Here is a 72,089-nt window from a genome sequence, read left to right as displayed (position 1 = left end):
AAAAAAAACAATCTCCACAACGTTTTGGGTGAAATTTCCCCCCCAGTTCTAAGTTGTTCATGAAGGAACAGAGATCAGGACCTTCAGTGCTCAGGACTTCCTCAATCTCAGGCTGCACTTGTGGAGATAAGCCATTTTAATGCTGAAAGTGATAAATCAATGGAACAAGCAGGAGAACTTACAGACAAATCAGTTAGTGGGAGGAGGTACGCATTTCTTAGAAGACACTACAAACTTGCATAGGGGAATTCTGATTTTGAAAATGAGACACCCATGTTGAAGATAGCACCTAGCAACTACATTTGCCCTTCAAGAAGACAGCCCAGGAGTTGGGCCTTGTTGCAGAGAGTGGGTGAAGAGGGTGGGGCCAGGAGGGGCCAGGAGTTGTGTGGAAAAGCAAATAATGGTTTCTATGGAAGAATTGTATGGGAAAGAAGGGCCACGGGATCTACTGGCAAGCTTAGAAAGTTTCAAAGCATTACAGCATCCAAACTTTTGTCTGAACTGAACCCAAGCTCTGAACCTTCTGAGGTAGGCTCATTGATATCACACACAAAACAGTGCTTTAAACCAAGGCTACAATAAATTAGAACTCTCTTAGACAAAAATACTGATCTGTATGGTTTGATTGTTAAAGCTACATTGAATTACTTTATCTTATGCTCTTCTCAAATTGGTAGGCATTGGATGACATCTTTACATTTAAATTGTGCTGATTAGCCAGTTTTACCTTAATAACACTATGATAGTGACCGCCTTATCTTGCCCTTTAATTTTAAAATTAATGAAGTAATCATTTATCCTGGTCTCTTTCTGTGTTCTGCCCAATTACTTTAGTGCTGAATGGTACTTTGCATTTTTGCTGGTCCATTAGTCCCATATCGTGCTCTTTCTGGACTTCTCTGCTCAACTAAGGGATAATTAAATAGTGTCTTTTAGCATCTTTATAACCTTGGCACATAAATTTTCTTTTCCAAATAGTTTAGCCAGATAGATAAATGTCACTTGGCCAGATGGATTGCTCTTCCCTTTGTTATTGTTTTGGACATCTGAAACACAGCCATATATGCCAGATAAGAATCCAGTCTTTATTATCATTAATTCATATCTTCACATGGGTCCAATTCTGGACTCCTTTTTCTGGAAAAAAATTCTCATTGAAGTAATATGGAGAGGAGCTATCACTTCTGTCTCTGTGATGTGATTGCCTCTGCACAGACAGCCCAAAGTTAAGCATTGGGCTGAAAATGAATAAGAAAAAAAATTGACAGCCTATTTCACCATTAGAGATGTGACAAGCTGAACAGTTCTATATGGACTTAGAGCTGTTTTCAAGATACTCTCATTATTAGGAGACAGCCTCTTTCTGCTTTTTTGGGTAATTTCACAAGCTCACTGTTATTTGCCCTTTATGATCTGAAGGAAAGGCAAATTTTCAAGCTTGATGGCAGAGTATTCTTTACATTGGGAATTTTGGTTTTATCTTAAGAATGGTGAGGGCAGTGAAAAAGAAAGCTTTGGTGAACAAAGAAGAAACTATTTACTTTTATAATGCTTTCTTTTTCCTTGAAGAATTTTTTCCTTCCAATGTAATTGACTTCTTCTTAGTTCATAAGAAGGAGAGCCATTAGAAACAGAGAAAATCTGTTTGTAAGGGAGGTGATTCTGACACACAACAGAGACAGAGTTTAGGAATTTTAAAGACAAAGAATAACCAATTCATTCAGCCCCAATGTGAATCGTATGTCATTTTTTATTATTATTAGATATGCTGCTAAATTTATTCCTTAATACGTACAAGCAATGTGACTGAGATATAGTTGCCTTATGTTTCCTGATTTTTCCAGGCCAGAACTTCAGGCTGGTATAAATGCCTATAGCTCCATTAGCTTCATTGCTGATCTACTCCAGCTGAGGATCTGGCCCTCTATTTAATTCTCCATCCTAACTTGGTTAAACATGGGTTTTTGCAATGAGTATCTTTGTTTCTGTTTGTAATGGAAATATAGTAGGGTAGTGCTCAGACACTTAAATAAATACACATGGAGTGTTTAAGAAAGCATCTGATACAAGGTAGTTTGAAAAAAGTCTGAACAAAAAATAGTGCTAATGCTTGTGTGCAAAATACAGCTAAATAGACACATTTTATCTGAAGTCAAATAACTTATTTATTTCGTAGAGTGATAGGAAGAAATCCTGATCTCATTGAAGTTAATGGCAAAACTCTTACTGACTTCAATGGGAAAAGAATTTCACCTATGTATTTCAATGCCAGCAAATAGTCAGGAGCATTAGAATTATCTAGTTTGACTTCCTGCATAGCATAGGCCACAGAATTTCATTAAGTGCTTCCTGCATTAAGCCCAGAACTTCTGACAGAGCTACAGTATATCTTTAGAAAGATACATAGCCAATCTTGATTTAAAGACCTTATGTGATGGAGGATCCATCAATGCACGATATGAGTATTGTTAGATTGAACACTTCAGTGAGCAGTGTGCATCATATAAGGGACAGCATGTAATCCACAAAACATGTTGGGCCTGTTTTAATACCATCGTAGAAGAAGAAAACCACCACCACCAACTTTAATATTGCTGCACAAGGGGACCAGCAAATCTGACCATCACCCTATTAGCCTACTGTCTAAACATTCCAGATTTTTCACATTCTGTACGATGCATTGCAGACTAGGACCTGTACAGATTTCAAGAGGAAGGTTTGACACAGTCCCATTGGTCTTCCTTAAAGTACACTTGTCTTTAAAAGGCGACTGTGGAAAAATGTAAGCTTTATAGGATTTTATGTTTATTGCACCTCAATAATTCAGGATCCAATTTATTAAATTACAACTGCTATACATGCAATTCAACCTAGGAGCTGGGAATCAATCTGGGTTCTTTTTCTCTCATCTATCATCACATGCATCAGTAAAAAAAAAAAACCACAGTTCTATGGGCCAAATTAGGCTTTTGGTGACATCTGTGCAACCCCTTTGCCTCAATGGATTTGTGCAAGTATAAAAGATTAGAACTTAAGAAGCTAATTTGTTGATGAAGCACAAAGAGGAGAAGAAACCTGCTAGATTTCCCTCAGCTGTGCTAGATCAGAAAAGCTAACAGGTGCGAGAAGCAGCTAAAAACTGATTTTTATTTCTAAAGCCAACAGGTATTACTCTGAACACAAACAAAGGGAATGCATCTGATATGTAAGCATATACTATTTCACAGAGTAGAAACAGAGTTCAGGAACCAGATTCAAAGCCTGTTGAAGTCACTGGGAAAACTTCCATTGACTTCAGAAGGATTTAGTTCACAACATAGGTGGGAGTAAGGCATATTTTCATTGTCATTCATCCCTAGTGATATATCTACTCTCTTGTGCTGCAGACATAAAGATGGCAGGTTCCTGCTGCTAATAATAATGTTAGGGACATGGAACTGTCATACAGATTCAGAACAGTATCTTATCAGCCAATTCTTAACTAATGCTCTGAAGCATGAGTGTTTATGTCCTGTCTACTTTTTTACTCTAATTGTAGCTGTTCTCATCATTCATATAAATGTGTAATCCTTTCTTGAATCCTATATAGCTTGTGGCAATGAGTCCCAGAGGTTATTAATGTAGTATGTAAACAAGTTGCTCCTTTTATTAAGTTTTAAATTTATTGCCATTCAGGCTCCTAGAATGTCTCCACATTCTTGTATAATGAAGGAAGGTGAATCAGAGCTCCTAAATTACCTCCTCTATCATTTTTAAATTTACATTTCTCTATCACGTTTCCATTGGTGCTTCGGTAGTACAATTCTTGCATCTCATATAAAAGACATAGGTATGATTCCTGGTTTATAGGAGGTTAGACTAGGTAATCACAATGGTTCCTTCTGACCTTATAACCCATGAATTTCATTCCCCTTCTTTCTAAACTAAGCAGTCCTAATCTTTTCATTCTTACTTCTTCTAAAAGTCTCTCCATGGCGTTAATTACATTCCAGAGTTAAGGAGTCTGGTTGGAGAACACGCTGCCAGCAACTCCTTCACATTTATAACGAGCACTTTGCAGCTCAAGCACCTCCATTGTGGAAATATCTTCTGGAGAGAGAGAGAGAGAGAGAGTCACTCAGGTAGCAAGGTTACAAACCACCAAATGCTTCTTAGGTTAGAACCAAGATATTGCTCTCCACTTGGACGCTGACGGGCAAGCAGTGCAGGTCTCAGAGTACTGGTACTGCATGCTTTTATCATGAAACTTTGCTCAACAAATAGGCAGCCACTTTTTGAACAAGCCTTGGTTTCCAGGTGCTCTCAAGATGTAGCCTGTCATGGTATAATTCCCCACTCTGAACCTTAGCGTCCAAAAGATGGGGTACCAGCATGAATTCCTCTAAGCTCAATTACCAGCTTAGTACTTGTAGCGCTGCCACTAACCAGGAATTCCAGTGCCTGGTACACTCTGGTCCCCCCAAAACCTTGCCCGGGGTCCCCCAAGACCCAGACCCTCTGGATCTTAACACCAGGAAAGTAAACCCTTTCCCTCACCGTTGCCTCTCCCAGGCTTCCTCTCCCTGGGTTACCCTGGAAGATCACTGTGATTCAAACTCCTTGAATCTTAAAACAGAGAGGAAAATTCACCTTCCCCCCTCCTTCTTTCTCCCCCTGAGAGAGAAAGTAATCCTAACACAGAGAGAAAATTAACCTTTCTCCCTTCCCTGGTGGCTCCAGACCCAGTCCCCTGGGGTCTCACCAGAATAAAAAGCAATCAGGTTCTTAAACAAGAAAAGCTTTTAATTAAAGAAAGAAAAAACAATAATAATTATCTTTGTAAATTTAAGATGGAATATGTTACAGGGTCTTTCAGCTATTGACACTGGGAATACCCTCCCAGCCTAAGTATACAAGTACAAATTAAAATCCTTTCAGCAAAATACAAATTTGAACTCCTTCCAGCCAAATACACATTTGAACTCTTCCCAGCCAAATACACATTTGCAAATAAAGAAAACTAACATAAGCCTAACTCACCTAATCACCTAGTATTTACTATTTTGAATCTATAAGAACCTGCATCAGGGAGATTGGAGAGAAACCTGGTTGCACGTCTGGTCGCTCTCAGAACCCAGAGAGAACAACCACCAAATTCTAACAGCACACACACAAACTTCCCTCCCTCAAGATTTGAAAGTATCCTGTCCCTTGATTGGTCCTCTGGTCAGGTGACAGCCAGGCTCACTGATCTTGTTAACCTTTTACAGGCAAAAGAGATATGGAGTACTTCTGTTCTATTAACACCTACTATCTGTTTATGACATAGCCCCATGTAAAACACATTAAAATAATCTATTTCCACCTCTATATATTTCTCTCTTATTCTCTAGATATAGTTTTATCCTTCCAGATCTTAAGAAATGGCTGCTGACATCTGTACCTTGCAGTCTGGCCACTGACTGTATTGGGCTTCATGACCTGAGTTTAAAAAGAGCCCTTTTTTCATTTTATTTAATTTAAATACAATATGCCAAACCTCCTTTCATGGTGGAAATTCAAATTTAAGGCGGAGCAAAATAGGCTTGAAAATAGAACCATGCTTTAATCAATGAGAGACAGAAATAGCTGCAAGGGGGTAAATTAGGCACGTGGTAACTGGGTTAGGCCAGTAATTAGGATAGAGTGGGGTGCTGTCATTATGAAACCAAAACCAAACCTTGTTATTGCTCTGTTCTCCAGCAGGGACCGAAAGATAAAATGAAGCCTTTAAAATGATCTGTCATCCTGCTCATGGCCACTTTCCTTTCTAAATTGATTTTTGCTTTCTCAAACCAAGAGGTTGATAGTTTATGCCTGCTGCCAGCAAGAATAAACTACCACCCACTTTGTGCATGACAGCAGAAATCAACATTAAGTGGAAAGAGGCTGTGTTGGATAACTGATCCTTTTCAAGGCTTTTTTACTTTTTTTCCAGGCTGCTGCTGATGGACAACAAATTGCCTCTTTGAACAACTGGCACTAATTGACATCCTTGTTGGCAGTTTAGAGGCCAAGTACAGAAGCAAAGGATTGAATGGGCACAAAATCTGAACTAACCTGCCATTAGAAGTAGTTTCTCCAACCAGAACTAAAGAATGTTGATGAGGAAAGGTGAGGAAGTTTATATAACTACTACTTCTGCCATATTTGCTCTGTAAATAAAGAGAAGGTTTTAGTTCTGTTGCTGCCAATCCTACATCTTTCACAAGCACTGTAACTCCTGCTCAAACCTTGTACAATCTTATACAATACCTCATGGTAATGGTTTATTAGCCTTGTCCCCCATGTCCTCTCCTTGCTCAAAGCCTCATCCTTGGTCTGAGGTTAGTGTTATTCTGACACAGGAAGCCATGGTTTCCTCATCGAGATTGCTGTATGTCTGTCTGTCTGTACATCCATTATCCCCAAGGAACTGAAGTTTGTTTCTTCTGAATAAAAGGAACCAGATGTCTGTTTTAAAGAGGATTCCCTCATGTCTTGGCCTATTAAATTGAAACCATTTATTTCATCTGGTTTCAACATGATCAGCTAATCTATCAGATATCTCCTTATCCAGACCTAATCACTCTGCAGTGGTCTCTACCTGAATGCTTACCTTGAGCTCAGCTGTCTCTGAGCTAGGCTCTGCCACTCTTCATAGTATTATTTATATTACAGTAGTATCTAGAGGTTCCACTCATGATTGAGGCCTCATTGTGGTAGGCACTGTATGGGCACATAGAGATGGTCCCTGCCCCAGAGAGCTTACAAATTAAACAAAGAATAGCAGGAATAAGAAAAGTGAGGGTCTTGGTCCGAATCACACAACAGGTCAACCAAATAATAGAAGTGAAGGCTCCTGAATCCCAGCCAACTGCCCTATCCACTGGACCACACAGCTTCTCTGTGTTATAACTGAATTCTATACAATGGAAGAGGAGACATCTCACATCACAGAGGAGTCCAGAAGTGCAACTGGGGAAAGCAGACAGTGAATAAGGCCAATCACAAATCTGTGTGTACCCAACAGTCTCTGATTGTACAATGCACATAATGATCCCCACTTCTTTGAAGTGTTTTGAGTGAATGAGAAAGCACCACATAACTCTTTATCATTATTATTGCTTGTTCTCAAATTTGTCATTGGGTTGCCGACTAAGTGATTTGTTTGTTTGTTTTAAATAAACTCCTTCATGATGAGATGAAACAAACCATAATTCTCTAGCTTTACCAGGCATCACTAGCTTCAATACTGATGTCTAATTGGCTAGCAGATCACATGTGTTCTAATGAAACAATCCCCTTCCCCCCCAGATAGAATGAAAACACTTTCTGAATACATTTTAAATCTAATTGTTTTGCAGTAATGATCTTGGTGTCAGCTTCTTAGATTAATGAAGCCTTTCAGATGACATTAAAGAAGAACAATTAAACTGCTAATTTCTTATTCACTCTGCAAAACCATTTCAGTGTAACACCAAATCTTTTAAAAGTGGCTATTCCATGCTTTCTAAGCTGTTCAAGTAAAGAAGGGCCCTACAATACTACACCGAAGATCCTGAAATGAATTTTATAATAAAATGAATGATCTTGGAAAGCAGTTGTGTTTTAGGCGAGGAGTGATTATATATTGCTCATTTATTGGTAGCAATGTGTTTCTTAATTGGAATTTAGGGCTCGGGCCTGCAAACATAAATCACACATGTAGTCCCATCAGCTTCAATGGGATGATTTATATGAGTAAGAGTTGCAAGACTGAACTAACATGATCCAAAATCCATTGAGGTCAATGGAAAGATTCTCATTAACTTCCACAGGCTCTGGTTGAGGCCTACCATCATTCGGTAAAAGAGGTGTTTTCCTGACTTCTCTTATGTGCGTTATTACAGAAGCAATCCAGACACAAAATTCAGGGGCCACATCCAGGTGTTATGATTATTTATATTGTCTGAAGATCTGGTCCTTGATATCATTTCAGACATCCCAAGTTTGGAGGTGTTTGTAACTGTGTTTTTTCATTTGGCCCATTATACAGAGAGGTGGCAGTTTGGAAAATCTGAACCAGATCTAGGTTCAGCCTTCAGTCACCTTCAAAGTTGAGAGTGGTTTGGATTCAGATCTATTATTTCTATGTGATGTGCATCAATAGGCAAGCTATATTTGAGTGGGTAATCACACTATTTACTTCTTATAATGCACTTAAGGATTTAGAATGATAGTACTGCAGTGTATACCTGGTTGCTGATCTCTGCACGGTGATAATTCATGCTGCGGTCTTGTTAACATCATTCAGCAATGACAGATGCTAGAAACACAGGCTAGTGTGATCACAATTGTTTCCATTGCTGCCATCTGCCTTCTCTGTTTATAATATAACACAGGCTGCCCCAAAGCCTAACGGCGACCCTTTTCTTGTTGAACTGCTGTTTTTATCGTTCTGCTAGGAAAGGCTTTATATAAAGCCACACATTTCAGTTCTTAATGCCATACAGATGTGGGAATTCAGCATTATTATTATAATCAATTCTTAATGGGGAAAATCGTTAATGTGCTGGTATTTGAACTGTTATCTTTTAGTTAGTGGTTTAATGTCTAACTTGTACATGTAACAGTAACGGTTTGTAATAAGGCAGCATAATCATAGAAACCTACAGGAAAGTTAATCCACATTAACTAAGGATATGAATTAAAAGTGAATTAGTTAAATTGCATTAAAACACTGTGTGGACACTCTCAGTCAGAATTAAAGCAGCTTTAATTTGATTTAACTTAATTCATGAAAGCCAGACTGAATTAAATATCAGAGGGGTAGCTGTGTTAGTCTGGATCTGTAAAAGCACCAAAGAATCCTGTGGCACCTTATAGACTAACAGACGTTTTGGAGCATGAGCTTTCGTGGGTGAATACCCACTTCGTCAGATGCATGTCATGCATCAGACTGAATTGAGGTCACTTTAATTCTGAATGAGAGTGTCCATATAGGAGTTTCATGCAGTTTAACTAATTCCTTTAAATTCATAGATTTAGTTAATTTGAATTAATTTTCCTGATTGCCCCTGTATAGACAAGTTCATAGTATCCAGTAGATCTTATCTTCAAGATACAGGTGTGTGATTAGAAGTCAGTAACAAACCTGTTAATTTGCCCCATCTTGTTCCTAATTCTTTATGATCTGTGTACGATCTACTTGCCATTTTTGCTTACTGCTACCTGTGGCCTATAGATAGGGTGACCAGACAGCAAACGTGAAAAATCAGGATGGGGGTGGAAGGTAATAAAAGCCTATATAAGAAAAAGACCCCAAAATCGGGACTGTCCCTATGAAATCGGGACATCTGGTCACCCTTCCTATAGACATGAACATAGAGTCAAGTTAGAGGAGCTAGGTTATGTGGGTGCAGGTCACTAGCCAGAATTATCTGGGTATTTCTCACTTAAACATTTCCCTGACATTGTTAGAAACTAACAAATTTATTTGCTCATAAGCTTTCATAAGCTTTTCACAGTACATGAAAAGATGGGAGTTGTCTTACCAACTGGGGGGTCAGTTCTAATGAGACAATTCAGTTAAAATGGAAGTGAGCTATTCTCAACAGTAGAATACCAAGTGAGGAAAAATCACTTTTGCAGTGGTAATGAAGCTAATGTAATCAGGGTGGCACATTTCAAACAGTTGACAAGAAGGTGTGAGTAACAGTAGGGGGGAATTAGTATGGGGAAATTAGTTTTTGTAGTGACTCATCCACTCCCAGTCTTTATTCAGGCCTAATTTGATGGTGTCCAGTTTGCAAATTAATTCTAGATCTGCAGTTGCTCATTAGAGTCTGTTTTTGAAGGTTTTTTGTTGAAGAATTGCTACTTTTGAGTCTGTTATTGAGTGTCCAGAGAGATTGAAGTGATTGGTTTTTGAATGTTATAATTCTTGATGTCTGATTTGTGTCCATTTATTCTTTTGCGTAGAGACTGTCCGGTTTGGCCAATGTACATGGCAGAGGGGCATTGCTGGCACATGATGGCATATATCACATTGGTAGATGTGCAGGTGATGAGCCCCTGATGGTGTGGCTGATGTGATTAGGTCCTACAATGGTGTCCCTTGAATAGATATGCAGACAGAGTTGGCACTGAGGTTTGTTGCAGGGTTTGTTTCCTGGGTTAGTGTCTTTGTTGTGTGGTGTGTGGTTGCTGGTGAGTATTTGCTTCAGGTTTGGGGGCTGTCTGTAAGCGAGGACTGGCCTGTCTCCCAAGGTCTGTGAGAGTGAGGGATCATCCTTCAGGATAGGTTCTAGATCCTTGATAATGTGCTGAGGAGGTTTTAGTTCTAGATCAGTAGCCAACCAACAAAGCCATTTAGGAAAGAATAAAATCAGAATGCAAATGCACTGAATGCATGATGAATTTATGTTGTTTAAAGAGCCAAAAACAATTTCTGAGAACAGATAATAGCCAATAATGGGGGAAGAAAAAGGAACTTATTTTGGCAGAATGTGCACATCCAAATAAATGAGTTCCTGTTGCTGAAGCAAATCCTGTTGCTACCTAGGTCTCAAGCCTCTCACCTTCTTGACTGAACAAGAAAACTCCTATGTAGATCAGAGGAGACTGATTACAGATTGATTGATCTTATGTTGAATTATTTTGGCAATCGGCTCTGCAAATATAATTCAGTCATACCAAGTGTGCCATCCATTGCTGGACTATAATAATTAGGGGGGAAAGTGATCCTCAGTCTTACTTCTAATGAATTGCAGTAGAAACTTTCCTTTATGGTGACCTGCTATTAATTCCTTTCTATCTTTATTTTCTTTTCCCTTATCTCATCCTGACTTTTCTAGCCACCATCAATACAGCTCCATCATTATAATTAAAGTGGGGAAAATTTACCTTAGGAGTATTAATTGTTTGGCATTTTGTGCCAGTATTGTTGTTATTGTGTCTGTAAAAGTGCTGCTGCCTGAAGTTCTAGCACACTAAGCTTGTAGAAAACATGCTAGTTGGAGGATATATGTGCTAAATTCTGTTTACATTTGTTGGCCACAGAATTACCTTCTGCTGTCAGTGTTAGATGGGTTCTCTATAGAACAGACTGGTATTTTTAGTTTTGATAAGTCACAATATCATCCTCTAGGAATTGTATCATCTTCTTCAGTCAGGATAGCTTCCATTGAAATCAACTGAGCTACTTATAAATCGGATCTGATTCCATCTCCTCTCCATGCACATACTCCCTAGTAGCTTATCTTATCTTTTCTTTTCTTTTTACTTTCCTACTTCCTTACTCTGGGCAGAGGGAGGATCCGTATTAATAAAGGTCCCCCCTGCCCAGTTTTTAAAAGAACAGTCACACATTCTTGTTAATTTATTGAATAAAACACATAGTGAATGAATACTGGAGCCCTAAAGAAGCATTAAGAATGCTCAAAACATTTATTTGCATGGCAGTGTGTGTTTGTAATGCCCCCTGCTTTGGTGTTAGCTGCAACATTCTTCCACTTCATTAAGGGTCTCTGTAACTTTAGCAGATGAACTTAACTATTTCCAGACTTTCTGATGTACTGAATATATGATTTATTGTTACCAGCAAAAAAAAATACAAAAATTATGGCATTTTCAAGCACTTAAGTCTTGAAGTTAGAAATAAAGTGAAAACCACAAGGATAAAGCTATGAAATGTCTTTAAATGGCTAATAATGAGAAACAATTTGAGGTTGGTTTAATTTAAAATCATTTAAAATGTTGGCTGGGAAACTGGACACGAAATTCTTCTTTTCTTAAGCCAATCCTGATTCCTTTCCCTCTCCATTTTCTTTCTTCTTCACCCATTCCTTCCCCTACCAACCTCCTCTTGTAAAAGTGACATAGTTGCTGTGGGTTTGACACTGCAGGTACTGCTCATAAAACTCTTCTCTCTAAATTTTGGAAGCAATGTGTTGCACTTTAGCAGAGATTCCCATAACCGTCCCTAGTAGTAGTCTAAGACTGTTATATTACTTTACATTTTAAAGCTATCCATTGCAGTCGGTATCAGTCATTTTTCACTGACTGTGCATTATTTCAGTTCAAAGAATGGTGCTGCTGACCAACAATTGCCCTCTCCTGATCTTACTCTCAGTGACTGTGTCTCTTTTTTTCTCAAGCCTATGGAAAATAAATGGTTTTGTCATAATGTCCCTTTGTTGTGGTCCACTCAGAGAGCAATTGAGCAGCTTAACACTTGCTATCATTAATAACAAAGAGAAGTAACTTCTTTCCTGCTTGCTAATAAACCTCACTCCTATTCCACCTCTTGCAGTTAATCAAACTCTGGAATGGATCATACAGTTAGCTGGATTGGAGTTACCTGAATTCTGTTGTAAATTCACTACAACTGAGTCCTCCTGTCTTTTAAAATGCTTACTCCATGACATAGATACTTTTTAATTTATGCTTAGGAAACTATACTAACTCATTGTTTTCACTTGCCTTTACATGTAATTTGCAATTAAGTTAAAATAAGGAACAATGTGGGATCAAAATAATCTCTGCTGTAATCTACTGAAATCAATTCACTTACATCAAAGATTATTTCAGTCCCAAGTCTATAGATTTTCCAACCCATTCTACATTGTCCAGTGCAAACACTAAAGTGACTGTGAATTTATTCTGAGGGATGATTAGGTGGTCTGTGACTCTCTCATTTGACATAACTTTGAGGTTGTCTCCTTAGCTTTATAAGTCGTTATTTTCATATGCAGCAGGAAGAAAATAGTGTCCCTCTCACGCAAACTTGCATAGGCTTTAACAATGCAACTCCATTAATTTAAGTGGAATTATTACTCATTTGCACTCATAGTAAGATTGGGATCAGGCCTAATGTACTTAGTTTGCATGTTTGGACACAGCAGGACATTAAGATAAAAAATTTCAAGTGTCTGCTAATTTACCGTGCCCCAATGTTTGCATGCTCAATTTGATACACTTGGAATATGATTTTCAGAGGTGCTGAGCACCAGCAATTGCAGTTATAGTTAATGGGCGATACCAGTGCTTAGTACCTCTGAATATCAGACCTTAGGGATCTCAAATTGGGGATAAAAAAGTGTATACACATAAAATTGATAGACAATATTAACAATGCGTATGTTTAATTTCATGAGGAAATATCTTATTGTTATTTGATCTATATAATAATTCTGTTTATGTGAATGGAGCAATGTTCGGTTTACACCAGTGCAAGCGAGAGCAGAATCAGGCCCTACATAACAATCTTCTCCAAACCTTATTTTTTTTCTGTTGAACAAAGCCTGATTCCCTTCTTACTTCTGTTATAATCTTAGGTTACAACTCTACTAATGTCAGGGCAGTTCACTGCTCTAACGTGGTTTCAGAAAAAAATCAAGATATACAAATGCTAAAAATCTCTTTCCAGTCATGATTGAGGCAAGTCTTATGCTCCCCTGTTTCAAGTGAAACAAACTAGTAATCAACAGCTTTAACTTGAGTAAGCAGTAAGTTGTACAGAAAACATTTAAATATACTATTAACCTGAGCTATTAAATTAATCTCTCAGCTTCGGAAGACTGCTAAGCATTTCATATCCACTACTGGATCCATTCTATTTATTGATTATAAATATGAAAGATGTTATGTTCTTCAGGCATGACAATATTTGGAATGATAGTGCTTAATTTCTCACATAATGTAAGTAACCTGTGCCTACTGCACAACATTGATCCTTATACTGACATTTGCCCATTTGGAAATTGTACATTATGGTACATTCTCGATCCCTTATGTTTCCAGTTGTTGCCTCCTGTATGTTAAGTAAATTTCAGTAAAGGTTCTGGAACAATAAAATAACTGAATATGCTTGGCTAAGTGATGGGACATAATAGTCTTAAATATCTGGAGGGTATAACCATAAAGACGGGAGAGGGATTATGTAAATTACTATAATTAAAAAGGGGTATCATTAGGAGTAATGGACTGAAATTAAGAAAAAGAAAATTTAAGCTGAAGCTGGAAAAGCTTCCTGACAGTGATAAATGCTAGTTTATGAAATAGTTTCCTAAGGTAAGTGGTACAAGCCTCATTGCTTGTAACATTTAATATTAGGCTTGAGAAAAACATGCTCAAGTGTACAATAAGGAAAATTCACTTTTTGGTGGGGCGTTGGACCAGACAACCCCATTGGTCTTTTTCATCCCTATTTTCTGAGAGTCTCATTCCTCTTTTCCTTCAGTTGATAAAACAGTATAGGAAGGGACATCCTTGAGAAAGGAGATGTTCTGCGTGACTCAACAGGATGCAATAATTACAAAACCCTGTGCTGCAACTGTCATAAGGATTTTGGTATGAAAATCAGGAACATGTTTACCTTTGTGCCAGTTATGAGGAATAACATGCTTGCCCAGATTGATAGGAGAAGATCAAGCCCAGGAAGTAGCCTCACCATGTTTGCCTATTAAGTGGTGTATCTTGGTGCAACCACATGACATCTGTGCTTCAGGATGGATACTAACTACCTGTTGGTTTCTGGTGAAACTGAAGATATTAGTTATGACCTGTAAAGGCCTATATTATTTGTGACCTCATTCCCAGAGAGATCATCAGTAGTGTCCCCCTCATCAGACAAGAAGCATCTAGGAAGGAGAAGGAATCTACTCCCTATGCTGGGCTGAAATAGCCCAAATTTGGTGAACTTTCAGGGCAGTTTGGAGGGTTTTGGAACTGGGGGGCATGATGGTGGTTATTACTTGGGTGTTGGGGGAAATATTATTCAGCTTGATTTTTTATTTTAATTTTTTTTTGGTTGGGGTTATGGAGCATCTCCTCACTTTGCTGTTTTGATTGCATTTTTAAATGCTGGCAAAGGTGCATAAGCTATGCTAGGCACTGCTATGTTTATACTTGCATATCTGGAGGTTGTCAATGCCACTGATGCAGAAGAATAAATAATTGAATGAATAACTTTCATCAGATATTTTGTGCTGGTATCAGTTTGCAACTCGCTGAGTCTAGTTTGGCTGAAAATCAGATAAGTTAAGTACCAGTTAGGGAAGACTTGCCAAAACAGAGGGTCAGTAGAGGTCTTGCTGGAAGTCATATGAGGGTTGCATGTAAATTTTGTATAGTACAAATCTCTGTTTAATGGGTTTTGTGATGACGAAAAGTGATATTATTTAGAGATGACATAAAATGTTCAATCTTCACTTTGGACTGAAGCCAATATGTTTCGATTCTGTAGTTTACAAAATTCTGAACATTTTGGCTTTGAAATGGAGGGTCAGAAGTGGAGAAAAGTGTTTTCAAATGGTGAACAAAAATACCTGCCTTGATGGAGCTGACTAGCTCCAGAATGGATTAGTTAACATAGTTATCTACAACCAGAAAATGATGCTCTACAGAAAGGTACAGCCCACAGAAATCTACTGCTAATTGAAGCCAGGGTCACAGAGATAATATAGGAACCACTAAGAAGGAGCATGTCAGATAGTGAGATAGCCAAACCTCAGAACCCATCACTATAGCTGAAAAGATATGCAGAATAGTAAGATTTATTACTTATTTTGTCAATCTGCATGGGTAAATACACAGAAAAATGCAAACTGGCAGAAATCGGCTAAGAACAGATCCAGGGCTTGATCCTCCTCTCACTCACTCAGGTTTCACAAATGTTTCTTTACTGACTTTCATGGAGTTACTCCTGATTTACACTGGTGTGAGTGAAGGGAAAATCTTGCCCTGTTTTTTTGCTGATTTTTTTTCCATCTGATAGCAGGCATGCTCTTGACATATTTTTAAGAAGGGGGAAAACCAAGTAATCATTCAGTTCAAACAGCCTTTATATAATGTCTTTCTCATGTGCAGGTTCCAGCAGTGTTGGAGTAGAGACTGCTTTTTATCATGCCCTGTAAAAAGCCTATAAGTAGACCTAGTAGGAAACTTTTTGACTGAACCTTTGTTGACAAGTACCATTTTGCTGAAGCTGAAACATTTCATGAAAATATATAGATTTTGTTGAAGATTAGATGGGAAAGTTACTTAGGTCCATGGTAATCTTGAGAGAGAAAGAGATTGAAAACCTGACCTTTTTGATTTGAAGATAGATGTTTTGACACAATTCCATTTTGTGACAACTTTCAAAAGCTTTTGTTTTCATGGAAACAGCTTTGAATTTTGTTGCAAAATTGTTTTTCCATTGTTTACCACCATTTTCAACCAGACTCTCCCCCCCCATCTGATTACAGGTATGAAAGAGGAAGAGTGACATATCTTAGGGCTGTTTGAGAGATTAGCTGAGACTCTACTATGCTAATAGACCAGGAAATCTTGCAGTATTCTGTGGCTTTAAGTTTAATAGCAGTCTTGCACAGTCTCCTATATAGTTCATCTAGGCATATATTTTAACTGTCTTATCTGCATTAGGGGCAGGATAACTATGTATTAAGACGTATGTAGTTACGTAACTGTTATGACTGGACTTTGTCCATGCTGCCCTTTTATATTCCTAAAGCATCTGCAGGGGCAACTGCACTTTGTGAGGCAATGCTGAGATGATGTATTACAAAGAGGACATGCATCATGCACTGTCATGGAACTTTGTGTTTGTTCTTCTTGGTTTGTGATTGCCCTTAATGCTTACATTAAATGTCATTTGTGTTCAAAGTATATGTTTGCTCTTTGTTTATAGAAAATACATTTGTGTACATCAGTGGGACGGAGCACAGAGAAGGGTGGTCCAGTGAGCAGGCAGCTGGTCTGGGACTTGGGAAATCAAATTCCAGCTCTGCCAGAGACTTCCTTTGTGACTTTGGATAAATCATTTAACCTCTCTATTTTTCAATTCCCTATCTATTAAATACTATTTCCCTACCTCAATGGGCTGTGATGAGGATAAATACATTGACAATGAGGTGTTTCAGTACTACAGTAATGGAGGAATAAGTGCCACAGGTAATAAGTGAGTAGACTGAGAAGGGTGTAGTCTTCAACTAAAATAGTTGAAGGCTAGGGAGGGCATAAATAGCCCGGGATATGAATACACTATGACAGTCCCTTTGCAGTGACCTACAGAAAACAACACGACAGCAGTTCAGTTGTATTATGCTTGCTTTTATTAGGAACTTGCAGGAACACCTTCTTAACTGCTTCCCAAAATAAGTTCACTGTTCTTTGCACCCTCCTCACAGCACTTCACAGTTGCAAGTCCAGCTCTGGCATTTAGCATTGCCTCCACTGGACTTACCTGAACTTTGGAGTGGAGTGAGAACATTGCTCATAGGGGGCATTTAGATGCCATGTCCTGGTGGATTATTTTTATGCTTGAATGGTTTTCTCACTGGTAACGTACCTGCCTCCTTTTCAAACATAAACAAAGGAATGATTATGGCCAGTCTCTGCTGAGGTCTCTCTCACTGTCTGTGTCTCTTTCCCTCCTTTAAATATTCACATACAAAGAAAGAATGGCTCTTTTGGCCAGTAATTTGCTCCCTTCTGGGACTCCCTAAATGGCTAATGTGTCTCTTTTTCTTTTAAACACAAACAAAGAATAAATGACCATGTTTCCTCACCATTACCCTCTCCTGGGGTGTCTTTCAATAGCTAATGAGTTATTCTTTATAAAACACACAGAAAAAATAAATTGCCCTGTTGGCCAGTCTTTGCCCTCTCCTGTGGTTCAGATCAGTGACTAATGCTTTCTCTCTTCATACTGTATGGCACTCAGCAGCTACTGCTCTTGGACCTGAGAAGTAGGTTATTTCTTTTATTAGAGAAAATGAGTGGACAGCAGACACCAGATTATGAATCTCATAACCTACCTTTATTTACAAAAATACAATTCCTGCAGATAAGCTTTTAACAGAAATAGACCTTAAAGAGCAGGCGCAGCAAAACTAAGGCTTGTACACTCAGATCTATCTCAGCAAGAGATTTTGCTTTCCTGTGTTGCTAGAACAGACTCACTACTACTTTTCAGCAGAGCACAGATGTTGCCCTTTCCAGACTCAGCAACTATTTCATTTCACCCTTTGTGGTTTTGCTTTCAGATTTAACCTCTAGCCACATCTATATTGGTGACTTCTGACACCACAGAAATGTCAGTTAGCGGTGTGAAGAGGGGTTTTCTTTGACCTGCTGGCTCAGCTATGTTAAAGTTCCTAGTGTAGATGCAGTAAAACTGCAATTGTACTGGTGTAGCTTGTTTTGCTTGGGCCATGGGTGGAATAAGCTATGACAGTAGAGCACTCCTCGTGCAGAAATAGCCTTTGTTTCTGAAAGCCTATCATAAAACAATTAAAGATTATAATGGAGCCTGATACCCCACTACTTTGCACCTTGGAATCACTGACACCTGTGCAAAGTGATTTTAAAGTGGGTGTCAGTATAACAACTCCTGTAAGTGAATGAAGAATTTTAATTTGGTAGCATTGTACATTTCCTTTGTACTCTTTCTGAACACATGTCAATGATTACATAAGGTACACAGCAGTGGATAGGCAGTTGCATGATTTTGAAGCCATGTTGTGCCACATAAGACAACCTCTTCAGCGGACTTTGGAGTCTGAAAGGCTAAGGCTGTTACACAGTACTGCCTGTGACAGTAGTACTTATTTGATGTATAAGGATCCCTCCTCTTAAAGTGGGAAGAGTTATAAGTGTGGCAACCTGCTTGGAACTGAAGGGAGGAATGCAGATTGCAGGAAGGAAGCATTTAGAAGGGGCATCAGGAAGTCAGTCTGTGTATACATGGATGGAATGATAGTTGCAGTTGCAGCACCTTTGTAAACCTCTTGGTAAAGACCTAGTTTAGTCTTAGAAAGATGGAATCCTCTCCTGTTATCATGACATATAAAAGCATATGGTAGCAATGGTCAGTCTAGTGAGATTCCCCAACAAGGAAGAGAGAGTGATTAACAGATAAACAAAATGGTTCCTAGCAGCAGAGCAAAGAGGCAGCAAGGAGGAGCTCAGACCACTGGGAATGCTGGATTTCCAGAAAAATAATCTTGCAGAAGCATGGAAGCAGTGGAAGCAAGAACTGAATAAATATGAGAAAATGAAGGTAAAGCTTTTTAACTATGTCATTGGGGGGGAAAGGATGAGAAGTGAGTTAGATATTGTTGCCAGGAATAAAGCCTGAAACACTGGAGCAGCTGATCAAATTGTTTGAGTACTGTGACCCAAGATAGAATGATATTGTAGACAGAGGATTTTTTTTTACCTGAAGCCAAGAAGCAAAATAAGAAAAAGTCATTTTCAGACCCAAGAACTCTAGCATCCATGAAGCTATGGAGACATTAAAGATTCCCTCATTAAAGATAAGATCATTTTTTGGGACATGTGATTCCAGTTTATAGGAGATATTGTTGATAGACATACCGCTAACTCTAGAGAAATGCCTCCAAATGGCAAGGTCAGCAGAACTGCCTAGGGAAAGGATGAACCCACTGACAGCCACTAGTGAAGAACAAGTATACAGCTCAAGCGAAGGATGCAGGTCATAGGACAGAGGAAGGCTGACTGAGGATGCAGGTGTCACGATCCTGTGTATGTATTGTGGAAAGCAGAAAGAAAAATGCCCAACCTGTGGATAATGGTACAAGGAGTATGGGAAAGAAAACCACTTTATGTCTCAATGCCACAGCTATCCAGGAAGAACAAAAAGAAGCAGTACATTCAGTAATTGAGGATGTAGGGATTTCCAATAAATCCCTGCAATGTGACTTTAGGAGATCTAAAGACTCTCAGTGTATAGGAACTACAGAAGAAAGCTGCCACTCATTCTACTGCCATATTTGCAGCTATGCCTATAGCAGGTTGAAGAGTTAGCATCCGTACCTGTCTGGTCCTGTTTCTTATGATCTTAACTTTGTGCCCTCCACTCCATCAGTGATAGCCATCTTACGGTCATATGCCCATTTCTTTGGTATATGGTTTCACTCTTTCTTGATCTCTGCAAAGCCATTAATCTGTCCTTCCTTCAGTCCCTCCAATAGACCCACTTCTGCCATGAAATGTTCAAGAAATCAGCCAAATAATTTTGCACAGGTTGTGAGACACTGAAAGATAGTGTTCATTAATTTATTCATACGTCAAACCTCTCAGAATTTTTGGAGCTATCAAGCTGTGTAATTTCTAGCCTGTGTAATTTGGGTGATCTTATTCCTGTTCCTTTTTTCGCCTGTCCTCCTTTCTCCCAATCACTTCCTATGATTTGTTATATTAACTTTTTGCAATTTGTTTCAAATTAGAATGTACACTCTTTAGGGTATGTATCTGTGCAGTGCTTAGCACAATGATGCCCCAATCCTGGCTGGTGCCTTTACATGCTATCGCGATACAAAATAATAAATAATATTTATAAGAAAAACAACAACTAACGTTTCCTGACTTCTAGGCTCTATCCACTAGACATGATCCCTCCATAGCAGAGAATTATTTTACTGTAAAGGAAATGACTGTTCTATAACTATTGTCTGCATTTCCAACTTTCTGTACGTTGCCATTCTGTGAAGCACATCATCATTGCTATAATAATGTACATAAAATTCACTGAACTGTTTGCAACAGTTATTACTGACAATGAGCTATAGTATGTCTGAAACAAATTTAAAGCATTTCCATCATTTTAGTAATTAAAATATGTCACTGGTACTCTGTGTTCCCAAACACATGGCACAGTCAAAAAGATTGTACTAATGGCAGGGGGGGAGAAAGCTGGAAAATATATTCAGCAATAACTCAGATTCACATTTTACTCTACTGGTTTAATTAGCCATGCAAATGGTCACATACTGAACTACTGATCAGACACACATTACTTACAAGTCTTCTTTGCATTAATAAACAGCAACTCAACATCAAACTGTTGCATACAAATATTGATTTAAAATGCAACATTTGGGGCTTGGGGGTGGGAATAAATGAACAAAGTGTACAAGTGAGAAAGAAAGATGTGCCACATATAAGGGAATAGAAATTTTGGAACCGAAAAGCAAGAGCATCAAAGTAAATAGAAACTAGATTATATTATGTCAACACTGGAAATTGACAAATTTATAGAAAGAGCAGAAGACCTCTTCTAAAACTAATGGAATACTTGAAATTCATCCAAGATAGGCCAGTATTAAGTTTTATTTAACTGGTAAAAAAACTTGATGATGATGGGACCCTGGCCAGGGGATAAAGTATCAGTAGACGATTTTACAAATGTAAAGTTGGTATAAATTCAAATAAATGCACTGGACTGAGTGTGTACTTCTTCTGCAAACACTCTGGTAAAATCATAGGAGTTACAGGTCTTTAGATAATCAAGGCCAATGTGATCTGCTCAATGATTGGCACAATTGAAAAACTGACCAGTTATTTTTAAGTGCCTGAATATGGATTTAAGAGCCTAGTTCAGGTTCCCATTTTTTTAAATCTTGGCTGTATATTTTAAATAAGCATTCATTACCTATGCCCAGCTGTGGAGTACTGAGATTATTATAACAGAAGTTTAGCTGGTTACATTTTCTGAATTAGTATTCCTATGAATATTTCCTCCCTGAAATTTAAGGTTCCTAAAATCACAGATGGGCTAGTGGGATTTTCAAAAGTACCTAGGTGGCTAACTCCCACTGAAGTCAATGAGAATTAATTAATTTGGATACTTTTGAAAGTCCTACTAGATGCCTGCCATCTGTATCTTTAGGTACCTAAATACCTTTAGTGGCCCTATGTATCTGACTAGTGAGAATGAAAGCTCCACAATCGAGCGGTAATGTCTCTGGGGGTGATTTCATTATCCAGTTAACAGAAAATGCTTTAGTTTAGCCACGATTAAAGTAGTTTCTAAAGAATTCCGGAGGCTCTTAACAAAATCAGGAGGATGGCCATCATGATTGGACTAGGGTTTAATCACAATTAGCTCACACTATTCTGAACTTGATTTGTCTCAGCTGATATGGACAGCTTAGATGCAGTTAAGTAATTCAACATTTCACATTAGTGTACAAACACACTACTTCTTTTACTGAAAACAATCTCATTGTCTCTGGTCTGTGTTTAAAAAAAGAACTTTTCTTCTTCTTTAAGCTCTGACTCAAAGCCTTTGAGGTGCAATGAACACTCCAGAAGAGACATTGCTATTGTAATAAAACTCAAATACCTCTAAATATCTGGCCCTTACTCACTATAATATTGTCATTGATTTCTATGAAATTATACTCATGAGTAAAGAAGGCCTCATCTTGTACCCCTGATATCAATAGGAGTCATATCATTGAGTTACATGAGCTCGGGATTGAGCATTAAATACTCACCAATTTGAATAAAGACTATTTTCTGACCTTTAGCTTGTATATTTAAATAAAACAAAATAAAACAAAATAAAACAAGTTTCAGAGTAGCAGCCGTGTTAGTCTGTATCCGCAAAAAGAACAGGAGTACTTATGGCACCTTAGAGACCATAGGTACGTCTACACTACGGGATTATTCCGATTTTACATAAACCAGTTTTATAAAACAGATTGTATAAAGTCGAGTGCACGCGGCCACACTAAGCACATTAATTCGGCGGTGTGTGTCCATGGTCCGAGGCTAGCGTCTATTTCCTGAGTGTTGCACTCTGGGTAGCTATTCCGTAGCTATCCCATAGTTCCCGCAGTCTCCCCCGCCCCTTAGAATTCTGGGTTGAGAGCCCAGTGGCTGATGGGGCAAAAATCATTGTCGCGGGTGGTTCTGGGTAAATGTCATCAGTCATTCCTTCCTTCGGGAAAGCAACAGCAGACAATCATTTCGTGCCCTTTTTCACTGGATTGCCCTGACAGACGCCATAGCATGGCAACCATGGAGCTCGTTAAGCTTTCTTTTTTTACAGTCACCGTATATGTACTGGATGCCACGGACAGAGGCGATACTCCAGCGCTACACAGCAGCATTCATTTGCTTTTGCATGATAGCAGAGACGGTTATCAGTTGTTCTGTACTATCTGCTGCCGGTGTAAATTAGCAATGAGATGACTGTTATCTGTCCTTCTGTGCTGTCTGCTGCTATCATAGGTGCCCCTGGCTGAGATCGGCCGAGAGCGCAAAGGCAAAACAGGGAATGACTCTCTGAGTCAATCTTTCCTTTATGGTTTCTAAAAATAGAGTCAGTCCTGCCTAGAATATGGGGCAAGTGTACTAGAGAACCAGTGTATCAGAGAGCACAGCTGCTCTGTGTCAGATCCCACAGAAATGATGAGCTACATGCCATTCACAGGGGGTTCCTCTACAACAACCCCACCCATTGCTTCCCTCCTTCCCCAACCTTCCTGGGCTACCGTGGCAGTGTCCCCCCCATTTGTGTCATGAAGTTATAGAGAATGCAGGAATAAGATACAATGACTTGTTAGTGAGATAAAATGAGGGGGAGGCAGCCTCCCGGTGCTCTGATAGTCCAGGCAGGACATTAAGCGGTGCGGGGGAGAGGAGCCCAGCATGTCGCTGCTATGCTAGTCCAGGCAGTACAGAATCTTTTCTTTACACATGAAAGGGAGAGGGCTGATGGAGCTCAACCCCCAGTTGCTATGATGAGGACAGTTACCAGCCGTTCTGTACCATCTACTGGGAATGACCGAGAATCATTCCTATTTTCATCCAGGCGCCCCCGGCCAGCCTCACCTGAAGCCAGCCAGGAGCACTCACGGGTTGATAATAAGGACGGTTACCAGTCCTACTGCACTGTCTGCCACCGGGCAGGGGAGAGGAGTGGATACTGCTCTTCACTGCTGCAGCATCGCGTCTACCAGCAGCATTCAGTAGACATAGGGTGACATTGAAAGAAGTCAAGAAACGATTTCTTTCCCTTTTCTTTCACATAGGGGGGGAGTAAATTTACTATCTATTCCCTGAACCATGCCAGACAATGTGTTTGAACCTACAGGCATTGGGAGCTCAGCCAAGAATGCAAATACTTTTCGGAGACTGCTGGGGACTGTGGGATAGCTGGAGTCCTCAGTACCCCTCCCTCCCTCCATGAGCGTCCATTTGAGTCTCTGGCTTCCCGTTACGCTTGTCACGCAGCACTGTGTAGCCTGGAGATTTTTTTTTCAAATGCTTTGGTATTTTGTCTTCTGTAATGGAGCCTTGATAGAACAGATTTGTTTCCCCATACAGCAGTCAGATCCAGTATCTCCCGTACGGTCCATTCTGGAGCTCTTTTTGGATTTGGGACTGCATTGCCACCTGTGCTGATCACTGCTCCATGGTGGGCAAACAGGAAATGAAAATCAAAATTTTGCTGGGCTTTTCCTGTTTACCTGGCCACGGCATCCGAGTGCAGATTGCTGACCAGAGCGGTCACAGTGGTGCACTGTGGGATACCGCCCAGAGGCCAATACCGTTGATTTGCGGCCACACTAACCCTAATCCAATATGGTAATACCGATTTTAGTGCTACTCCTCTCATCGGGGAGGAGTACAGAAATCGGTTTAAAGAGCCCTTTATATCGACATAAAGGGCCTCGTATTGTGGACGGGTGCAGCGTTAAATTGGTTTAACGCTGCTAAAATCAGTTTAAATGAGTAGTGTAGACCAAGCCTAACAAATTTACTTCAGCATGAGCTTTCGTGAGCTACAGCTCACTTCTTCAGATGCATAGAATGGAACACACAGACAGGAGATATTTATACATACAGAGAACACGAAAAGGTGGAAGTATGCAAACCAACAGGAAGAGTCTAATCAATTGAGATGAGCTATCATCAGCAGGAGAAAAAAAAACCTTTTGAAGTGATAATTAAGATGACTTATAGAAGGTGTGAGGAGAACTTAACATAGGGAAATAGATTCAATTAGTGTCATGACCCAACCATTCCCAGTCTCTGTTTAAGCCTGAGTTAATTGTATCTAATCTGCATATTAATTTGAGTTCAGCAGTCTCTCTTTGGAGTCTGTTTTTGAAGTTTTTTTGTTGCAAAATTGCCACCTTCAAGTCTGTCACTGAGTGGTTAGAGAGGCTGAAGTGTTCTTCCACTGGTTTTTGAATGTTATGATTCCTGATGTCAGATTTGTGTCCATTTATTCTTTTGCATAGAGACTGTCCGGTTTGGCCAATGTACATGGCAGAGGGGCATTGCTGGCACATGATGGCATATATCACATTGGTAGATGTGAAGATGATGATCCCCTGATGGCGTGGCTGATGTGATTAGGTCCTATGATGGTGTCACTTGAATAGATATGTGGACAGAGCTGGCATTGGACTTTGTTGCAAGGATAAGTTCCTGGGTTAGTGTTTATGCTGTATGGGATGCAGTTGCTGGTGAATATTTGCTTCAGGTTGGGAGGCTGTCTTGTAGTTATAATACCCACCTGCTGAAGTGAAAAAACAGATTGACAGAGCCAGAAAAGTACTCAGAAGCCACCTACTACAGGACAGGCCCAACAAAGAAAATAACAGAACACCACTAGCCATCACCTACAGCCCTCAACTAAAACCTCTCCAGCTCATCGTCAAAGATCTACAACCTATCCTTAAAGATGATCCCTCACTCTCACAGATCTTGGGAGACAGGCCAGTCCTTGCTTAAAGACAGCCTCCCAACCTTTTTCTCCCGCTGATGATATCTCATCTCAATTGATTAGACTCTTTCTGTTGGTATGCATACTTCCACCTTTTCATGTTCTCTGTATGTATAAATATCTCCTGTCTGTGTGTTCCATTCTATGCATCCAAAGAAGTGAGCTCTAGTTCACGAAAGCTCATGTTGAAATAAAAATAAAACAAGTAAATCTGGATAGGGCATAAACCAACTACTGACTGGTAAGGTTAGGAAGAAACTCCTCTTCTGAGCATGCTATTCCATAATTGTTCTCTATATGGTCCCCTGCACTTTCCTTTGAAGTATCTGGTACTGGTAAAGTCAGAATGCTGGATTAAATGTCCCCCTGGTTTGGTCTGGTACAGGAATTGGCAACCTCTGGCACACGGCTCCCCAGGGTAAGCACCCTGGTGGGCTGGACTTGTTTGTTTACCTGCTGCATCTGCAGGTTCGGCTGATCACGGCTCCCATTGGCCCAGTTCTCTGCCCCAGGCCAATGGGGGCTGTGGGAAGTGGCATGGGCCGAGGGATGTGCTGTCTGCCACTTCCTGTGGCCCCATTGGCCTGGAGTGGTGAACTGCATGCAGCCAGTGGGAGCCACGAGCGTCCAAACCTGAGGACGCAGAAAGTAAACAAACCTGCCCAGCCTGCCAGGGTGCTTACCCTGGTGAACGTCGTCACAGTGGCAAAGGTTACTGATTACTGATCTGGTATGTTGGGACCTGTGATCCAGTGTTTCCTTTTTCCACCTAATCCACTTCAGGGCCTAGTGGTTTGCTGTCATTGTAATTATATTCCAACTGAATCCTTAAAGCCTTAGGAAAATTACATTATACCTTATGTTTCTCTGCGTGAGAAGGTTACACTGAATGTTCAAATTGGTTTCATGATAGGATGACACTCATTGTGCACATAACCTCATAACAGTTGGAGGCATAACACAAAAGCACCACTAACTGATCTAACCCAAAAGCAATGTCAGTACAACTCTGATTGAAGGACCTGCAGTTCATATGCTTTGGCTATTGCCACCTGCTGGAGGAAGGCTTCCAAAACTAAATTACCTGTGCAAACCTGTAAGATAAGCTCTGCTCTCTTTGGGTTGCTCTCTACATTATCTTAGAAAAGGTATTTCTAATTAAATTCATGTTTTGCCTTTGCAACAGTATCTGTTGACAAGTGGAGCCTACATTTAAAATAGTCAGTTTTTTTAAAAAAAGACTTAATTACATAGTCTGATAATTACTTAATTATGCAGCATGTGCTTGAGTGTAGCCCAAGTCTGGTGGGCAAATGAAATAAAAAGTAAGCAATGCTTCTGTTCACCTTTTTTTTTCTTTAGGGACCTATGAGGCATACTGACAGGCAGAATCAATTACTTTCTAGATCACTGTAGGAGCTCCACAATGATGGATGACAGTAAAAAGGCAAACAAAACTTCAACGATTTCTTTAAAAATAATGGAAACATTATGAAAATAATAGATAAATAGAACTACATAAATAATAATGCCTTACATCTGTGCAGCATATTTCACACGGATAATTCCCATGGTGCTTTACAGCTTTTAATATACAGGAATCATAAATGTAGCTATCTTTGGTGGATGCATATCACGGTAATACTGCATAATAGTATTTTTAATGGGTAAGGAAAGGAATGAAGAATAATTTATTGGTCATGGACTTTGGTAGTGGTGATGATCAAAACAGCACTATCCAGCCTGGGCTCAAGGAAGGGACATCCAGTCTTGTATACACCACTGACATATGCTGGCCTTGTGTTAGTATGGACCTCTCCAGCTGTGTACTCGGTGCAGCTCTCTGCAGGTGGTTGATCAGAGAGCGGCAGGGTATGGCAATGTTGATACTTCTTATTTTTAACTTTCAACTTACTTTTAATTTAATCTTAACATCTGACCTCCAATGTTAAAGATGCCAAATGCCAGGAATGAGTGCATGTGGACCAGAGTAAAACAAATGTGTATATTCGGCTGGTGATTGCCGCAACCCCACCACTCACTTCCTAATCAAGCTATTCAAAAATTCTTGGGCACTATCCCTTGGCAGAGAGTAGCCCTAACCTGCTGTCTCAAGACTCCATTGCTTTCATAACAACTAAAACTTTCCGCCCAATAGTATTTGATCTTGCTCATTCATGATAACTACTCTAGATCTGTTATTTGGCATGAAGGCAGGCATTAGGGATGTAAAGAACATGTCTCTGTCACAGTCTGATCACCTGCATCTCCATGTTGAAGTCCAGGGCCCTCCTGCTTTCCAGTGGACTTCATGTACCCCACTTGAGATCCATGATCTCTGGAGGAAGGATGTCCTCATTCTAGACCAGTGGTTGTCAAACTAGGGCTGCCGCTTTTTCAGAGAAAGCCCCTGGTGGACTGGGCTGGTTTGTTTATTTGCTGGGTCCCCAGGTTCGGCCAATCGCGGCTCCCACTGGCCACAGTTCGCTGCTCCAGGCCAATAGGGGCTGCAGGAAGGGCAGCCAGCACGTCCCTCAGCTCGCGCTGAAGCTTAAAAACAGACTCCAATGAGAAACTGCTGAGCTGGAATTGATATGCAAACTAGATACAATCAACTTAGGTTTGAATAGGGACTGGATATGGCTGAGCCATTACAAACATTGAATCTATCCCCCCTTGTAAGTATTCTCACACTTCTTATCAAACTGTCTGTACTGGGCTATCTTGATGATCACTTCAAAAGTTTTTTTCTTACTTAATTGGCCTCTCAGAGTTGGTAAGACAACTCCCACCTTTTCATGCTCTCTGTATGTCTATATGTATCTTCTCAATATATGTTCCATTCTATGCATTCGAAGAAGTGGGCTGTAGCCCATGAAAGCTTATGCTCAAATAAATTTTTTAGTCTCCAAGGTGGCACAAGTCCTCCTGTTCTTTTTGCGGATACAGACTAACACGGCTGCTACTCTGAAATGAGTTTATAGTTTCTTTATTCCATGGCCTTGATGAAGAGTCAGAGAGATGTTTCTGTTCTCCAATAGGGAGTTATTGGTTACATAAATGGTTCCAGGTCTGAGTTTGTCTTATCAGCTAAATAGCCTCTAACTAGCTTCATCATCCTCTGTTCCTCTCTTCAAGGAACTTCTGTTTTTCTAAGAGCAGATCATTCAGAACCAAAGCACTGTCTCTTCAGCCAGGCATAAGGGGTGAAATAAGAATGAAATAGAAATGCCTTTATCATGGATTGAATTCCAACCAGCATGTCATCAGAGGTTCTAGATTCATGGCTGCTCACCCATGTCTATCTTAAGACATAAAAACTTAAGAATGGCCATACTGGGTCAGAACAAAATCCATCCAGCCCAGTATCCTGTCTGCCGACAGTGGCCAATGCCAGGTGCCCCCAGAGGGAGTGAACCTAACAGGTAATGATCAAATGATCTCTCTCCTGCCATCCAAACAGAGGCTAGGGACACCATTCCTTACCCATCCTGGCTAATAGACATTAATGGACTTAACCTTCATGAATGTATCTAGTTCTCTTTTAAACCCTGTTATAGTTCTACCCTTCACAACCTCCTCAGGCAACGAGTTCCACAGGTTGACTGTGTGCTGGGTGAAGAAGAACTTCCTTTTATTTGTTTTAAACCTGCTGCCCATTAATTTAATTTGGTGGCCCCTAGTTCTTATATTATGGGAACAAGTACATAACTTTTCCTTATTCACTTTCTCTACATCACTCATGATTTTATATACCTCTATTATATCCCTCCTTAGTCTCCTCTTTTCCAAGCTGAAGAGTCTTAGCTTCTTTAATCTCTCCTCATATGGGTCCCAATGCCGAATCCCTAATCATTTTAGTTGCCCTTTTCTAATGCCAGTATATATGTTTTGAGATGAGGTGACCGCATCTGTACACATTCAAGATGTGGGCATACCATGGATTTATATAAGGGCAATAAAATATTCTCCATCTTATTCTCTATCCCTTTTTAAACGATTCCTAACATCCTGTTTGTTTTTTTGACTGCTGCTGCACACTGCATGGACATCTTCAGTGAACTATCCACGATGACTCCAAGATCTCTTTCCTGATTAGTTGTAGCTAAATTAGCCCCCATCATATTGTATGTATAGTAGGGGTTATTTTTTCTAATGTGCATTACTTTACATTTATTCACATTAAATTTCATTTGTCATTTTGTTGTCCAATCACTTAGTTTCATGAACTCTTTTTGAAGTTCTTCACGGTCTGCTTTGGTCTTAACTATCTTGAGCAGTTTAGTATCATCTGCAAACTTTGCCACTTCACTGTTTACCCCTTTCTCCAGATCATTTATGAATAAGTTGAATAGGCTTGGTCCTAGGACTGATCCTCGGAGAACACCACTGTTACCCCTCTCCATTCTGAAATTTTATTATTTATTCCTACTCTTTGTTCCCTGTCTTTTAACCAGTTCTCAATCCATGAAAGGAACTTCCCTCTTATCCCATGATAACTTAATTTACATAAGAGCCTTTGGTGAGAGACCTTGTCAAAGGCTTTCTGGAAATCTAAGTACACTATGTCCACTGGATCCCCCTTGTCCACATGTTTGTTGACCCCTTTGAAGAACTCTACTGGATTAGTAAGACATGATTACCCTTTACAGAAACCATGTTGACTTTTGCCCACTTATGGTTGTTCAACAGCCCAACACTATGTCTCTCCCACTCCACCACTACTATCTTTCTTTCTCCTTATGAACAGGAGCCATACAGAGGGAGGATCGGGGAGGGTGATGGCTTATGTGGGGGCCTACCTAGATCTAGGAAAGGAAAGGTAACCATGTGATTGGTTAAGGAAAGTCAGAGTGGTTCATTCTGCCTTTGACCATTTCATATGTTTTGTATTATGCCCAGTACCTGGTGTCTGTCCTCTCCCCATTCTGAGCCACACTGTAGAAGCTGGGAGAAGTGAGGGTGGATGAAGTATCTGCTCTGGTGGTTGCACAAACACATTGCCATGTCCTTTAGCAGTGGAGAGGCAGCTGACTTGAGGTGTTAATCCAAAAGTTCAGGGAAAAAAATACACTTCTGGAGTCACTCCCTGTTTTCCTGTCCCTTTCAATGCTGTTTGCTAGACACAGGGGCTGGACTTTCTGGCAATGTAGATGGGCGTAAGAATGCAGGTGGATGAGTTCTGTGGTTCTTCATTGCTTTTCCATGGAAACTTTGTCTACTAACTTAGAATACAGTCAATTTCCTCTCAAACCACCATCCAGTCCTTTAAGCATAATTCAGCAATTTTCTGTTGTAGCTGAAATTCCAGCTGGTTCTCCAGGTTTCACAGCAGGGCAAATGTGTTTTGTCTACCTTTGTAGTTCACAAAATCCAACAGAAACATCTTTCTGGCATATGTGGTCAGGAGCCCTTCAGAGTACTGGAAAGGCACTTCTCTCTTTCATTCTAGTATCTCAGAACTGTTATGTTTTCCAAGTGATGGCCAGCATTTAAATGTAACCCTTCTGCCTGTCTAAGTTGGCAGCAACAAGGGCTGGGTTCAGTATCTAGGGGTTCCATTTCAATAACACAATGCAAAACCAGCTCTGGCCCCCACCCTGACCTGTAACAATTACATACCACCCCCCGGGCGCCTCTAAGAGGCTATACTTCCCCTCTCACAAGCATGGAGTCTGAGTGTAGCAAAATCCTTTTAATAAAGGAGGGAAAGAATGTGGCATTACGTTGGGGAAACACCACAAACAGGATTCATAACACAAACCATGAGCAAAAGACCCACCTCCAAGTAAGTTTGGCAGTGTCCTTTTCCCCTCAAGGTCTTAAGTCCAGCAACCCCCAAATTCCCCAAAGTCCCAAGAGTCCAACAACCCAAAAGTCTTTGTCCCTGGTCAGTGTAGCCCCAGAGTTCAAAAGTTTATCTGCAGAGTTTTACCTCTCAGCCTGGGTGGAAATGTGGGGGGGTATTAAGGGGCACCTTACATGGTCTGAGGCCAACTGCCCCACCTCTCCATAGAGTTCTGCTGCAGCCTTCATCGCAAGCCATTCCACCAGCCGCTTCACTCCATCAACCATCCCGTGAGCCACTCCAGCCATCCCACAAACTGCTCCACCAGCCACTCAGCAATATATCTTCAGCCCCCCCCCCCACTACTTAACACAGCACTCAGCGATTTTAGCTCTTTACTGATTTCAGCTTGCAGTGGTGGTGCATCATTGGCCCAAAGTGAATGCAGCTCAGAAACCTAGACTCCTAATAGAATCAAAATTAGCTCTGATATTCTGCAGTGGAGACAGGAGGAGGAGGAGGAGGAGTTAGTGTTTCAGGCCCTCAAAGGGGATTCATACCCCCAGACACAAATTCCTACTCCCAATCTCTCTCTCAATTCACTGGGTTTTGGAACTCATGTCCCTTGTCTAGCGAGTGCTACTTAGTTGATGGCAAGTCCCTCTGTTATAAAACAGTTTCATTGTCCTTGAGTCACATAATCAGGGTAACACTTTATTCTTCCTGCCCCACTAACAGAAACTGGGGATCCCACAGCAGCCGAAGTGACCGTTTGAGCTGCTGTACGCTTATGCTGGGGGGTGTGAGTGTGCCTATGCAAACAAGCTCTTTTGTACAACTGACCACCAGATGTCAGGGTAGAGCTCATCCTGACTCTGCTTACATAAAGAAGCAAAAGGTAACTGGCAATGTTGCCCCTGTAGAAACTGAACTTCAACCCAGCCGATCTCTTGATGCACTGTAAACGTTGCAATATTTGAAAGCAATGCAGTTAACTCACCATTTTGACCCTCAGCTCTTCCCTTGTGGGCTGCAAAAGCAGTCTGAAGGAAGGAGGCTCTATCAGTTGCATTCCTGGGATTTTAAGAAGTATCAATATTGTGGCCTTGAACAGCACAGTTGCATTATCTGGGAGGATTTAGGTACCTTTCAAGGAAAAATGAAATAATGTTACCTTTGTCTTTGACTTGGCAGGACAAGGACAACAGGCAACTCATGCCAGTGGTAGGGCAGGAGCTGAACCACAGAGATAGCAGAGGAAGTTGCAGAAGGGCCTTGGAAGAACCGGTTAGTTCATTTGTTTGTTCCTGTTGACTAGAAAGAGCCAAGAGCAGTTCAACTTTCTTAGGTAGGATGTTTATAACTGTCTGTCCATACTCCATGTATCTGTAGGTTATTCAAATTACATTGATCTATATGTTTTCAGTATGAACCAGGTCTCTTGATAATCATAGATTATTAGGGTTGGAAGGGACCTCAAGAGATCATCTAGTCCAACCCCCTGCTCAAAGCAGGACCAAATCCCCAAGTTGCCCCCTCAAGGATTGAACTCACAGCCCTGGGTTTAGCAAGCCAATGCTCAAACCACTGAGCTATCCCTCTCCCCCAAGTTTAACTATAAAGTTCTTGTTAAGAATTCCTGGACCTGAGTAAAATTGTATGAGCTTGAGTGATAGTCCAGTCACAGACTGCAATGAGGAGCTGGCTGAACTATCACCTTATTAATTGCTGCCAATACATACCATCTCCTCTCAAATATTTCAAACATAATACATGAAAATGACGATATGTACAATGTTGCACACTAACAAAAAACTACAATGATCAGATCAAAGATCAGTTCTACAATTGCTTGAAAACTCTGATTGACAGTATGCCGGAGCATGATAATATCTGCTTAGTAATGAGGGATTTAAATAATGCTTAGTAATGGGGTAATGTAATGCTAACATTGGGGATGACAAGAACAGAGTGGAGAAAGCAATGGGCAAGCAAAGCTTTGGTCCCCCCAAATCAGAACAGAGAAAGACTGGCCCAACTGTGCCTGATATCAGGGCTCATAAAAGATGGCACACTATTCCCATACAAGGATAACCACAAAATAACTTGGAATGTTCCACATGGAGTTACCACCAACCAAACTGACTATCTATTTATTGGAAGGAAATTTAGATTAACTCTTCAGGGCATCAGCGATGCCAGAAGTGACCACAATTTATATGTGGCAAGACTGAGGATCAAACTTAAGAAAAAAATTCCAGCAGCAATTCAAATGACTATCCCATACTTTTAAGCGGCGCGGGGGATGGAAGAGAGAGAAGAGTTGGCTGGCTGGTTCAATGAAGGGAACAGTGCTTTATGGCTGGAGTGAGGGAGAGATGAAAACTTCTGCAAAAGGGTCAAAGTGGTTGCTGATTCATCCCCTAGGAAAGCAGGATTTAAAAGGAGTAGCCCTGGGCCTGAAGCCTCCTTTTTACATGGAGCAGTCTGAAGCAGGACCCACCCTCCCTCCTCTTTATGTGGTACAATGCCAGGTTTGGTCAAGACCTGCTGTGGGCATTTCACTAGCTTCCCCTTTTTAAGGGGGCTGGGAAGGAATTTTTCCCTTACCACCATATTGGATTGGGTGGAGTTGGTTTTTTTTTGCCTTCCCCCTAGCAGGTTCAGGAAGGGCTCTGTTCATGCATGGTGTGATTGGGGGTGGGCCATATGTCGCAACTCATTATTTAAGTTTAGGGCAGATGTCTAGTGCAGGTACTCCATAGGGAAGGTATACTGTGACCAGATATGGTAAAGTCCTGGCAATAAATTTGTTGGAGGGACTTGGATGGAAAAAGAGGGGAGTTGGTAAAAGCCCCGGGGTAATTGCAGAAAAAACATGGGGTTACCTGCACTGTACACTTTTATGTGCTGGGTAGTCCCAGACATCTAATAATAAAGTTGCGGGCTGATTAAAACCACATCAAATGTCTCTTGTCCTTCTTTTGGTATAGACAGACAATTGAATTAAAGAACAGATTTCATGTGCTACAAGGTTTAGATCGAACAGTAGAAGTCAACATTAACATGTCATGATTCTTTAGGCATGGTGGTCTCAGATGCCAGAATAACTGCAGTTGGTTTCCAGGCAAAAAACCAAAAGCCTGGATTAGTAAGGCTATGTGAAAGAAATGTAATAAGCCAAAGCAAACACCAGCTCCTCAAAAGCACCTCCAGAAAAAGCAGCAAAAATATCCATGTAAAACAAAGCACAAAGCAGCATGAGAGGAGACAAGAGGAAATACATTGATAACATCACCACAAAACTGAAGAAGCTGCTGAAAGAGATGATAAACACTTTATCAACTTAAGAATGTTCTAACTGGCACGTTTAAGCTAGTTGGAGAGCCTGTTAAGAATAATCAAGGAAAGACCTTAACAACAGAAAAAGAGCAAGGAGAGTGATGGGCAAAGCAAATTCAAGAGGTGCTAAAAAGACCACATGAAACTATTGACTTTGACAAAAAAATGAAATACTCAGAACTAGACATCATATCGTCTCACATCACAGACCAAGAAGTGAAAAACTCAGTATAAAAGTTAGAACCTGGGGAAACTTCATGTGGCGAACAAATCACCAGAGAAATGCCGAAAGCTTGTGATGATGAGACCATTATGATAAAAGCATCAAAATCTTCAGGAAAGTATGGGACCAGCAAAAGTCTGCAGAATAATGGAAAATGGCATTATAGTCAAAAGACCAAAGAAAGTTGACCGATGTGACTGCAATAATTGGTGAGGTGTGATACTTCTTCCAGGGACAGGCAAAATCTTCATCTTAAGCACAATAAAGGAAGAGATTGAAGCAAGCTAAGGAAAGAGCAGGCTGGATTTTGACCATAAGATCATGTGCAAACCATATTTTCACTCTAAGAGTCACAAAGAGACCATTGAATGACAAAAACTACTCATCATAAACAAAAGGTTGTTTTTTCTGGAAGTACCACACATATGGGAGTTATTTCTGGATATGACATAGAAAATAAATTGGTTTTGGTTTGAGGAGCAAATCACTTGTCCTGCTCTAGAGTCCTTCCCTGTTCAGGATTATCTGCCTGTTTCTTAACACAAATACATATCAGAAATGCCAGCATTTATAGTTACAGTAACATAATGAGACTCCCTTAGATGAAGAAAGTCAGGAAACTGACAAAAGGGGGTAAATGTCCTATTAATTTTGACCTGACAAATAAGCGAAGATTGTCAGTATTTAAACTCTTGGCAATTTACTATTACCCAAGCCACTTTCAGTGACCATTATGCCTGCAATATTGTACTGAACTGACAGGGTACAGGATCCTCCTCTGTGCTCTGTCCTTCTTAGCTGAATCCACCAGCCACATTAATTGGTAGCATTTGGATGTGCTTAGTGACCTTTTCCAACAGCATTTCAGTCTCTTGAGCACTGAAATCAGGCTCTTTATATCCTCCAAGAATGAGACTCCAACATCTCTCCGACTGGTTTGCCCCAAGGAGTAGCAGTAGCAGAGTAAAAGCAGCTGAGGAAATGCAGGCAGAAACTTCATCCCAGCAGAAGCAGCAGAGTCAATAGAAGAATAGCTATAACAGTTTCCATTCTGGTTTAATTCCCTCATGAAGAATGTAAGTGTTGTGTTTATGAATAAGGTACAATAAACATTCAGCATGTGAGTAGAAATATTGATCAGGGCCTTTGGCTGTGCCACCGGATGTTTATACAGATTAGTCCATGTGTTTGCTTTAAACCACCTACAGCTTATATGCATCTTCTGCATAATAAACCTTTTCCGTGATTCAGAAGCAAACTGGCACAGTTTCTCTGTCATTCAATAAATTACACATTCAAAATTGTTAATGATTAAACATTACCCTTGAGAAAGATGACTCTGGCGTGGCCAGACGCTACACACTCCATTTTATGGAGTACACAGTATATACTTAATACATAGAATCAAAAAAATGCATTGGGTCACATTGCACCAGGCCCTGCACTGATGCCAACCGCCATACAAGCGGTAACGTCAAAGAAGAGATCAGAGTACAAGGAGCTTTACGTGTTGGTCACATTCCTGCTGGAAAGTGATGGTGCTCATGACTAGCATCCCCAAAGAGGAGGAGCAAGAGGAAGCAGGGCTTTGGCTGAGATGGACAGTCACAGAGAAGAATGCATGATCTACTTTGTTCAAAGGAGGCAGAGTTGTCACTGAAACGTGTTCCATGCCATTTTCAAGCCCCAACTTGGATATCTGTGTTACTCAGCCAAAATTCTTCTGGAGGTGCACACAACATAGTGGCCTCTTTTCACCCCCAAAACAGGCTGTGGCTTAAAAGCTACAGTCTAACCCTTTGTCAAGAAAGTCAAGCATGAAATTAGGTAATTTTAAAATGGGTTTGTTTCTTTTTTTTTTCTATTGCATTTTCAGGAATTGAGCTTGCAAAAACCTTAATACATTGTACAGTAAATACATATTACACTATCATGTTAGCAAAGAAATACCTTTTTTAATATTAAATTGTGGAGAAGTCTATAGTAAAAATGATACAAAAGTGAGAAAAATCAGGTACCTGCTTAGTCATAAGCTTGTCAATTTTTAATTGGCTACCATAACATGGTTTGTGTCCCTTTACAAATGTTTTTATAATAAAACATTTGATTTTTAATAGTTACGAAAAGGCAACTGGAGTACTATACAACCAGACTTGCAAAAAAAATAGTCTGACCTGAGGTACATATGTAAACTGGAAATGAAAAATGATTGTCTTTTATTTGTTTCATACTACTGATTTGGAGTGAGTTACAAAGATATAATTAATATTAATTTTTGATATAAATGTTTCTATATGTTTTGGTTAAGGATTTTTCCTTAAACTTTCATTATTAATTATTACTATTATTTACTAATTTTAATAATGGTCTCCCTGCATGTCCCAAGTTGTGCTTTTGCCTCATAGTAAGGAGCAATTAGCACTTGACTGAGCCTTCATCTTTACTTATTTTGTTTAGCCTTCTTAGTATTTCCAATATGAAACAAAAATCCTTAAGTGGTGTGAATGTGGCCTGGGTCGGGTTAAGATCATCACGGATCATCTCACTTAATCAGTTCCTTGCCACTGCAGGGGCCTTGGACATTGGTGCACCTCAGTTCTCTCTGTTCTCTGCCTGTGGAACACTGAGGTCTGGTCTACACAAAGAAATGAGATCAGTCTGACTACATCGCTCAGGGGTGTGAAAAATCCAGACCCTTGAATGATGTAGTTAAGTTGACCTAAACCCAAGTGTAGATAGTGCTAGATCGATGGGACAATTCTCCCATAGACCTAGCTACCACCTCCTGGGGAGGCTTTGGCTGAGTATACTCCTGTCTTCACACCCTACACACTACTGTAATAATTTTTGGACAATGCATGTCTTGTGAGGCATCATTTAAAACTCACAATTTGCTGATCAATAATATCATGGTAAAATGCGCATCACAGCATTTTATATGAAGATATAAATGTAAACTGAAATCATGACTAAAAGTACGTTTTCCAGATAAGTCTGGAACCAATTCCTTAGCGACAAAGGGCAAGCTGATGCCTCAGCCAGGTGTAAAAAAGGCTGATGGACCATTACCTGCTAAGTGGCCATTCTTTGACAGAAAAGGAGGCAGGGGCAAAAATCTACATCTTAGCAAAGAAACAGTATGGAATTTCCTTCCACTCAGACTGCTTGTCGCCTTGCTCCCAGCTGGAAATGCTTCTAAAAAGAAGGGATTGATACCTCACAACACCTGTCCTCTCTCTCCCTGCCCACCACATTCTCTGCACCTGAAAAGATAAAGAAAGCAGCCTTTGGACTCGGGGTGGAGGGGGGGTCCTGACCTAAAGAGTTTGGTCAGTAAGACTGCAGAAAGCATGTGGTGAGAAAACTTTGCTTTGAATAATTTGTTAAGTTAGATAAAATGCTACTGGTGCCTTTCATTTCCTTTGTAACCATTTCTGGCTTTTGTGCCTTGTTACTTGTACTCACTTAAAATCTCTCTTTGCAGTTAATAAACTTGTTTGATCATTTTATCTAATTCATTGTGTTCAAGTTGAAGTGTCTGAGTAACTCAATTAGGGTAGCACATTGTGTGCATATTATTCCCTTAAAGAAATAATGAACTTCATATATTTGTACTGTCCAGGAGAGGGCTGGATAGTACAGGGCCTACATTTCTGTGGGGGAATCTGGGACTGGATGTGTGTTGCGGTCACCGTATGTAATATTTAAGGATGGCTGCAGCACATGCAGACATAGGTGGGAGTGACTTACATGGTTGAGACTGTTTCTGAGCAGTCCAGGTTGGTGGCTGTAACAGCAAGGTATTGTAAAGGACACCCCAGGTTATATGGCAGGGTGAAACAGCTACTCATTGACATGGATTGTACCCTGGTGTGTCACAAAGGTGGATTACCAATGCTGACAAGAGAAGCCCTCCCATAGGCATAGCACAGTCAGGAGTTTCAATGTCAAAGATGTCATACCTGTACATATACTGATACCCAATGTACAATGAAATGGGTACCTGAGTTGGAAAATGAAAGGTAACACTGATGGCAGTGCCACAAATTCCTATGAGCCATCCTCCTGTGTGTAAACCACAAAGCACCAAGTCACCAGAAGTAGAATGGTTTAGCGTGTGCAAGCAGAACCAGGACCACAGCAGAGTTTGACTGTACATCCGAAGTGGGGACTTTACTTCGTAATGTACAGTTTATACATACACCAGTTATTTTAAATCTTTCCCATTGGAATAAGGCTGAATTTGGCCAATGAGTAAAAGCAAATGTATCGTTGTATACCTCATTGCTAATAGATATAATAGCAAGTTATCAGGAAAAGGTGTGAGATCCAGTGGCTGGGCATGAGACTGTTTTGCAGTCTGGTATTTTTCAAACTACACAACTCCAAAGTTTAGGTGGAATTATTGGTTCCATCTCAGGATTATTTGGATCAGGGACATCTATTTGAAATAGGGCAGCTATGGAAAAGATAAAATGACTTAACTATTTCAAGAATCAGGCAATGGAAACAGCTTCTAAACCCATAATCCATGGCACTGAAGTCCTGGTTACACAGGAAAGGTATACCGTGTATAGTATGTATGACTTTGTTAAGAAGATTAACCAAACATAAGTAAAAACCAACAAGTAAATTACAGAAAATAATAAGAAAACCAGGGAAAATCATGTAGATAATGTCTCCTGTAAAACTATAATTAACCACTACACCTGAACTCTGAATTCTGGCCCGCCAGGCCTAAATGTCCTGCCTGACTCGAGTCTGCAGACACACCGTGTGGATCCCCCTACTACAAAAACAAAAACATGTATTCTCCCCATGAGTGATCACAAATTGATTCCGTTTAAATTAAATGGACAGATAATCATGATTTTTTATTTCAGAAGGGCAGTTTTGGGGAAATTAAGGGATTGAGTTAAAGAAGTCAACTGGACTGAACAGCTCAAGGACTTAAATTTGGAGGAAACTTGGAATTTCTTCAAACCAATTATATATAAACTATCTGAAAGTTGCATCTCAAGAAAGGAGGAAAAACTTGTACAGAAAGGCTCCAGACCCAGCTAAATGAATAACCACCTCAAAAAATGTATTAGGAGTAAGCAGAGAACCTATAGGAGAATGGAAAAAAGATGTTGATCAGTGAAAAAAAGCTACATTGTAAAGGTTAGAAAATGTACGACTAAAGTGAGAATTGCTAACATTCAAGCTGGATTAGCTCTTGCCAAGGAAATTAAAATAAATAATAAATAAAATAAATAATGATTAGTTACATAAATAAAAAAAGAATAAGGAAGGATGAAGTTGGGCCGCTGCAGTGTGGATGGGAAAGAGATTAAAGATAATCTAGGTATGGCTCAAAAACTAAATAAATACTTTGATTCAGTTTTCAGTGAGGATGATAATATGGAACATGTGCATGAAGGCATTACGGCTGATGGAAATCAGTGTCTAGAAAAAGAAATGACCACATCTAAGGTGGAAGAAAAGCTTAAAAAGCTTAATGCATTAAAATTGAGGGGACTGGATAATTTCCATCCCAGAATACTGAAAGAACTAGCACATGAGATTGCGAGTCTGGTAGCAAGGGTTTTTAATAAATCTATCTAATCAGGATAGTACATTATGACTGAAGAATACCTAATGCTCTACCTACACTTAAGAAGGGGAAAAATGGTGATCTGAGCGATTACAGACCCATAATTCCAACCTCAATAGCATGCAAGGCTTTAGAATAAATGGTGAAGGAAAGAATAAATTCATGGAGATAAATGGCAAAGGGGATGTAATGCAGCATAAGTTTACCAAAGGTAGATCATGCCAGGCTAACCTGATTTTCTTCTTTGATAAAATAACTGATTTTTTATACATGGACTTCAGTTAAACATTTGACACAGTACAACATGTTTAAATTAGGGAATATGGTGATCAATACAAGAACTGTAAGGTAGATAAGGAACTGGGCAAAGGGGAGAAGGCAAAGAGTCATGCTGAAAGGTGAATTAACATAGTGGAGAGAGGTTACTAGTGAAGTTCCTCAAGGATTGGTCTTTGGACCAGTCTTATTCAATATATTCAATAATGACCTTGGCACAAAAGGTTGTAGTGTGGTAATGAAATTTGTTGAAGATCCAATGTTGGGAGGCATCATTAATAGAGAGGAGGAATTAAATATTACACGGGAAGATCTGGATGACCTTGAAGACTGCAGTGGCAGAAATGGGATGAATTCAGTAGTAAAAAGTGGAAGGTCCTAGACTTAGTATATAATAATATGAATTTCTGCTACAAACTGGAGACTCATCATTTGGAAGGAACAAACGAGGAAAGAAGCATGGGTGTGTGGGTCCCTCACAGGATGACTATGAGTCACCAGTGTGATGCAGCGGTGAAAAAAAAGCAAATGCAATCCTAGAATGTATCATGCACGGCATTTCCAGTAGAGATAGGGAAGTGTTAATGTCATTCTGCAAGAAATTGGTAAGACCAAATATGGAATACTGTTTACAATTCTGATTGCCCATGTTCAACAAAGATTAATTTAAAATGGAACCAATGGAGGAGAGCTATTAGGATGATCAGGAGAATGGAGGGCTTTTCTTAGGAGAAGAAATTGACAGAGTGCTTGGCTTCTTTAGTCGAGTAAAAAGAAGGCTGAGTGGGGATATGAGTGCTCTCTATAAATACATTAGGTGAGGAGCTATTTTAGTTAAAGCACAATGCTGGCACAAGAACAAATGGATATAAACTGGCCATGAACAAAGTCAGATTCAATATTAGGTTTCTAACCATCAGAGGTGTTGTGAGGGCAAAGAACTTTATTTTTAAGAGAGAGCTGGACAAATATATGAGTGCAGGTAGTGGGGTTGGGCTCAACAGCCCTGTGTATCACTTTCTTATGTCTTATGTTCCTCAAAGCTCATGCTATAGTGTTTCAGCCAGCTGTTTGCAGGGGTCTGGAAGGGATTCCTCCCATCACAATGTATTTTGTTTTTTCTCTCTTTCTCTCCTTCCTCTGAAGTATCAAGGATGGCCACAGCTGGAGATGGAACATTGGATGGGGAGGGCCAGGGCTCTGAGGAAGCACCAAACATTCTCTCTCGGGTGTTTGGCTGGCTGGTTCTTCCTCACATGATCAAGGTCTAAGTGATTATAATAGGTAGGTAGGGTCAGGAAGGAATTTTTCCCCAGGTGAGATTGGCAGCAACCTTAGTGGATTTTTGGCTTCTTCTGCAGAATGTAGATGGGGGTCACTTGCCAGGATTTTGGGTATATCTCACTTAATCATTTATCTGCCATTGCTGGGGCCTCAGGCACTTGTGCACCTTGGTCCTTGTCATTTTTTGCTGTGGCACCTAATAGTCTAATCTCCTGTGGGCTGTAATATTTGATCTAATTTTGGGTGTTGGGGTTAGTGTGAAGGTGCTGGGGGTTGATGTTGGTGTCCTGTGATATACAGGAGGTCACACTAGATGATCTGGCAGTCCCTTCTGGACTTAAACTCTACAACTCCCCACTGTTTCTTTTCTCCCTTATTGACACCACTAAATGCTGCAATGCAAACAAACAGGTTGCACATGATCTCTGTGGCTTCAGAATGCTGTAAACAATGTACTGTCTCACTGGGAGTGGGAACTGAGAGGACTTGTGATTCTAGGATTGGGTATTAGCAATAGTGATTTTTTAAAAACGTTAAATCTCAATTTTTTTCATAATGTTTCATAATGTTAAACCATGGTGGGATTAAATTACAGAAGAATCTGTGTAGGTTATCTGGCAATGGGCATCCGGGCAACAAGAAAGTTTTTGGATGCCTCTGAACGCATCTGTCTTGCTTGGATAATCAGTCATTCAGTCAGTAAATTCTCTATTAAAAATCTGCATAAAATAATAAAAATAGCACAACTGACTTAATGCCACAACAAAAGTTCCAAGAAGAGCTTCTTATCAAATTCTTCTTCAGGAGCTCCTCCTGTGATTGTAAGATTACACCCATCCAGTCATGGAACATGAGTAAAACTATGGGATTTACTAAATAGGGGATCATACGAGTTAGATCAGCAATATTGAAAGCATGTCAGAAACATGAGAGCAAAAGCCATGGATGTAGTAGTTAAGAAGTCAGCAGTGCTGGGTCAGTCTGGTTGCAGCAGAAAACCAAGAAGTGGAACCAGCTAAACATGGGTCATGGAAGTATCAAAGACAGGATGTCTGATAACTTCTAAGAATTCTGAGATTACAACCATAACCTTTGAGCTGATCAACCAAGCCTCTATCCTATTCTTCTTTAAGACACTTCTCCACCTTTTCAAAAGTCATATAAATCATACTCTTCCCCTGAAAGGACTAACAAATAGATGCCACCCTCTAATCTAAAAAAACCCAACTCTGTCTAACAAGACATCATCAAGAAATCACCAATAGCTTACTTTTTGTTGCATCTTGTCACTCATACATCATTTATACAATGTCTCTTAATATGGTATGGCCTTTGGGAAAGAGACTTTATTCTCAAACTTGTCTATAAAATGTATAGAAAATAATTGATCCTGTATAAATATCTGTAACCAATATTTCTGTGCAAGTAAGATACTAGAAGGCGCTAACATGACAGTGTACAGCAATATGGAAGAAGAGAAAAAAAGAGAATAGAATTTTAGATTTTAAGTTACAATATAAATCGGAACAGTTTTTCCCCGTTGTTGCCCTATGTTCTCTCCGGGCTGAATGAATGATATCTTGGCTGAATGAATAGCTGCTTTTCCTGCAAATAGATTCCAGAAGATGTCACCTTGAATCTGCTTTAGTAGTAGAACTTCCAACGAGTTTTATAGTGCACACCCCGTACTTCTGGGTTATTTCTAAGAAGTTAATGCTTTTGCAGGGATTTGCCTCTAACATACATCAGCGTGTACCTGCAGGAAATATAGCCTAGACTTAAGTTCTAGGTATGACATGACCTGAATCAGACTCATAAGTGCTTTTCAGTCCCGATTACACTAATACATATTGTCATGACCTTGCCAGTCAGTACCATTGGGGCTAAGATTGTTTTATGACATAAAAGAGTTAGGTCATATCTGAGATGTTTTGCAAATAACTTGAGGCCAAAGGAGTCAACTGAACAGAACCAAAAAATTTGAAGTGGAACGCAATAAATGGGTTTGGCAAAATAATATGCCAGAGGCACAATATGGACTGTGTGTGGTAATGGAGCTTATTTGTGTTTTCTTTTAGTCGAGCATTTGAGACAGTGATGCATAATATCTTATTTACAATATTAACTGAGCACTGCCTGGCTGCCTGAAAATTGGCTGAAAGTTCACAAATGAAAGGTTAATGATAAATGTCAGTGTATAGACTTAGAGGTAGTTGCCTAATGAAGAATCACAGGGATTAGTGTTAGATTAAAGACTTATTTAATACTTTAATTAATGATGTGAAAGAGAGTGTAAAGTGCTGGTTAATGAAATACACAGGTTATACTGAGATTTTTTAAACTCCACTGATGCTGCATAAGTAATATATAGAGACTCAAAGAAATTAAAAATAAGAGCAGAAAATAGCTATGATATGTTATTATCATATTAACAAATATATGCTAATACACATTCTATATTATAGTATAATGCATATTATGTAATATGTTATTAGCATATTAGCAAATCTATGCCAATACACTTGAGGAACAGTTACCCAAAATGCAAATATTCAATTGTAGAGAGAAACGTAGAAAACAATTGTGCCAAAATAGACCTATTAGAGGTGTGACAGCGGACTGTAAATCGGCTATGAATTTGCAATGCAATATGGCTGCTAAAAGTTCAGTGAAGTTTTAGGATCCATTTGAAGAGACATCGTGTCACGGAGCAGTTTGAAGATCACTCTCAATATTACTAATGGATAACCATTCCTGGAATGGTACTTTCCTTTCTGGTACCTCATAATCAGGAAAATATAAAGTGAGGTCAGAAAAGAGGTACAAAAATTGCTCTGGACTAATCTATGTGGAAAGATTTAAAGAGATTGCTTTAGTAGACATGATGAGCCACGTAAGCACCTGGTTCAACATAGCTTCATTGAGGATCTGGCCTAATAAGTCTCCAGTTATTTGACTGGTATATACATGAACAAATAGAAGAATTAGTGTGGTACAAAAGGGGATAACTAATAGTAATGGGATTGAATTAAGAAAAAATAATAATTAGTCTGTCTGGTAGGATAACCTTCTACAATCTAATGGGTGGCAAATTAAAACTAAGTCTGTCAACGGAAGTGATGGAAGCCCCATTACAGGGGTCATTTAAAATCGGACTGGAATAAAACCCTGTAATATATACTAAAGGTAAAAGCCCTACACTGGCTAGAATGATCTAACAGTTCTTTTCAATCTCTAATTCCTATGATATTATAAAATATTTGCAATTGGTGCTGCAGTAATGCTTGTGTACAAGTAGACAGATACCTGAACACATTCTTAAAATAACAGTTGATCTGGAAAAGCAGCTCTGAGACAGAAAACAAGTGAGGAAAAAGAAGAGGCTAGGGCAATAATTCTGACTGAGTATGGGCAATCAGACGTAGAGCTGGGAAAATTCCAGAATTCCTCCCTTTTCAACATGCTTGTCCTTCTTTATGATATTTGCCAAGTTGTCCAGGTGTGCATGACTAAGTACAGTGAGGAGAAAAACTTAGGGTTGCAGGAAGTACTAAAGAGTACTAAATAAAAAGACTATATTACTTACGCACAGTTCAAAAATGGCAGATAGAATTGCATTAATCAAAACAGTGAATTATAATAAAGGCAGAGAAATGACACATAGGAACTGCTGTAATTTGGTAGGAACCACCCACTCTCAGTGCAGGAGAACATAATAATGTAGATCTTGGTTGCTTATTCAATTCTTAACACTTACTGCAATACCAAAAATTATGCTCTACCAGCATTAATTGTGGTATCCTCATTGTGGTCCTTCCCATTTCTACCCTAACCATAATTATTATTCTTTCTAAAACAAGCAAGCAAACAAGCAAACAGACAAACAACACTTACCAACCCTTGACCCAAGGAGGGGAACCCTAAACAGCTGTGAAATGACTAACCTGGGTGTACTTACTATGAAAAACTCAAACCATGAATGTACTTCATGGGCCAGATCCTCAGCAGTTATTAATGGGGGTACCAGTCAATGGTGCTACCTTCGTTCACACTAGCGGAGGTTCTGACCCAATGGCACCTGCAACTTTTACAACATGTAAAAACCCAATTTAAAATGACACTGGCAAAAAAGCACCCAGGAATGCCAACCTCTTGGTGTACTCTAATCCATTCCAAAATCAAAATGTTTCCTCTTTGGAAGTATTTTTTTGACCTCTATGGAAAAGTTCTCTTTGTCAGAAAGTATCCAAAAAAGTCTTGGATTCCATAGGATGCAGGGAAATAATCCCAAATGTCCTTTTGCTTGGGTGGCTGAATTTTAACAGGAGGCTCCTTAGAAATCCCAGGACCTCCCTCAATCGCATCCATGCCATTGACGAAGCCTAAATGAGAGAAAAGGTGGGTGAGGTAACATCTTTTCTTGGACTAACTTCTGTTGGTGAGAAAGAGAAGCTTTCAAGCTACACAGACTTCTTTCTCAGGTCGTCTTTTTCAGGTACTCAGAGTGTCACAGATATGTAGAAGATCGAATAGATAGTTCAGCATAAATAGTAAGCACTAACTGTAAGGAACTTTTCTACTTATGCTAAACTATCTGTTTGATCTTGTATTTAGCTGTGACACTCCGAGTACCTTTTCCAAACCCAAGGAAGAGTTCTGTGTAGCTTGAAAGCTTGTCTCTCTCATCAACAGAAGTTTGCCCAATAAAAGATACTACCTCACCCACTTTCTCTCTCTTATCTAATATTCTGGGACACGGCTACAACACTATCTAAATGATTCACTTTGCACAAACTGCACAACATATTGCCACATCAATGGCAGTAATTTATATGTTTCCACTGGGGCTCATAGTTGTTAATTTGAAAGTAAAAAAAAAATAAGGTCCATCCTCAAGAAACTGAGGAAAGTGTTCTTTTTTTACCTTATCACTTTGAGGTAATATCTCAACCCATGCCATACTCATGTTTTACTCAACTTGCTACTTCTATGCTATGAGAAGTTTGAAATTGCATAATTGTTTACAATTTTGTCTGGGGAAAATAGTGAAAGCAAGCAATGTAGTCATGTCAAAATGTTATCCCATGTCTGGAGTCTTACTCCCTCTCCATCATGAAAGTGAAAGATGTTAAGTGCTTCCATGGTGCTGTGGTATTCTTGCTCTTTTGATGTAGCCACTGCTCATCTTGAATTGACATATCACCTATTTCTGTCAATATCAGTAACTATGACAGCTTGTAAGTATGAGCACCATCATATGCTTGATAAAACACTTTCAGGTTTATACTTATAAAAATATTGTTTTAAATTCCTGGAGTGCTGGCTTGTTTCAATATTAACAGCTACACAAAAATTAAATTCTATAAGACTAAATCAGCATCCACTTCAGAAATGCTTGGTTATTCTCAATAAATGTAATAAGGACAGGTTAGTGTTATCAAAAGCAGTAAGTATAATCCAAGACACATAGAGACACATTCTGATCTCATTTACATAGGTTTCATACTGGTATAACTCCAATGACTTCATTGAATTTATTCCTGATTTACCTCAATGCAAGTGAGATCAGTATCAGATCAATTATCTTGTATCCAATGGGGGAATGAGATGTAAAAGAGTGCCTGCATTGCTTACATCTTGTCATCTTCTCAAGGATTTTTCCCAGAAAGGGAATGTTAGAGAATGGGTCATAAAGATAGTTTATATACCGTCAATGTGTTTCAAGTAAAGGCCAGGTCACAGTATGTCTGACAGTTGCCAGATGTATGCATTGTCTTAAGGAGTCATTAAGGAGCCTGATATAAGGCCTACATTTTCCTGTTAGCTTTCACTAGCCATGAAAGTCATGGATACAATTTGCACGTAGTTGAATGGGCTTTTGAGGGAATTTAGAATTAGCTCCAATTAGAAATTTGTTTTCAGAGAAGATGGTGTGCTTGTTTTGCTTTGCTTCTACTCCTGGAGAGTGGAGACTGCCCCAAATCTGATGAGTCTTATAGGCAAATTATATTGAAAGATCCTGGCGGCAAGAAGCAGTTGACTCTGAAAATGGTTATGGGCAATCTGGATTGATTAGACAGCTCAATGCTCAGAACACGTCTGCTTGTTGGGATTTCATAGATACTCTGACCTGGTCTACACTGATGCTTAGGTCGATATAAGTTATGTCACCACTCATGGGTGTAAAAAAAATCACTCCTCTCAGCGACGTAGCTTACATCGACCTACCGCGGTGTGTACACCATATTATTTTGGTGGGAGATGCTCTCCCATCAACTTAGCTTCTGACTCTTGGGGAGGTAGAGGACTGAAGTCTACAGGAGCACGCTCTGCCATCAACTTATTGTGTCTTCACCAGACCTAGTAAATTGACGCAGCTGCACTGATCGCAACAGTGCCGATTTAGCATGTCACTGTAGACAAGCCCTATGACAGAGGAACAGAAAGATCAGTTCTCAACCTCAGCTGTGAAAAATCAACAACATTAGCACCCTGCCTTTGCCTCTTTAAAATGTAGTGTGGAAGTCAGAAGTCGTCAAAAATAGAAAATATTGAAGTCATTTTTGTCCCACGGGTTTTAAAAAGGAATGTTTATTTATTTGATTTGTAATTTTTTTATAAGTTTTAGATTTGAAAATTTTTGGTTTTGTCTCCCTCTTTTTTTCATTTTGTCACTGAAGTAGGGGAGAGAAAGGAGGAATATGAAGAAAAAAGGAAAACAATAAACCAACTCCTCCAAAACACTAATTTAACTACATTTTTAAATTTCTAATTTAGTCAAAAAAAACAAAAACAAACAGTATTTTGTTTGTTTTCCCTGTGCCAGTTTCGAAACCCTGCCCTCCTCAGATCACATTTTTAATCAGCGTAGAGAGGTTTTAATTCTGGTGATCAAAAATTATCTGGAGGAATAAAATTATTAAAAGGAATAATAATTCAGAACCTCAAATCTCAGCCCCTTTGAGTCTTGGGGGCAAGTGAATTTGGATTTGAATTTCTATAGCTGAATCCATTCCATAAAATTTTGGTTTAGGATTAAACTAGTATCTGGAAGAGGTCTGTATTTCTTGTTGTGATGCAGCAAAAATCTCATAACATTAACTGATCATCCAACATTTCTGCCATTTGGGAACAAAGTCTGACCCAACGCCTAATTCTGATTGACCACAATCCCAAACACTAAATACTGTCATATACCTATTTCTAATCTCTTTCTGAGCTCCACAAGATCAATCTATTTCTATTTACAAAGTATTAACAATTTCCTAGTAACATCTGAAATACTTGAATGAACAATAAACACTTCAAAGAGGCCCGGGGACCAAGAAATTTTTCTGAAGAGAAAGGATGCCTATTGCTTAATATATAATTGCCTCCTTTCTTGATGATGATTAGTTTTCATTTTGAAATAAGTACTTCAAAGAGATTCAGAGTGGGGCCATCAAGACTTTGAAGCTGTCTTGAGGTAATGATTTAAGATTACCACTTCAAAGAATTTTTTACATTTCAGATCAAATGGAACAATTCCACTGAAAACCAGAAGATCAAGTCTTGAACTGAGTACCTGGAGACAGTTCTAAGGGATCAGAGGATTTGAGTGACATGATTTTATTGTTCTATGTTGAGATTATGACATATGTCTGGATTATGTAAACTAATGCATTTGTTACTGGCATAGACGATGCTTGAGGTCAAGTGCGCCCCCACATTTCCACAAGTGCCAAGTTGCCCTTGCAGGGCTTGCTCTGTTTAGCCTGCCACTGGGGGAGGGCATCTCTGTCCTTTCGCTGCACCTTTCCCTCTGCCCCTCTGCTCAGCAGCTGAGCCTGGCCGGGGAGCTGTGGGGGTGGGTTGGAGCTGCTTCTCATGCCCCTGGCTAACTCTGCTCCAGATCATTGTCTATGAGACAGCCTGGCTAGGGAGATGGATCCCCACTTCCCACCTAGGCCTGGCTGCTGGGGACAGGGGCCGAGAGAGCCAGAAACATGATGGGGGTAAAGGGAACTCCGACTTGCTCAACCTCTGTTCCAGGCATCCTGTCCCGGGCAGGGAGTAGAGGGGCCACCCCCCCAGCCAGGCTCTCTTACAAACAAGTGCCACATTGCACAGAGGCAGCAACCCTGAGCAGAGTTAGCCCACATGAGAAGTGGCTCTGCCCCACCTGGGCCTGGCTGCCAGGGAAAGAGTCCAAGTGAGCTGAAAGTTCCATGAGGAGGCACAGTTGGAGAAGGACAGAGCTAGAGGTAGGGGTATTGCCCATGCTTCTTCACCCGCTGAGATGTCTGTGAGGGTGCAGGACCCCTGGGGACACACTGGTGCTGTGAGTTGGGGTGGGTCTGGCAGGCCCATCCCAGAGGCACATGCTTCCCATTCCTGTAGCCCCAGCCTACCAGAAACTGGTGGTATTGGCTGCCCTGGCCCAGGGAAGTGTGGCTGTAAGGTTCCTTCTAGAGGTGATATGTAGGGCCATCGCATGCCCCCCCAGTATTATCTAGCATGAGTCATTTGTCGTTACTGGATAAACTAATATATTAGCCAATGGTTAGAATAAGATGTCCTCTGTGGGACCCATAATATGAGTTATCCTTTTGTGATACTTTGCCATGGAACCCACATTTATTCATTGTGAGAGTCTTTGTTGTCTCAGGGCTTCCAGCTCAACCATCCTACATGCTTTCTTATCGGCAATGAAGCATTTACTCCCTGAGTGATGATCTCCTCCTTTTCACAAATAGACGACAGCTGGCTGCTCTGCATCCTTTTCTTTGAGAATGGAGGGTAGAATAGACTTTTTGTAGACAATAATACAAATATCAGATACTTAAAAACATTTAATATTATATATACATAAAACCAATAGTACTTATGTAGTATTGGTTATATACATATATATGTAGATATAAGTCTGTCATGGTATATTTCCCCAATCTGAACCTTAGAGTCCAAAAAATTGGGGTACCAGCATGAATTCCTTTAAGCTTAATTACCTGCTTAGATCTGATACGCTGCCACCAACCAGGAATTCCAGTGCCTGGTACACTCTGGTCCCTCCAAAACCTTGCCGGGGACCCCCAAGAACCAGACCCTCTGGATCTTAACACAAGGAGAATAAACCTTTTCCCTTACCGTTGCCTCTCCCAGGCTTCCCCTCCCTGGGTTACCCTGGAAAGATAAACAGATTCAAGCTCCATGAATCTAAACAAAGGGATTCCCCCTTTCCCCCTCCCTTCTTTCTCTCTGTCTCCCACCACTTTCCCGGTAAGCACAGACTCAGTTCCCTTGAGGCTCAACAAGGGGAAAAAAATCAAAAAGGTCTTAAAAAGCAAAACTTTTAATAAAAAGAAAGAAAAAAGTAAAAGTTGTCTCTGTAATTTAGATGGTAAAAGTTACAGGGTCTTTCAGCTTATAGACACTAGAGAAAAGCCTCCCCCCAGCAAAAATACAATTTAAAATACTTCCAGCAAAATACACATTTGCAAATACAGAAACAATCAAAAAACTGTAACCGCCTTTCCTACTTAATACTTACTATTCTGAAGAGACTAGCAGGAAGATTGGCAAGAAACCTGGTTGCACATCTAGTCCCTTTCAGGACCCAGAGAGAACAACGCCAAACCCAAAAAACACAAACAAAGGCTTCCCTCCACCGAGATTTGAAAGTATCTTGTTTCCTGATTGGTCCTCTGGTCAGGTGTTTTTGATTCCCTGTTTGTTAACCTTTTACAGGTAAAAGAGACATTAACCCTTAACTATCTGTTTATAACACACACCCCAAATCGCAGACAGTGGGGAACCTCACTGGCGGTGATTTCTTCCTAGAACTTTAGAATAAACAGATTAATACAACACATGCACCTTTACATATACTACTGAGTATATAAACTAGAAGACTTTTTACATTTCAAGGACAAATTTTAACCAGTGGATTCTGGGAAACTTTTACGAGAGAGTGCATCAGCTACTTTGTTAGAAGCTCCTGAAATGTGTTGAATTTCAAAATCAAAATCTTGGACAGCTAAACTCCATCGAAGAAGTTTTTTGTTGTTCCCCTTGGCAGTATGAAGCCACTTTAGCGCAGCATGGTTGGTTTGTAGCTGGAACCGCCGTTCCCAAACATATGGGCGTAGCTTTTCCAGGGCGTACACAGTGGCATAGCACTCCTTTTCACTGATTGACCAGTGACTTTCCCTCTCAGACAGTTTCTTGCTGAGAAACACAACAGGATGGAAGTTGTGATTCGGTCCTTCCTGCAAGAGAACTGCTCCTACAACACACTCAGATGCATCTGTGGTTATTAGGAATGGTTTGTCAAAGTTCGGGGCCCTTAGCACAGGGTCAGACATGAGCGTCGCCTCAAGTTGGGTAAAGGCTTTTGACACTCATCAGTCCACTTAACTGCATTCGGCTGGGTCTTTTTGGTCAAGTCGGTCAGTGGGGCAGCGATTTGGCTGTAGTGTGGTACAAATCGCCTGTAATACCCGGCCAAGCCTAAGAAGGATTGGACCTGTTTCTTGGACTTTGGGCCAAGCCACTTTTGGAAAGCATCCACCTTGGCCTGTAGGGGGTTTATGGTTCCTCGACCCACCTGGTGTCCCAGGTAAGTTACTTTGTTTTGGCCTATTTGACACTTTTTGGCCTTAACAGTTAGTCCTGCCTGCCTGATGTGCTCAAATACTTTTTCCAGGTGTTCTAGGTGTTCGGGCCAGGAGTCAGAAAAAATGGCCACATCATCAAGGTAGGCAACTGCATATTCTCCCAATCCTGCTAGTAGACCATCTACCAGCCTTTGGAAGGTGGCGGGTACATTTCGCAGCCTGAAAGGAAGCACATTAAATTCATACACCCCTGCATCAGTGATGAATGCTGACCTCTCTTTGGCAGGTTCGTCTAGTGGTACTTGCCAGTACCCCTTGGTTAAGTCTATTATAGATATGAATTGGGCACGTCCCAACTTCTCCAGTAGCTCATTGGTGCGTGGCATTGGATAGTTGTTTGGATGAGTTACCGCATTTAGCTTACGGTAGTCCACGCAAAAGCGTATTTCCCCATCTGGTTGGGTACCAGAACCACTGGAGATGCCCATGCACTGGTAGATGAGTGGATTATACCCATCTGTAGCATGTTCTGGATCTCCCGTTCTATAGGAGCTTGGGTGTGAGGAGACACTCGGTAGGGTGGGGTTCTAATTGGGTGAGCATTACCTGTGTCAATGGAGTGGTATGCCCGTTCAGTCCATCCTGGGTTGGCTGAAAAGAATGGGGTGAAGCTAGTGCACATCTCCTTGATTTGTTACCACTGCAGACGTTCCAGGGCTGTGGAGAGGTTCACCTTTTCCACGCCACCATCACTTTTTCCTTCGTAGTATACACCTTCAGGCCACTCAGCGTCATCTCCTCCCTGGGCTGTAAACTGGCAAAACTGTAAGTCTCTGGAATAAAAGGGCTTGAGAGAATTAACATGGTAAACTCTGGGCTTTAGGGAGGAATTCGGAAATGCTATGAGGTAGTTAACAGCTCCCAGGTGCTTTTGGACCGTGAATGGCCCTTTCCATGATGCTTCCATCTTATTGGCCTGTTGCGCCTTCAAGACCATAACCTGGTCTCCTACTTTGAAGGAACGCTCTCTGTTATGTTTATCATACCAGGCCTTTTGTTCTTTTTGAGCATCCTTTAGGCTTTCTTTAGCAAGGGCTAAAGAGTGTCGGAGGGTGTTTTGTAGGTTGCTTACAAAGTCCAGAATGTTAGCCCCTGGTGAAGGCGTAAACCCCTCCCATTGCTGCTTCACCAGCTGTAATGGCCCCTTAACCTCGTGGCCATACGCAAGTTCAAATGGTGAAAATCCTAAACTGGGATGTGGTACAGCCTTGTAGGCAAAAAGCAACTGCTGCAACATTAGGTCCCAGTCATTGGAGTGTTCATTGACGAATTTACGTATCATGGCCCCCAAAGTTCCATTAAACCTTTCACCAGGCCATTGGTTTGATGATGGTAAGGCGTGGCAACCAAGTGATTCACCCCATGAGTTTCCCACAGTTCTTTCATGGTTCCTGCCAGGAAATTAGATCCTGAATCTGTAAGGATGTCGGACGGCCAATCTACCCTGGCAAAAATGTCTGTTAGGGCCTGTCACACAGCTTTAGCCCTGGTGTTGCCTAGAGATACTGCTTCCGGCCATCTGGTAGCAAAGTCCATGAAAGTCAGTATGTACTGCTTTCCCCTGGATGTCTTTTTTGGGAAAGGACCCAGAATATCCACAGCTACTTGCTGAAATGGGACCTCAATTATGGGGAGTGGCTGGAGAGGGGCCTTGACCTGGTCTTGGGGCTTCCCCACTCTTTGGCACACCTCACAAGACCGGATATACTTGGCAATGTCCTTGCCCATCCCCTCCCAGTGGAAGGACTTCCCCAACCTGTCTTTGGTTTTGTTCACCCCAACGTGACCACTGGGATGATCATGGGCTAAGCTTAAGAGCTTCCCCCGGTACTTAGTTGGAACCACCAACTGTTTTTGCGGGTGCCAGTCTTCCTGGTGTCCACCAGAAAGAGTCTCCTTGTGTAAAAGTCCTTGTTCTACAACAAACTGGGATCGATTAGAAGAGCTGAGAGGCGGTGGGGTGCTCCGTGCAGCCGCCCAAGCTTTCTGAAGACTGTCATCTGTTTCCTGCTCAGTTTGGAACTGTTCCCTTGAAGCTGGAGACACCAGTTCTTCCTTAGACTGTGGACTTGGGCTTGGTCTCTCTGGAAGCGATGTAGGTGATGGGGTTGTTTTCCTTGCTGGTGAGCCTCTCTCCGCTGGTGCACCAGGTGGTATTTCAGGCTCTGGCTGAGCCTCTTGGGTGTGGTTGTCTGCTGCTTCTGCCAGTTCAGGCTCGCTGGTGCCCTCTGGCGTTGGGGTTGAAGATGGGTTTGCAAGCGCTGGCGTCAGTGCTGGCAACGGTTCTGGTGTTGGTTGCTTTTCCAGTTCCTGGTCTGGGACTGGAGGCACTGTGGCTGTTTCAGTTGTTGGCAGGGGATCCAGGTCCACTACCTCTGTCTGGGTCTCTGGTAACACAGACGGGGCCTCTGTGGATGGCTCAGGAACAGGGATGGGTCTGGAAGCTTGCCTAGTTTGGCTGTGTGTAACCATTCCCACCCTCTTGGCCCGCTCTACCTGGTTGGCCAAATCTTCCCCCAGCAGCATGGGGATGGGATAATTGTCATAAACTGCAAAAGTCCACATTCCTGACCAGTCTTTGTATTGGACAGGCAGTTTAGCTGTAGGCAAGTTTATTGCTTGTGACATGAAGGGGTAAATTGTCACTTGGGACTTTGGGTTGATTGGTGGATAGCTGACACTTGTGCCCTCGTGTCTCTCCATGTGGTAACCTTCTTTCCGCCCACTCTCAAACTTTCTCTGGGGCCTGGGGATCTTTGGTGTGATGGTGGTGTAATGACTTGCACTTGGTTGGGGTTCTTGGGGCAGTTGGCCTTTATATGTCCCAGTTCATTACATTTAAAGCATCGTCCAGCTGACTGGTCACTGGGCCGAGGTGGGTTACTGGAGACTGGTGAGGTGGGATAATAGGTAGTCTGGGGCTTTCCTTGGGTTGTAGGTGGGGTCTTGGGCTGCCCTCAGTTATAGGGTTTATTGTCGGTGTGCCCCCTGGGGTATTCGCTCCCCTTGACAGTAGCTTTTTTTTTTTCTGTTACTTTCATCCATCTGGCTCCAATTTCCCCTGCCTCGGTTACCGTTTTGGGTTTCCCATTTAGGATGTACCTTTCTATTTCCTCAGGAACACCCTCTAAGAACTGCTCCATTTGTATTAGGAGGTGCAGCTCATTTATATTGTTAACCTTTGTTTCATAATTCTTTGCAATGTGGTAGGCACGCTGGGGAAATGACACATCTGGTTTCCATCTTAGGGTTCTTAACTGCTGACGGGCATGCTCAGGTGTTATCCCCATTCTGATTTTGGCCTTGGTTTGAAAAAGTTTATAATTCTTCATGTTCTCCTTAGGCATTTCAGCCGCCACCTCTGCTAAGGGTCCACTGAGCAGTGGCCTTAGCTCTATCATGTACTGGTTTTCAGAGATGCTGTATCCATGGCAGATCCTTTCAAAATTTTCTAAGATGCTGTATCCATGGCAGATCCTTTCAAAATTTTCTAAGAAGGCTTTAGTGTCATCACCTGCCTTGTAGGTGGGAAATTTTTGGGGATGTGGAACGACAACTGGCGAAGTGTTGTTAGGATTGGTTGTGTTCTGTTGCTTAGCCTGTTCTAATGCCAGGGCCTGCTGGTAGGCCTCTCTCTGGAGTTCTATCTGTCTTCGGTGGTTTGCATCTTGCTCTCTTTTGTGGGCTTCCTGTTTGGCTGCTTGTTCTCTTTTGTAGGCTTCCTCTGTGGCTGCTTGTTCTCTTTTGTGGCCGCCTCTTCCTTAGCTATTTCTGCATTAATGAGTTCCAACCATCTCTTATGTTCGTTGTCTTTCTCTATGGCTTGTAGCCTTGCCTGGTCCTGCTTCAGGGCGTCCTTGTATTCATGGTTTCTGATTTCTTGCATTGGGGCACCCTTTGGTGTTTATTGCCTGAACTGCTGCTTCTCTGTTGCCTCCTTGGGGTTGCTTAGCAACAGAGTCTTCTAACTTTTTTTTCTAGCATTTCACTGTAAAGTAAAAAGAAATAAAAAACCCATTCATTTGCAGATGTGTTTTGCTGGAGTCTGTTGCTGACCACTTAAGCCTGCTTTGTTTAACAAAAGATCATTGTTAAACTTTAATGTGTGTGCCCTCAGGCAGTCTCTCTGGACAACCAGAAAGGAGCAAAGAAAAAAAAAATTCTCTGGTTGTAGTTTTAAAAACCCTCTCTCCTGCTTACAAACAGCTAGCAGAGAGAAAAGAAAAATAATAATCTTACTGGCTTTTGGATTCCATCTTTCCCACACACTGCCACCATGTCATGGTATATTTCCCCAATCTGAACCTTAGAGTCCAAAAAATTGGGGTACCAGCATGAATTCCTTTAAGCTTAATTACCTGCTTAGATCTGATACGCTGCCACCAACCAGGAATTCCAGTGCCTGGTACACTCTGGTCCCCCCAAAACCTTGCCCGGGGACCCCCAAGAACCAGACCCTCTGGATCTTAACACAAGGAAAGTAAACCCTTTCCCTCACCACTGCCTCTCCCAGGCTTCCCCTCCCTGGGTTACTCTGGAAAGATAGACATATTCAAGCTCCATGAATCTAAACAAAGGGATTCCTCCTTTTCCCCTCCCTTCTTTCTCCCTGTCTCCCACCACTTTCCCGGTAAGCACAGACTCAATTCCCTTGAGGCTCAACAAGGGGAAAAAATCAAACAGGCCTTAAAAAGCAAAACTTTTAATAAAAAGAAAGAAAAAAAGTAAAAGTTGTCTCTGTAATTTAGATGGTAAAAGTTACAGGGTCTTTCAGCTTATAGACACTAGAGAAAAGCCTCCCCCCAGCAAAAATACAATTTAAAATACTTCCAGCAACATACACATTTGCAAATACAGAAACAATCAAAAAACTATAACCGCCTTTCCTACTTAATACTCACTATTCTGAATATATAAGAGACTAGCAGAGAGATTGGCAAGAAACCTGGTTGCACATCTGGTCCCTTTCAGGACCCAGAGAGAACAAAGCCAAACCCAAAAAACACAAACAAAGGCTTCCCTCCACTGAGATTTGAAAGTATCTTGTTTCCTGATTGGTCCTCTGGTCAGGTGTTTTTGGTTCCCTGTTTGTTAACCCTTTACAGGTAAAAGAGACATTAACCCTTACCTATCTGTTTATGACAAAGTCTCATTGTATTATTGATGTGCGCATTACTATTCTGAGTATTTCCTTCCACTTCTGTTTTTTTTCAGATCCTGTTGTGTTTTTAAATAGTATATATGGTCTATGATGTTCTTAATCCTGCTTCAGCATGGGAAGGCTAGATGACCTCTTGAAGTCCCTTCCAGCACTACATTTTTGTGATTCTGCATAGAGAGCTACCTGCTTAAAACTAATTTTAAAACAGAATTTGAAGATGACTAGTGAAATAATGGTGTATTCCTTGGTTAATCTCCTTTTGAAATATAAAATTTTCCTGGTAATTTATGTATGTTCAATGATAACCAAAAGTGTCCTGAAACCAGCTCTAGAAGGAAGAGAAACATTGGAAACTCTGTAAACTGTTAGAATAGCACAAGATGATTCAGAGATATAAAAGGGGACACAAATATGCATAGAATTCTCTAGCTACTCTTCTCTATATTGTCCTCATCACTGTAGTATCTGAATGCTATGTTCAATTATTGACCTAATATTTACCAGAGATCTAACATATTGACAAGACTTCATCTGATCAAGCTTTGATCCTTTTGTAATTGCTGTACCCAATTTGGGTGAAATTCTGCTTTCACTTACACCTGTGTCAATCTGAAATAACTCCATTTTGAACTCAGTGGATTTACTCCAGATTGATATTGATGAAACATTATTTCACTCTTCAGTGTGATAGCATGAAGAGCAGATTTAGCCCACAGTCTTTGACTTGAACACAAACCAGTGATGGAGATATTTTGCAGTAAAATTACCATTAAACCAAGAATTCAAAAAATCAATGACTTTTAAAAATACAATACATTGCAGAGCAAAGTGTGACAAGAGTTCCTTCTATTTCTTTTTCCCCTTTGCTTTCCTCAATCTACATGCCTTATATCTTAGCCAGTGTTTTTTTTCCCCTATGATTTTCATAGAATCATAGAAATGTAGGGCTGGAAGTGACCTCACAAAGTCATCCAGTCTATCCCCTGCACTGAGGCAGGACCAGATATACCTAGATCAATCCTGACAGGATTTCCACACCCTTCCTTGGTAACCTCTTCCAGTGCATAACTAACCTGATAGTTAGAAAGTTTTTTGTAATACCTAACCTAAATCTCCCTTGCTGAAGATGATGCTGATTACTTCTTGTCCTACCTTTAGTGGAAATGGAGAACCATTGATCACCATTCTCTTTATAACAGCCCTTAACATTTTTGAAGACTGTTATTAGGGCCTGACTCAGACTTCTTTTCTCAAGACGAAACATGGCCGATTATTTTAATCTTTCCTCATAGGTCAGGTTTTCTAAACTTTATTATTTGTGTTGCTCTTCTCTGCATTCTCTCCAGTTTGTATACATCTTTCTTAAAATGTGGCACTCAGACCTGGACACAGTACTCCAGCTGTGTCCTCACTAGTGCCGAATAAAGCAAAATAATTACTTCCTGCATCTTATACAACAGTCCTGTTAATACACCCCAAAATGATATGAGTCTTTTTCACAACTTCATCATATGGTTGACTCATATTCAATGTGTGATCCATTATAACACCAAATTCCTTTTCAGCAGTACTCCTGGCAAATTGTCATGTCTCATTTTGTAGCTGTGTGTTTATTTTTTCTTCCCTTTTTCATTTTGTTGATTTCTTGCCAGTTCTCTAACTTATCAACTTCCTTTTGAATTCTATCTTGTCCTGCAAAGTGCTTGCAACCCCTCCCACTTTGGTGTCATCCACAAATATTATAAACACACTTTCAACTCCATTGTTCAAGTAATTAATGAAAATATTTAATAGTGCCAGATCCAGGAAACACCCATGAAGTATCCCACTGGATACAACCTTCTGGTTTGACAATGAACCATTGATAGCTACTCTTTGAGTGCAGTTTTGCAACCTGTTGTGCATCCACTTTACAGTAATTTCATCTACACTACAATTCTCTAGTTTGCTTATGAAAATGTCATGTCTATATGGGAAAAAATGAAACTTCTTTTATCTCTTTCAAAGGCTGAGGAGCTATTTCATTTCAAAGTATCAAGAATAATTTCATGAATACATCAAAATTTTTGCTTTCAAAAATAGTGCAGCTAATTGAGATTGATTTTGAAACCCCTGGTCAATCTGCTTTGGTACTAAAACAAAGAATAAAAGATGTCTGGAAGAGCTCATCCCACTGCAAGCTGGAAAATGCTGCCAGGAAATACAGTTTCACACACTCCATGGAGTGAATATTAAGCTACTTTTAAAGTTTTGCTTGAGTGTAGTTTGTCTTCCCTTGAGAGTTGCACTCTTCTAACTAATGGCAGAACTAGATACACAGCCTATTATTGGCCACTCAGAGGATCAAATGGAAGTATGGACTCCTACACCCTTAGTCCCCTTCTAGGCAGAGCCATCCCTTGGGTAGGGCAAATTGAGATGACTGCTCCAGGCCCTGCACTTTGTGGGACCCTGTGGGCTGATGTGATTGGCCAGCATGGTCAGTCCCGGAAGACATAGGTGTGAGAACTAAGGGTGCGGGGATGGGGGTGTGTGGTGATGCTGCAACACCCCCAGGCTCCCAGCTGCCAGCCCCATGCCTAGTGTCTTGACTGATGCCCTGTGCGCCCAGGGTCCTGGCTGACGGGGGTCCTGGCTGCCAACCCATGCCACTGGAGCTCTGCTGCCATCCTGCGCCCGGGGTCTCTGCTGCTACCCTGCACCCAGGGTCCTGGCTGCCTGTGGTAGGCACCAGCAACAGCCAGCAATAGCAGGTGGCCCAGCACCAGGCCGGATGCATCCCGCTGGCCCAGCTGCCATCACAGAGCAGGGCCCCCAAGATGGCGGGGGGTGATTTGTCCTGGCCCCGGCACCTCTCTAGAATGGCCCTGCTTCTAGGCCTGGCTCAGATTGTGACTCTGGAAAGCGGGAGCTACTCTCAGGAAGTAAGTAGGACAGAGGGCACAGAATGCAAGGAGCCCTGACTCCACCTCCAAGCTGGCAGCCAAGCTGGCGCTGCTGTGGTGCTCAGTGTTTAACTAATGTGGCAAAAGATAAGTCATTTTAAAACACAGGGTGGGTGGGGTGCAATGGAAGGGTTAGGGAGTGAAGTAGGCAGTTCCATGACAAGAGATGAAGTAACATTCTTCCCCCTTCTCTCTATTTTTTATTTTTTTAGTTTTTAGTGGGTGTGGACTGTCTTGATTTGCCTTGTGTAGGGGTGAATGTTTTTCCATTTCATGTCCCAGCTGTATGTTGCCTGTGTCATAGTCACAGGTACAGAAATCATTAGCCCTGGAAAACTAGAGGTATTTTTCATTTATGTTGAGCTAAACTGTTTTAAAATAAAATTGTCTGCTTTAGGTGGAGTGTCACAAATTACGACTAATCACCAAATTGGTGGCTGCCAGCAAAAGGTGGAGAATTGCCAGAATCAGTTAAACACTTTGGCTCAGTTCACTTCCTCTCATGGAAAAAGGCATGGGATGGCCAAAAATCAGGCAGAACAATCCACAGCCTCAAGTCTAAGGAGTTTCCACTGCATCATGTGCTCAGCAATGTGAGAGGGAAGGTTTGGGACACCCACAGAGTGTTCAGGAGTCACAGTTCTAACATGCAGTTATTCTAAGAACCACAAAAAAGCATCACAAGATCTCAAGACGTAAGTAGAAACGTCCCTAATCCATGCCCAGCCCCAGATCTCACACCAATGTTCCTCCCAGGCCTACCATCTCCTATGCTTTGAGGATTGCACAAGAGGAGTTCACAGGTGCAGAGTGGAAATTTGTATAACGTAACACTGATAGAGTCAACATTATCTTATGTATGGAAAATGACTGTGGCTTTCTAGAATGATGGATAACTTTCCACACCAGCCAAGCCCCGTCAAAACTCACAGACCTTTGTATGCATGCAGCTTTTATACAGTTGCTTATACTGGGGTAAAGGTTTGCAGATAACATGTTACTTCACTCCTCCCTCCCTTTACTTACAGAATTAGCACAAAGGATTGGATATTCTTCTTCCATCCCCTTCATAGAAAGAATTGGAGGTGATAACATAATTATTTATCTTCACATACAATTCACAGTTCTTTATGTATGGTTAGGAATGCTTCCCACAACATGAATTTTCTAAAGGCTGAATAGATGTAGCTCTCTTACTTAATCCGGATAATTCAAGATAAAAACATAATGTTATTCTTGTGTTTTCAAGGGCATTACCGCACAATTCAAGGGCAGAAAACTAAAGTTGCTCATGTCTCCTCTTCTGAGGATACAATAAGAACCTGAAAGTGAAATATTAGAAAAGTTGCTGTATTGAAATAATTTAAAATTGGCTAAGAAAGCAAAGCCTATCTGTACCTTAGTAGTTTGCATGCATGTTTCCAAAAATAAATAGATCTACAATATTACCAGATTATTGTTACCAGTTTTTTAACTTTATTTGCTGTTTGCAGTGCATTCTTTAGATTAACACTTTTGCAGATGTGCTGTTACATATCTCTTTTTTAATTCTCCTGCCCACAAAGAAGCAGATTTGGATAGCCAGAATAAACATGGGTGTTTCTTAAAGCAAGCTACCCAGATATTGCTAAAAAAGAAGGAAGTTGCCAGGAAGAGAAATGCTTAACCCATTTTCCGACTAGAAAAAACCACCAGCAAAAATCATTCCCAGTCCAGCCAAGTACAAAGCTCTTCATTGGAGAACCCAAGGAGAATTGGACTGTATTTCATTTATAATTGGCTTCTTCATCTTTTTTTTTAAGTATGTCTAATTAATGTAAGGGTGAGGATGGCCAAGTGCATATCCATTGTAATATATATTTAAAATATCCTAAAATAATCTGCGGACCAACTTCTATCTCATTCTATCTGTCTAAATATGAAGGAACTGATTTGGGGCCTTAGTCAGAACTCCATGGAAGTCAACAGGAGCTGGATCCAGTACAATGAAGAAAATATCATTGATCTCTTTTGAATTGCTCCAGTTTTATTGCACTGTAAACATCTACAGGATTCAGCCCAGTGTCTCAAGAGTTTCCAAGAATTAAGCTAATTGAAAAAAGCCAAATAAAGTTAACAATCAACAATGACCCAATTAAAGCAAATGAATAAATAAGATTAAAGCTCTACTGGCTACCATTAGAATACTGGCATAATTGAATTGAAAAACTCATCAACATCAGAGATGGCAGATTAAAAAGCTTTTCCTACAGCTAGGCTCGCATCCAGCGGTTGTTTTGCATCATCATCGTCATGCAATAGAAACTTTTACCCACCTAATTTTATCTGAATCATAGCCATTTAAAAAGACAGCTGCTTCAATATTAATTGGGCAGAATTTATTCTTGTCATTGCTTTAGAATGACAGCCTGTATAAACACCAGCAGGAAAACTTTCCCTGTATGTGTCGTTTAACACCAATTACAAGCACTGTTGTGAAGGCATGAACAGAGTACAATATTTTCAGTTAACTTTTAGGTAAGAGCAAGATTCTAACTCTTTAGGGTTTTTTTTTTATTCTGCTTCCTGCGTAGATGATACAGAAGTCATAACAGATGTTGAATACGCAATCAGAGTGATATATAACAAGAGAAGCGCTATTGTTCTTTGACCTGCATGGTATTTGTGAATGTATCACTATTTTTCTATCACTCTCTTCTAGAACTTATTTACTTTTCTTTCCTTGATGGGTTTCTTATATGAATAGATGCCTTGATATTAATATGGTAGTGAGAAATATAGGAGTAACTATGCTAATAGAATTATGCCATTTTAATATGGGTATGCCTATTATAACAGAAGCTTATAGAAGTCTAAGTAGTCAGTCTGAGGGCTGATCTACACTACACAGTTAGGTAGATGTAACACACTTACATTGACCTAATTATGTCAGTGTACACACTACAGCCTTCCTCCCGGTGATGTAAATGCCCCACTAAACTGACATAACAACTCCACCTCCACAAGAAGCGTAGAGCTTATGCCCATGTAGTTAGGGTGACAAAGTGTCTGTGCAGATGCTGCATTACTTACATTGGCTGTTGGCTGTCTTGTCAATTTCATGGAAGGAGCTATGTAATTGACAAGAAAGCTGGGCAACTAGAGCTCAGCTGACCCCCCTCCTCAGCTCCTCTGAAGAGCTGGGAAGCTGGACCCCTCTCACAACTGGGACCAGGGGCAAGAATGGACCTGCTCCCAGCTGGGAGCTGGGGCAAAAAGCCTGGGTACTTGGACCCTGCCTGCTCCCCTCTGGGAGCCATGAAATTGGCAAGGCTTTCCAGCTTCCAGTGGGCAGGGCAGGGGGAGAAGAAGTGAGGGCAGCTGGGCCCCACTCTCTGGTGGCAAGAAGCCCTAGGTTGCTTTCCTTCTCCGCTTCCAGTGGGGGCGGTGAACAGGGAGACAAGAAACTTTGAGCAGTTTCTCCTCCAGTACTGGTGGGAAATGGGGTAGTGAGAAGCCCTGGGTGTTCCCTGCCCCACTGGTGGGGAATCATAGAATACCAAAGATGGAAGGGACCTCAAGAGGTCATCTAGTCCAACCCCCTGCTCAAAGCAGGACCAAACCCCAGACAGATTTTTGCCCCAGACCCCTAAATAGCCCCCTCAAGGATTGAACTCACAGCCCTGAGCTATCCCTCTCCCCAGGAAGCAGATTTGGGGGCAGCCTGCCGGACACCTGGGAGTCTGTGTGGTAGCCAGGTTCCCAGTAGGGAGCTGCCAGCAAAGCTGAGAGACCATTCTCTTGGCTCCCCACACTACCCCTCTTAGTTGTGTGGTAGTGCTCCCTTGTGAGGTTGACTTGCCTTTCTAGTGTAGACATACCCTGAGTTGAATTCTTGTGCAGTTAATAAAAACATTCTCTCCAACCTTTTTGATCCCTCAGGCTCTGATCTTGCACCATTAAAGTCACTGGGAACTTTGCCATTGACTTCACTGAGCATCAGATCAAGCCACAAATGCTTACAGAGCATTTTCCACATTATCTGTTTTTGTTCTGACTCCATAAAATGAAGTTATAGCGAAAGATTTTAAAAAGTCAACGTTTACCAAGAATTAACATAACATTAGGGCACATCTACACAGGAGCAATAACCATGCTTGCAAGGTTGGGCAGGCAGAAGTGCTAGCTCTGTTTGAGCTAGTGCATTAACAATAGCGTGTAACTAGTGGTAGCACAGGCGACAGCTCATGCTAGCTATTCGAGTACGTACGTGGTGGTGGGTTTGTGTTCAGGGAGCTGGTAGGAACGATCCCATAGGAAGCAAGTTTAAGGGGAAAACAATTGAAGACAGTTGGCAGTTTTTCAAAAAGATATTTATTAAGAGCACAAGAGCAAACTATCCCACAGTGTAGGAAAGATAGGAAGTATGGCAAGAGACTACCCTGGCTTAATCAGATCTTCAATGATCTAAAAATCAAAAAAGAGTCCTAAAAAAGTGGAATCTAGGTCAAATTACAAAGGATGAATATAAACAAATAACACAAGTATGTAGGGACAAAATTAGAAAGGCCAAGGCACACAATGAGATCAAACTAGCTAGAGACATAAAGGATAACAAGAAAACATTCGGCAAATACATTAGAAGCAAGAGAAAGACCAAGAACAGGGTAGGCCCATTACTCAATGAGAGGGGGAAAACAATAACAGAAAATGTGGAAATGGCAGAGATGCTTAATGACTTCTTTGTGTCAGTTTTCCCCCTGAAAGTTCATGGTGAATGCCCATGAAAATGAGGTCAAATCAGAGGCTAAAGTAGGGAAAGAATAAGTTAAAAATTACATAGACAAGTTAGATGTCTTCAAGTCACCAGGGCCTGATGAAATGCATCCTAGAATACTGAAGGACCTGATTGAAGACATCTCTGAACCATTAGCCAAGTATCAGAGGGGTAGCCGTGTTAGTCTGGATCTGTAAAAAGCGACAAAGAGTCCTGTGGCACCTTGTAGACTAACAGAAGTATTGGAGCATGAGCTTTCGTGGGTGAATACCCACTTTGTCAGATGCATATCAACATGTATCTGATGAAGTGGGTATTCACCCCCAAAAGCTTATGCTCCAATACATCTGTTAGTCTATAAAGTGCCACAGGACTCTTTGTCGCTTTGAATCATTAGCGATTATCTTTGAAAAGTCATGAAAAATGGGAGAGATTGCAGAAGACTGGAAAAGAGCAAATGTAGAACAAATAATTAAGCAATCAATTTGCAAACACCTAGGAGATAATAATAAAGGCAAGTAACAGTCAGCATGAAATTGCCAAGAACAAATTGTGTCCAACCAACCTAGAAGCTTTCTTTGAGAGGGTAACAAGTTTGGAGATAGAGGGGAAGTGATTGATATGGTATATCCTGACTTTCGTAAGGCTTTTGATACCGTCTTGCATGACTTTCTCATAAAGAAATGAGGGAAATACAACCTAGATGGAGCTACTATAAGATGAGTGCATAACTGAGTGTAAAATCATTCCCTGAGAGTAGCTATCAGTACACAGTCAAGCTGGAAGGGTATAATGAGTGGGGTCCACAGGCAGGCCCAAGAACAGCAATCCTGGCCAGGGCAGAACAGTCAATGGGCCCCCCATGGACGCACAACTGTGCCTGCGCTGATGCAGTCCACTTGACATTTGGGCAGTGCTGCACCTGAGCTGGCTGGTGCCCAGCAAGTTGCCAGCTGTGCTACTGGTGCCCAGCGAGCTGTTGGCTGCGCTGCTGGGCGTGCTCTTCTGGCACAGCCAGGGCTTCCACATGCCCGCCTGGTTGGATTGCCAACTGTCTAATCACACAAACCTAAAGACCCTTTCCCCACCCCTTCCCTGAGACCACACCCCTGCCCTGCCCCATCTCCGAGATCCAATCCCCTGCTCACTCCATCCCCCCTCCCTCCATCACTTGCTCTCCCCCACCCTCACTCACTTTCCCCAAGCTGGGGGAGGGGGTTGGGGTGTGGAGGGAGAATGGGGTGCAGGCTCTGGGTTGGAGTTTGAGTGAGGGGGGAAGTGCATGGAGACTCCCTCCCCAGGGGCCGCAGGGATGTGCTGGCCACTTCCAGGATCAGCGTGGAGCAAGGGCTGGCAGGAAGCCTGGCTTAGCCCCACTGCACTGATGGCTGCAGCGGCGGCCAGGGGCCCTTGGACCCTTTTAAATCACCTGGCCCTGGGTAATTGCCCCATATGCCCCCCATTGGCAGGCCTGCCCGTAGGAATCAGTTCTGGGTCCAGTTCTGTCCAATATCTTCATCAGTGATTTAGATAATGGCATAAAGTTTGTAGACAATACCAAGTGGAGAGGGGTTGCAAGTGCTTTGGAGGATAGGATTAAAATTCAAAATGATCTGGACAAACTGAAGAAATTGTCTAAAGTATGTAGAATGAAAATCAGTAAGGACAAATCCAAAGTACTCCACTTAGGACAGAACAATCAGTTGCACACATACAAAATGGGAATTGACTGCCTAGGAAGGAATACTGCAGAAAGGGATATGGGGGTGATAATGAATCATAAGCTAAATATGAATCAACAGTGTCACGTTGTTGCAAAAAAATCAAATTTCATACTGGGATGTATTATTAGGAGTGTTGTAAGCAAGATACAAAAAGTAAGTCTTCTGCTCTACTTCATGCTGATTATGCCTCAACTGGAGTATTGGGTCCACTTCTGGGCGCCACATTTCAGGAAAGATGTGGACAAATTGGAGAAAGTCCAGAGAAGAGCAGCAAAAGGTCTAGAAAACATGACCTCTGAGGGAAGACTGAAAGAATTGTGTTTGCTTAGTCTGGGGAAGAGGAGACTGAGGGGGGTCATGATTACAGTTTTCAAGTACATGAAAAGATTGTTAGAAGGAGAAGGGAGAAAAATTGTTCTTCTTAACCTCTGAGGATAGGAGAAGAAGCAATGGGCTTAAATTGAAGCAAGGGCAGTTTAGGTTGGACATTAGGAAAAATTCTCTAACAGGGTAGTTTTGCACTAGAATAAATTGCCTAGGGAGGCTGTGGAATCTCTGTCATTGGAGATATTTAAGAGCAGGTTAGACAAACACCTGTCAGAGATGCTCTGGACCAGTGGTTCTCAAGCTTTAGCAACCTGAGGACACCAATTTTAATTTAAACATTTTCACGGACCTCCTGCATGCCACTGAACAGCTGTATTCTGGCATGCAGGAGGTGCTGGAAGGGATGGGGAAGAGTTGAGGGAGGGGGAGGAGTTGATCAGCAGGGACTGCGGACCTCCTGGAGTACCCTTGTCCATGGACCCCAATTTGAGAAACTCTGGTTTAGATAATATTTATTCCTGCCTTGGGTGCAGGGAACTGGACTAGAAGAGCTCTTGAGGTCCCCTCCAATCCTACGATTTTATGATTCATGAAGTTACATCTAATAATAAGTTAGAGGCACAATAAAATTCCACTCTGGTCTGGGCAGAAAGGGTGAGTCATTAGTGTGTCATTAATCTTTTACTGGAAGCCCTCATTATCCCCGCTGAGTAAGGGTCTCTGTTTGTCTCCTATGCAACAAAGTTTAACCTGATCACCTCTTATGAATTCCCCACCACCACTACACCTCGTTTCCAAACACAACCAATCACTTATTTGTTTATTCATACACCAACCCATTCACTAACAATGAAAAAAATCCCAGCATATTAAAAGTCATGGATAAACTTTAAAGACTTGAAAATGATGGAATTACAAAAGCATGGACAAGAGCGCAGCCTTATATATTTTTCATAAAAATAATTGTCAAATAAAATAAAATGCCCTTCCATATAGTTTTTTACATTAAATGCAACAGTTGCTAAAATAAAAGAAAATCTGTAATAATACTTTTTTTTTTTTTTTTTTTACTGGATGCATATTAAATTGTTTCTTACATTCACAAGATTGAACAAAATGTTCTAGTATCTGGATGTGAGACAATTAAAATTCTAATTTTGGATTTGGTCAAAATATGTAAGAAAGTGCTTTAGTGTATGAAAGTTGATTCAGTAATTTAGGTATGACTCATTAAAGTGTTACCTCTTAAGATAATTGTTAGAACCATTCATAATGTGAAAGTGTATCATCTGCTTTTCAGTACCTCAAGGTAATGTTTGTGGCAATTATTTCTTTTAATAAGACCTTTTTTTCCTCACTAGAATATCGATTAAGTATAAAAGGATTGTGTAGTAAAAAAGTAATGGTGTAGTCCTTGAAGTGCAAAAGTCATTTCCCCTCTTCCCCAATTTTGCTCCAATATATCATGGAAAATATTTAAGATATTTATTTAAGTGCATACAATCTTAATATTTCAAAATGTCGACAAATGTTTGTGTATTCTGTTGTAATTTGGAAATTGGTAGCATATGCCAGCTAATATAAAACATCTATAAATTTAAGATAAGATTTTCCAAATTAGAAAACTAAATTAGGCTCCTAAATCCAAAACTAAGCTTTTAAATATATGACCTGACTTTTCAAAAGTAATGTGCATCCATTGATTTCAGTGGGAAATGCTGGGTACTCAGGATTTTTGAAAATCAGGTCACATATTTAGTGTTCACAGTGTATTAATATTTCTTTCTTTTCTGATCTGCTTTACCCATCACTCTCATAAATTATGCTAAATGCAGAAGTTTTAGTGACAGGAGAATGGGAGCTTTTATATTGTAATTTTGGTATTTATTTGAACTATGTCCTCTTTTGATTCCCCTGTCCCTATCCCACCTCAGCCCGAACCACTACAATTCTTAACTGATAATACTGAAGTACTGTAGTGGAAAAATATTTTCCCAACGCATTAATCTCAATTGTAAAACAAAGTTTCTTTAAGGATTATGGACAAGATTTTCAGCAGTGACCAGCAATTTTGCACAATTCTATTTTTAGGTGTACAGTTTGAAATGTTCGTTTTCAGCAAGCCTAGAGCACCCACCTTCTGATTATCAGGCCCCTTTAAGGTGTCTCAAGTTGGGCACCCAAAAACCAGAGACACCTAAAATCAGAAGTCACTATTAAAAGCCCAGCCAAGTTTCTAAAAAAAGTTTCAAAACAGTGGATGAAATTCTCACCCCACTGAAGTCAATGAGAATTTTGTCATTTATATTAATGCGTTGACTGGTTTTAGAAAGGCCGGAGACCAGTCTAGAGATTTGTCTCCCTACCTGCATCTATCATGGGGTTTAAGATTGCCCGAAATAAAAAACCAGCAAGAGAGAGAAGGAGTAAAACGCAGGTATGTTTATTAGACTAACAACAGTTCAACAAGGTAAGTAAATGGGATATGCTATAAGGGACTCCCAACATAGGTAAGCATGGTAAATAGGTGAAGGTGACACAATAATTATACTGACTGTGACCAAAAAGGTTTACTCCCTCCCCAAGACGGGTCCCAGATAAATCGTATGGAGGACTCAAATGGTCTCTACTATTTCTTGCAGCTTGTGTCTGAGAATCTCACGACCTCATGACGTAGATTGGAACAGAACAGACCAGATGGCAGGGTGAGACATGGACCTCAGACAACAGGTAGGTGGTAACTCTGATCGATGCTGGTGATTCTTCTTCCTTCTCCCCTGTGGTATCATAGGTTCAAGTAAGATCCAGATGAGAGGGTGGCAGCTAGCAGCTTACCCTTGCGTGCAAGAGTGTTAAACCCTTCCACAACCCTAAGGCATGGTGCTCTGACATATGCACCTCAGTATAGCACTCTGCCACTCAGATGGGTAGCAGCTTCCCTCTGACGTGCTGACACTTATATGCCCTGCTGTTACTGGCCAGATCACATGACACATGGTTGCCCAGTTTCCAGCCTTTTGGTAGAAAGGGCAGGAAACTATACCTAAGGAGTGGGAAGAAGGGCAGCCAAGATGGATTCTTAATTGTTGTTGTCAGGAATTCAAGATGGCGTGTGGGTATTAACAACCAGAACAGAGATACAGAAATTCTCCCCCTACAAATGAAGCCAGGATTTCACCCGTTTGGGAATGATTCACCGGTGCCTTGCAGCTTGTGCAGTAATCCACACCTGTGCAAAGATGGTGTAAGAAGCTGTGAGTGGTGTAAGAACCAGATCTAAATCCGAAATCCAAATGAGAAGTTTTCTTTTTACTAGAGTGAGCAGAAAATTCCTGTTTAGTGGCGTCTTACACTAGTTTTGCAGAGAGGTAAATGGCTCCACAAGGCACTGGAAATCAATGGAGAAAAATCTGTTTAAGGGCCCCGTGTAAACTGAGCTAAGTCTCTACACTTCAACTTCTCAAAGACTCCCTTGTCTAATTAATGTCTTCGGATAAGTCTTTTACAGATTTATTTGTTGGCTTCAGAAAAAATCTGATTAAGGACTAGGCATTGAGCTAAGTCTTTATCTATTACTCTAGGTAGCTACTGCATCTTCCTAAATCACCTGCAGTTTTGAATGATGACTGCATATTTTGCTGATGAAAAAAGTCTATGCCTTGCCCACTATTTTTGAAGATGAATTTTTATAATTTGTGCATTTCTCCCATAACATCAATTAATCACTTAAATAGCACCCTTCATGTGAATATTCTGGTGTGCTTTACAAAAGTTAGAGCCATATAAACTTAAATTAAAGTGAGCAAAAAGAAAGGGTAATGTTTAGCAACAACAACAAAATGTAATTCTGAATAAGATGACGTTCAGAATCTGTTTACTGGTAATGAAAAAAATAATCATGAGAGAAAATGTAGAGAAAGGGAGAACACTGAAAACAAGAAGTGTTCCTCATATCCAGTGGTGCATTACATCTTTACCTAGTGAGATCACAGCAATACTTTTGTGAATCAAAAATGAATAAAGGTAATTTATGAATAATAAGGATCAACCTAAAGTTTGAATCCTGGCCCTACAGAAGTCAAAACTCTCACTGAGTTCAATGGGACCAGGATCTTAACCCAGATGTTTAAAACCTGGTCTTTCTTTTGGCAACTATAGATACTAGATGCTATTAATGTCCTGAAGCTGTACCTCCCGATCACATAGTTAGAAATCTATGTGGCATTAATTGAACTTCTAATATTTGTTTCTGCAAATGGAAGGCAAAAAGAAGGAGGCTAAGTTTTGGGCAAGCTAAAACCTAGATGTGACCAATCCCTTCCCTGTGCTATAATCGAACCGACCTGGTAGATGTTTGCTAGTTTGCACTAGAGTAAGCATGCTCAGTGAAAGGGAGTTCATGATGACTGAGTGAGCAGAGTGAAATGCAGTGTCAGCTGGTGGAGTTGTCTCAAATATGATTATGAAGTTTGAGACTC

This window comes from Gopherus evgoodei, chromosome 2 (assembly GCF_007399415.2).
Source record: "Gopherus evgoodei ecotype Sinaloan lineage chromosome 2, rGopEvg1_v1.p, whole genome shotgun sequence".
Classification (NCBI taxonomy): Eukaryota; Metazoa; Chordata; order Testudines; family Testudinidae; genus Gopherus; species Gopherus evgoodei.
The sequence above is the reverse complement of the archived record's forward strand: the minus strand, read 5'-3'. Positions refer to the sequence as shown.